The sequence below is a fragment of the Orcinus orca genome, chromosome 18 (genome assembly GCF_937001465.1).
Source record: "Orcinus orca chromosome 18, mOrcOrc1.1, whole genome shotgun sequence".
Lineage (NCBI taxonomy): Eukaryota > Metazoa > Chordata > Mammalia > Artiodactyla > Delphinidae > Orcinus > Orcinus orca.
Genome location: NC_064576.1, coordinates 6,093,420 through 6,165,508, shown reverse-complemented (window position 1 = coordinate 6,165,508; position 72,089 = coordinate 6,093,420). Strand labels below are relative to the sequence as shown.

Here is a 72,089-nt window from a genome sequence, read left to right as displayed (position 1 = left end):
TAGCTTAGGTATAAATTCAAAGGAGGGTTTTATTTTAAATTTTCTAAAAGAATCGTTCAAAGCTATCAGTGTGATTTGATGAAACGTAACATTTTAAAAGACAACCGTGTAGTACCTAGGTTTTACACTTCTCGAGATCACTTAAACTGGGTGTCCACACTTACACCTACTAAGTACAAAATTAAGGCAGAGAGTTTAAGTTCTGAGTTTGATGCCAGGTTGCTTGGACAGATTTCAACAAATAAAGGAAGCTGAGGAAATAAGGATTATCCTAAAAGAGCACTGTGAGCATCTTCCCTGACCCTGATGCTTCCCGATGATGTGCTCAGGTTATGCATCCTCATTATAACACTACTTCTGTGATGCTGTGTCCTTCTCAGAGTATCACTGTTGGAGGCTCACAATCACCCACCTGCCCTCACTGATAAGGCCAGTTGTGATTAATTCTGTCTACTTTATTCACTGTTTAGATCTACAGAATAATTTTAAAGCTGGTATATTTTAGCTAATGATCAGAATGACTTTAAAACATATTCTATATTCAGATGAGCCATGTTGTATATCCCATATGTGGGTCAAATTGGATATATTTCTACTGTTGATAGAAATAAGATTTCTATTGGCAAACCTCACACATCCTAATATCAGCCTAATTCACATCCAACTCAACGCCATTTCCAACATTTTTTAAATGATTATAAAATTAAAATACATCCTTGAAAATCCACAGTTTTAAGGTTGGGAAGAAAATAATTTGTATTTGCTTTATGAACTTTTACCAGTTTAATTTGTGTATCTTACTTCCTAAGAGATCATGTCAGTAAAATCATACACTTATCATGACATTGACTATACTTCTTTACTATCAAAAAAGACTTTATACTAAGTTATCATTAAGAAGAAGATGAATAGGTAGCTCACTGTCTGCTTGGGAAGATAAAACAAGTCCATGGAGTGTAGGGTAGGGTGAAAAGAGGTATGTAATAATAATAGGGGACAGTTAATGTGCCACTCATTTGCTGAATTATTTGCATCGTTAAAAACTCAGATCAAGAATCCCTCTGACCGCCCTCTAAGTCACGCTGCATTTGCTTTGCCATACTTCACACCTTCTTCTTAATATATGACCTTGTTCCCATCTGAACCCACTGACTTCTTACTGAAAATTATTCTGGAATTTCCTATCACTTATGTCCCAGTACAGAGCTACCATTTCTTGGGTCCCCACATGTTCCTGTTTGTTTTTTTCCCCTTGTTTTGCTGGAACACACTCTTAAGCTATTTCTTCAGAAATTATATAAAGGTAATTTACTTAGTTCTTCTAAGTCAAAAACTGTCACTTCTTGTTCTTATATTAGAATGATAATTTGGCTAAATAAGGTATTCTTAGAGATTTAGGTTCACAATCGTTTTCCCTAAGCATGTTGCAGACATCTAGACTTCCTCAGCTGTCTAGGATCTAGAATTACTTATACAAATTCTAAAGCCAAGGAATTCCACTTCCACCTAGGGTGTAGAGTTTGAAAGCACGTGACTAGCACCCTAATAATAAGAAAAAGCTGGACCTACTGTGAAATCACGTTTATTCTTGAGTCTATCAGAGAGCTGAGATTTCATGGAAACCAAACAGCCTAAAACCTAAGCAAAGACTGGCTTTCAGAAGAGAGACGAAACATGAAGACTGATGAATTTGTAGCAGAGCGTGTGAGCAGAAGATGGGGTCACCATTGTCCCCTTTCACTGAACATGAGCCAGCTTGGTGACAGGGTTTGATGGACAGAATACGGGAGATGTGAAGCTGTGCCAGGTTCTACTTCCAGGCCTTGAGAAACTGGCAACTTCTACCTTCTCTCTTGAAGAACTGTCTCTCAGCATCCCCGGCAGCCACACAAGGGGTCAAGTCTGACTGTCCCTACGGTCTCCATAGTGGACAAGCACCTGTGGACTCTGGCCAACAGTATCACTGAGAACCACTTCTAGCCACCCTTACTCGGTGCCAGATGTGTGCAAACAGTCCAACTGGACCTTACAAAGGAGTCTGCTTGCCAGCTGAACACGACATAGTTATCACATAAAGGAAGGAAGCTCACTGGAGCCCTTCCCAAAATTTGGACCCACAAGATTGTGAGGTATGGTACAACAATTGTAGTTTTAAGTTGTAAGTTTTGGAAGAATTTGTTATTCTGCAAGAGATAACTGTAACAATAGGGCTGATTGAGTCTCTTATGTTGTGTCAAATTTTTTCAAAAACTTCATTATAGTCAATGTGATATATAAATACACCATTTGACCTGACACTATTTGACATTCTTTGACCTAAAAAAGTAAATTTCATAAGTTTCAACCAAATATGAATTTTGACCTGTACTCTGGGATGATCACTGATCTAATCAGGAACTCATATCCAGGGATTCTTCAAATCAGAAGCCTGGAACCACAAGTGGCAGAAGCATGCCATCTATTTTTATCTCTGATGAGGCTTGGTTAAATAACACAATTGATCAAATAGGATGTATTTCAATGGGTTACATACTAATGTTTAAGGTACATGGATTGCCTGGGAATACTGCATATCCACCCTCCCATTTCAGGAACAGGTCGTGAGTCTCCAGCAGGTTCAAGAGCCTGAACAACTGGTAACAGGACCCAAGGCATGATTCTGAAATGGCTTTGTATCCAGCAGCTGATTCAACGATTCTGGTACAATTTTCTGACCCTAAGTTAGGCGGAATCTTGTCCTTAGCATCTTTTGTTTTCTGGCTTGAGTGAACATTTTACACTGTGTGCAATTAGCGGATGTAAAAAAGCAGAGAGTGATGACTTCATTAAGTTTAGTGTAATTGCCTTTGCCCCTGCCTGATGATGATATACGTCTGCATACACGTACAGCAGAATCCTGTCTGAGACTTTAAGGAAGGGGATGTCTAATTCTCACCTACCACTCCATACATAAGGCTAACAGTATTACTAATATTTATAAACACCACCACCAACTTAAGTCAGGTCACGTGTAGAGCGGCCTGACAAACTGCCCCTTTTCTCTATCAACTGATCAAAAGTGGGGAGAATTTCTCTTTGGGGCCTCCACCAGCTGCACCAGCGGCCTCAACTCTCTTCACACTGTGCACTTAGTTACCAGCGTGAACAACTCTCCGGCATTTGACTGGCTGTCAGTTCTAAGTTTCTCTCCTCTTTGGAGATGAACGTATGGAGGCAGACTGCCCTGCACGACGGTTGAGCTGTTCACCATCGATTATTCACCTTTTCTGAACCCAGTTTTCACTCTCTGTGTGCACACCCAAGGCCCTCTGGGTCCCCGCTTAGAAGATCAGTGCTTGCTTTCTCTGCCTCAGCCTCTCACACACACTTCAGATGTGACTTGGTGTTTCCACTGCACCTCCTGTATGCTTGTTATACTACACTTTCTATGTATTCACTTAAAGTGCAGCAAGGAACGTGTAAAATTATCCAGACTGACCTAAAATTTCCTTTTTACCACCCACTTACCAAGCCAGTCATTTACTGAACTCTTACTCTGTGCCAGGCAATGCGGGCTGCTGGAACTTCATCATAGCCACTCACATGATTGAACACTTACCATGTACCTTGCACAGTTGTAAGCACCTTATGTTCTTTTTTTAAATTTTTTTTTTGCTTTCTATTTCTTTCTTGATTTCTTTTTTTTTTTTTTAACATCTTTACTGGAGTACAGGATTTGGGGGGAGAGATTTTTGTTTTGTTTTGTGTTTTCACACAAAACCAAGAATTTAGAAAAATAAAGCTATTAGCATATTCTGAATATACTGGCAGATAACAAATCTTATAAATATATTACAATTCCTCCCTTCTAAGCATTACCTTCCTCTTGTCCAAAATATTTTCATTCAATTTCTCTTTTCTTTCTTTCAGTTCTGACCCTGTCATATTTGCTCCTAATTTTGGGGAAAAAAAAAATCAACTCCTTGATCTGTAAACTAGCTTCCTCATTTATAAAATGAGGCACACAATACAGACAGAGCTTCCCAACCGGTGGACTCTGGTGCGCTGGCGTCCTGAATGTAAGTGAGAAATTGACCCCTCCTGCAGTGGGGCAGTTGAGAGGGGTCAGGGGCAGCCAGAGCCCTTTGGGCTACTACCTCTGGCCGTGAGCAGCCTTGTTTAGGTCTCCTCAGGCACCTGTGCAGAGCAGTCTGAGGTGTATGCCAAAGAAGCAACCAGCACTTACAGTTCTGCTATCTGCATGTGGCCAAGGAGATGCCTGCCACATCTGGCATCTACCTGCAAAGCACCCCACTGCCTGTCACGGACTAAAGATCCTGGAGCCAATGCAGGAGGCCCATGGGGCACAGCACACAGCCTCAGGGCTAATCTGTCAGGGGATGTGAGAGGAGCCTTGGCAGAGTGTGGTTTTCTAGTTGGCTCAGCTCCAGTCAATGTCTTTAATACCTCTCTAAATATATACTGGCCATCTCTAGCCCTCTGCAGCAGTGCACTCTTTTAATGGTGCCCAGGCTAGCTGCTGACAATGCCTACATGTTCCGAAAGCTAGAGTCTCAATGTGGAAATCCTGATATAAAAATGTACTATTGGGATTGAAATTCATTTGCAGTATCATATGAAATTGCAACATTTGTCAAATGTATTGACAATTACATTTGTCAGTAAAGGAAAAGGAAGAGTTGTAAAAAAAATAATAAAGTGCAGCAAAGATTTGGGAAGGTAAGTAAACAAATGTGCACTGTCGGTCTACCATCTTGAATTCAAATTTGCATTTAACAAGTCTATTTAGTTCCACAAGACTTGCATTTCAAAACATCAGAGACATTCGGCCTCTATCAATCACAACTGCTCACCCCAATATCTATCAATTTACTGAACACTTACTCTGAGTGCTCCAGTGTATGCCTTTTATATGCCATATCTCTAATGCTTAGTACTCTGAAATCTAGGTCTTCCCATACAATGCAGGCATGCTCTAAGTTTTAAATATGCACTTGAAATTATGAGAGCGCAGAGAGAGTCTCCCTACCCCCGTCCAAGAGAAAAAGATTACACAGAGGAGGATGTTGGATTGGGTGTTGAAGGATGAGAAAAAGTCTGGCAGGTGAACAAAGCAAAGAAGGAATTGCAGGCAGAGGATACAGAGACAAAATGGCTTGTCTGGGAAATGAGAAGCCTTTTAATGTGGCTAGAAAACAACACGTGTGGGGAAAAATTGTAGCTGAAGAGACTAGAGAAACGAGCATGAATTAGAACAACCCTGAGGGGGTTGGTGCTTATTGCATATCTGAGGCAGAACCATGAGGGGGCCCGCTGCAGCTGGAAACGCTGCGCATCTGACGGCCCCCCAGTCTGCATGGCCACTTTCTACTACCCAGCTCCCTCTGACAGCGTGCGTCCAGGAACACTGAGAGTACCTTGTGTAATTTATCAAAGATTTACAAAAGAGTGGCTAAAGAAACAAGGGGTGGATATGGGGGAGGGGGAGGAATGTTCCTAAGAATGCCGTGAGGGATGGATCAAATTATGGAGCTGGGCGAGTAGGAAAGAAGCAGCAGCAGGAAGAAAAAAACAAAGTTTGAAGTTGCATAGAAGGCAATAGGGAATTTAAAAAAGGAGAGAGAGATGGTGGGATTTGCTAGTTGAAGATACTGATCTTTTGCAGTTCAGAGATGGAGAATTTACAGGTGTTAACAAGGTCCCAGGTGTGGCCAGGAGAGTGGGCAGCAGATGGGCGTGAAATTGAAGGGTTGAAGGTTGGGAGAAAGAGAATTTAGGAGGACAAGCGAGCGTTGGGACACAAGGAGAAGAGTCACACTACAGTGTGAATCCCTTGGGGGTAGGGTCTGCATATTACCAGCTGTCAACAGGAGACTGACACAGCCCTGATGCTAAAAAAATTACTTGTTAAATATAAGAATGGTGAAAGAAGTGTTATTTCAACTGGGTGTACTGAGAGGAGAGAAGTCGGTGGAAAGATTTGGGAGGGGTGAGATTATGAGACGCTCTGCAGAAAATAAAATCTTGGCAACAGAATGGAAAACAAAGATACAAAAGAAAAAAACCCAGCAAAATATCATTTCAAAGTTCTTATTACAACCTACTGGAAGAACTGCGGTGCCACCTCAAGAAATTCAACAGCAGAGAAGAAAGTCTGGAATCAAGGGGACATTACTAACTCCATTTAGACCACTTGTGTTTGTGGTTACACACAAATGGATAACATCAATACAACCTGAGTCGGACCAAAGTAAAGCAAAAGCAACAAGGGTGCATTTTTATCCTATGTTTTGTTTTGTTTTCAGTGGAAATAACTAGGAATCAGTCTTTGTCTTTTCCCGGAAGTATAAGCATAATAAGAAAAAATGGAAACCCCAGATTTTGTCAGGTCTTGGTGCAGGCATTGGGCTAAAAGTTTCTGGCACTTTCTGTCATTTAATTTTGCAGCATCTCTAAGCGATGAGCTTATTTACACACCCTTCACAGTTGGGGTCACTGAGTTGTACTCCAGGTTGACATTTGTGCTGTAAGCAGCACAAATAGGAATTAAAAATGAACATGTTGCACTCTAAACTCCATGACTTAATCTCTCTGCCATTCACAAAAGAACACGGAATTCTGGAGACTCATAATGTGAATGTTTCAAAATGATTTAACAAGCTACAACTCTTTGTGGCATTCCCAGAGTTCAGGTTGCCAAATAAGTGCGGGAAGGCAGTAGCTTAGAACATGGGCTTTAGAGTTGCAAAGACCTGGGTTTAACTTTAAACTCTGCCATTTCTTTGTTGTGTAATTCTGGGAAAATCACTACACTTCTTTAAGTCTTAGTTTCCTCATTTGTAAACTATGCCCAATAAAACGCAGACCTTAAAGGACAGTGACAATGAGATAATGCATGTAAATTCGCCATTGCCAAGCTTAATCAATATTAGCTGTTAGTAGCTACTAATACATTAAGCATGTTATTTTTTAAGTTCTACACTATTGATTTTCCAGGATCAATATTCTTCTATACAAAATCTTTCTACATGACTAGTGCTGTAATTGCACCAAAAAGAGATATTTAGGTTACTGAGATTGTAATATCTTAATCTGTACAAACTGGATACTGAACATGCTTTAAATCATCTTCTATTCTTTAATATTGCAATGTTAACATTACAACACTCCAGGGTGCACCTTGAGTTTAATAGATAGCTAATAATGCCAAATAAGTTGCAGACAAAGCAAAATCTGATTAAAGTTTCTTTAAATTTCTTCTAGACTCTTCTGCACAATCAATAGGATTAATGATTACTAATGAGAGAGAAGCATTGGATTCCCTCAGCATTAGAATTAGGAATAACCAAACTTTCTGATGAAACTAGGTTAATTTGCTCTTTGGCAATAATGGTATTAATTCAAAAGCCGTTACTGTAAATATTGAGACCACATGAAGCTAAAAAGTAATGAAGAAAAATTTTATAAACATCAGAAAGCATAACATTCCACCTGAAAAGATTCTTACAGTAGAATGTCTGAATTCTCTGATTTGAAATGGTGGAAGACAGATAATTATTGACATGTCAGTTTTGGTATCAATGTGAATGAGTAGCAGTGAAGGTGGCAGCATCCTTCCCTGAAATCCCCATGTGTTTCAATTAGGAACGTCTCCCCTCCAATCTGCCTGCAGGGTTTGTCTTAAAGAAGGATTCAGTTCTTCAGAGAAGCTCAGTAATTCAGCTTGAGTTGAGTGAAACAAAAATACATTCACATAAATGGATATTATTATTGTTTAATTTAGAAAATCTAGTTTTTCTTGCACATTGTCTCTATTGCTCTTTCCTCCTTACCTACCACAGCCTCCTTCCACGCATCCAACTGTGCTCACCCGCTCGTCCAATAACGGGAAAGAAAGGTCAATCAGTAGTGGAGTCACTAACAAAAGAATGTCCTGGATGCTACTCTCATGTTTTACCTCCCTGTCTTAGTCAGGGTGATCTACTATAATAAAAATGCCATAGACTGAGTGATTTAAACAACAGAAACTTTTTCTTATGATTCTAGAGGCTGGGAAGTCCCAGATCAAGGTGCCAGCTGACTTGGTTCCTGGTGGGAGCCCTCTTCCTGGTTTTCAGATGGATGCCTTTTGCTGTTTCTTCACAGGACAGAAAGAAAGATGGTATCTCTCATCTGAACCTCCTCTAAACCTAATCATCTCCCAAAGACCCCTCATCCTACTACCAACGTATTGTGAATCAGGGCTACAACATATACCTCTTGAGGGGTCTCAAACATTTGGTCCATAGCATTCCCCACGGCCCACAACAGTCCCTCCCAGGGAACGTAACTAAGAGAAAACCAAATTGCACCAAGAGGTCAGAGACAGCATCCATCTACCCTGCATGATGCTGCAGTGACTAAATCAAGACCACAGGCACATAGGAAATAAACATGTGGGCTTTAGGGGCAAACAAACATCCAGATACCCAGAGATGGGGTGCTGGCCTTCAGACTGAAGAAAGGTTTAGAGCCTGTGGAGCCCGGGCTTTGGAAGCCCGGGTAGGATTTTCTAATGTCAGGTTTCAGGGAGGTGTCCCTGGTTGGGAATCCAGATCTTGTAGTGGGTGGCTTCCTGGGGAGACCTGACAAGCCACAGCGCAGGGCTCATCCTGCCCAGGTACTGAGTTCCACAGGTGCCCTCTCTGCTCACGGCAGGAGCCTTTAACCCCTTAAGTCCAGTAAAAGAGATGATCATCCCTCTTCAAAAGGTGAACCTACCTAGAAATATGTAGTTTTTTAACCAGACAAAAAAAGTTAGTATAAGGATAAGATCACTTCTCTCTATGGTGTGGATTTAAACCCTTTGTATTTACTGATACAATTGCAAAATTGGTATTTCTTAATTGTGGACACCCTTCAGTTTTTCTTCATTACAATTTAAATTCTAATGGAAAGTGAATTAAATGATTAAAAGAGGGTGTGGCATAGTAAGAACAAAGCTTTCGGTGCAAAACCCAAGGTGGTATCTCTTCTCCATCTAGGCCACTTAATAGCTACGTGACCCTGGTCGTGGCATTTAAATTCTCAAATACTTCGTTTTCTGAGCAGTAAAGTGGGAGAAAAACAGCAATATCTAATTCCTGGCACTACCGTGAGACTCATTTAAGAGCACGTGGGAAAGCACCTTTCATCCTGTGGAATGCTGTTAAAAGTTGGACTGCCATTGTATGCTGTTATTTCCTTTAGAACTGATAAAAAGAAATACAAATTGGTGTCTGCTGAATCTTCCCCTTCATTTCTCTACATATCAGGCTTTGACATACACACTTGCTCTTTAATGATGTATGTTTAATTGGTGCATATGGACTAGAAGAAGGAAAAGTTTTTTTCAGCTGATACCCTCACTTCATGCCTGGAACAGGAAGCTACTTAAATACACCCCCCAAAAGTGTAGAGTTCTGGCTTTGGCGTTTACACACCATCTGCTGCTCTTTTGCTGAGAGGCTTTGCATCAGTCCCCAGGCCAACTTGCCATCACAAATATTATGATTACTCACCCACAGGTGCAACCATGCAGCAGGACTCTTATTTAAACTGGCATTGTATATAAAAAGCAAATTACATTAGATGCTAGTCTCATACGTTTAAATGCATGTTATGGAGTTTATTAATTGTCTTCATTGATAATTCTAGTTTCTATAATAATTTTTCTCAACTTCCAAGCTGTCCCACTTTTTGGAACGAAGAATAACATCTTATGCTTTCTCTGGAGAATTACTTATCACAAGATTAAATCTACATAGAGCAATTTAAATTCATCTGAAATTTTTTCTCTGATTTGTTTGTTAAATCATGTGTTTGTTAAATCATCATTTGCGATTTCTAATTTGTAGCACTAATTGCATCTACTTTGAATTCCGTATGAAATCATACTCATAAAACAGTGTAATTTACCGTATCATATTTATATGAGCTTTCCATCACCTTTCCTCTTCTGTTTTACATATTAAAATGTGAAACAAATTCTAAGAAAGACTGTTCATTCCTATTCAAAACCTCAATATTTATTAGACTTCATTATTAAAATAAATTATTCCAAAATATTGAGCTATTTAGTGAATGCTTTTGATACCAATTACTTACTTGCATTATCAAAAAAATATATATTTATTTCGAACCACTTACAAAGCTTGCAGTTAGCCTGGCACTTTTCTATGTGTGTTATATAAACAATCTTATACATACAGGTACTATTATTATTCATATTTCATAAATGAAGAAACCGAAACTCAGAAAGGTTAACTAAATTGATCGGTGTCACATAACTAGTATTCTGTAGAACCAGGATACAAAGGTACAGAGTCTAACTCTTTAAATATGTCATTGGTTCTCAAACTTTAACATGTGTAAGAATAATCTCAAGAGCTTGTGAAAACATGGTTTTCTGGGTCTAAAGCTCAGAAATTCAGAGAGTCAATGTGGGCCTCATAAATTTGTGTGTCTGACAAGCTCACAGATGATGCTGATGTTGCTGGTCCAAGTACCACACTTTAAGAACCACTAACCTACCCTACGCTGACTCTCTTGCAATGATAATCAAAGACCAAGACATCAACCCCTACATTGTTTACTAGTTATACCCTGACAATACTAAATATGTTTCATTTTGGAAGAGATGAAAGTTCGCCAACCAACAATATTCTATGTAATACTAAGACTTAGCCTTAAATACTATATAAAGTATCTTTCAGCAGGGATTTAGAGTCAAATAGCTTTGTGTTTCAATTATTTCTCTGACAGTTATGCTAGTATGATACTGGGTAAATTGGGTACTTTTCCTTAACCCCAATTTCCTCAACTGTAAAATGCGCATAATATTTGCCTCATCGAGTTTCTGAGTGGATTAATTGAGATACTATGAGTATAGTATCTACCCTAAGAACTCAGTAGCTGCTTAGTTAGAAGTTATTTTCCTTCTCAGCTTATTCGAACCAGGTAAAAAATCAGAAATTCATCAATAATACACTGCGAAGAAGAGGGAGAAACAGCATAAAGAGGAGGGGTTAAGACATTGGACGTTATATATTGACAAACTTCTTGTTTCAACTGGAAATTCAATTATTTTTATAACAAAAGTAAAAACATTTCCTGACAATCTTTCTTACTAATAGCTTGGGTGAAGTGATTAAAGGTCATTATACTCTCCTGAAATAGTCACTTTCCAGTAAGAGTTCATTAAGCACTTTAAACTGTGGGACATGATTATAGAGAACAGCATACTGATTGTTAAAAATAAACGTCATGTCTGAACTGACTGAATTAATCTCTAGCAATATGTTGTTATGTAATGCTCTCTAATTACATGTAATTCTTAAATATTGTTTCCCTCTTTTCTGATCTTTAAAGCTTGTTGCCTGTCTCTGTATTCCACTTTCTTTGTTACATGTTAGGGGACCATGGTGTGATTTAAGCTTTTACTCTGTTAATTATAATGGTGGGCCAGAATAGTATAGGGAAAAGTTGTGGAATCAGTGATTTGGCTGCCATCAAAACACAACCTGAGTGACATTCTTAACTTCCAGGGGACTTTCAAAAATCACAAAGAACTCATGTTATGCTGGAACTCATTTGAAGCATTTGATTTTTCTCTGATTCCATGTTGATACATCTTGGCTAATGATTGATAAGTGGGAGAATGTAAACTCACATGCACAAATCTTCTAAAAATAGAACTGACACTATTTGCCTGGAAGAGTTGTCTTCCAGAGAATAGGCAAAACTAATCTATGAGGCTAGAAGGCAGAATAGTAATTATCTTTGGCACGGGGCATGAGAGGACCTTCTGGGATTTAGGAATATTCTATTAATGTCTTATTTTATTGGCATGCTGGTTACATGGCTATGTTCACTTAAAATCCATAGAGCCTGTGGTTTACTATTTGTGTCCTTTTCTGTATATATGTAAACCTTCAATAAAATTTTACTTAAAACAATAAAGTTCCTAAACCCTGGGTATTTTCCCATGCTCCAATATTCCCTGTTTATGGGACAGGCAAGGAAGTAGACTAAATCACAAGAACTATTTATTCACTCCTAAAATTTTTATTTTGGGTAGGCCATTCAGATCAGCGTTAAAAAGACTTAACTTTTTCTTGAACAAAGTATTTTTATCTCATGGTCTGTATAAATACACATTTCAAAAGAGTGTAAACCAATTCTTGTTTTATGGTAGTTCTTGGTTTCCATTTCTTTTTACAAGTCAAAAATCACCTCTGGATAAAAATCAGTGACCTAAATTCAGAGGCATGTTCCAGGACAAGCCCATCTAGTGTTGGAAAGATAAAATTGACCATCTTCTAGATTTATCTTTTTACTATGCTCCAACAGCATCATTTCAGTTTCTAAAGACTTTAGAATAATTTGTTTTCTCTAAACCAATTTGTATCATGTCAAAGTGAAATTGCAGTTTTACAACCACCTGGGGGAACAAGCGATCTCCTTCCATAAATAAAAAAGTGATCGGCACAAATATGTACTAAGGTATCCCCATAGACTTTCAGAATTTTGTATATGGAGGGAGGAGGTGTGAATAGAGACAATTAAAAAAACTATGTGAGGCAAGTTTCAACCTTCGTTTCATTTGCCATGTTCTAATTGTCTAATAAATTAATACCAGTGTGAGAGCAGATTTGCACAAATATCATTTGGGGTTAGAGCCAGCTTATTTGGATAAAAACATATCTTTCCACTGAGCTGCATGTTCCAAAGTATAAACTCAGAAAAGAATCCTTCAGCAAATATGAATAACATGATATTGGGAAGAATCAATACATTGAATTTGAAAATCTGGAGTTACTTTGCATTATACTGCTCGTCAATGAGTATCTTTACGTTAATCAGCCCTAAATGTGTTTCCTTTTTCTCTGAACTTGATGCTTATTAGCCAACAGATACACAACAGATAACACCGTCCCACTGACTAGCTGTCTGGAGGGTAAACTCTAACCCAGATGAGAGGGAACCAAAAAAAACTTTTTTTAAATAAATGCCTTCATTATTGAGTAATCAGGCTAACGCTTAGAGCCCGAATCAAGTGAAAAGCTATGCTAGCTGCATCCAGTCTGTAAGATGCTCTGCAGCGCAACCCTCTCCTTTATCTTTCCACATTGTCAGCAAGGGCATGATGACAAAACTGAATAAGGAATTTGAATTTGGTGTAATTATACAATCACCTTGAGCAAATGTAGCCTCAATTGGTAATCACTAGCATTGCATCACACTAGAAGCGCTGTGACTGTGAGTTTTAAATACTTCATCAACTGGCCTCTCCCCACCAGTTGCATCTTCTACTCTCGTGAAGCCTGCATCACAGTTCATCTTGTATTTCACAAACACTTATTTCTACTTTATCACACATCACATTTCTTGTCCCTGCTTGCCACTTCTTCTTATTCTACTTAACATTTTCTCCCTTCTCCAAAACACTGGTTACCATCTTTCCTCTGGGAAATCTCCCCAGTTAGCCTTTATTTATCCTAGCAAACACAAGTAGAAAAGATCACTTTCTTAATGCGCTTTCAAGCATCAGAAAGGGCTCAGTTTTCCAGAAAATTTACCGTTAGCTGTCTCTTTAAAAGAAGTGCTATCAGTTTTGAACATTTTGATTCATTTGTACTAATTATACATCAAACTTTATGGGTTATTACTAGTTGATAGGTTCTGCTTGTACAGAGAAAGAAGAACATACTCCTTGCTTTCAGACATATCACAGCCAAAATCAAGAATCAGACACGTGAACCAGTAATAATTATAAAATATTGAATAGTAGAACAGGGAGATCATCTCGGTGCTTTGTGACCGCCTGGAGATAGGGAGGCGGGAGGGAGGGAAACGCAAGAGGGAAGAAATATGGGAACATATGTATATGTATAACTGATTCACTTTGTTATAAAGCAGAAACTAACACACCATTGTAAAGCAATTGTACTCCAATAAAGATGTAAAAATAAATAAATAAATAAAAAGAATCAGTGGGGAACCAACGAGAGAGTAATTCATTCTTCAGAGAGTGGGGAATGTACCGGGGATTTCACCAAAGAAGAAATACTCGATTGCTCATTAAATGTTGAACTGGAATTCACAAGGGAATGAGGCAGAAGAAGCCTTTTCTAGGCAGAATAAAAACGTAAAAGCATTTAGTTGAGGGTGGGGAGAAGGAAGCATCCTTGGTTTAGAGAACTCCAGCAGCTCAGAATCGCTGGAGATTTGGGGGGAGCATGAAGAAAAATGGTAGAAGTTGGAACCAGACAGTGACGATCTTGCACACCCTTTCATGTGGTTGTACGTTATCTGGTGAGCGGTAGGCAGCACAGAAGGTTATGGAAAGAGAATGAAGGATGGGAGAGAAATTTCAATAGCGGGGGAGGAAAATAGAGGTGGAGACATTGTGGGTTCCGTTCCAGAACCACTGCAATAAAGCAAATATGGCAACAAAGCAAGTCACACAAATTTTTGGTTTCCCAGTGCACATAAATATATGTTTACACTATACGGTCATCTGTCAAGTATACAATAGTATATGTCTAAAAAAACACAATGTATATACTTTAATTAAAAATAGTTTATTGCTAAAAAGTGCTAACCATGATCTGAGCCTTCAAGGAGTCATAATCTTTTAGCAATAGTAACATCAAAGATCACTGATCACAGATCACCATTACAAATATAATAATAATGAAATCGTTTGAGATATTGTTAGAATTACCAAAATGTGACACAGAGATAGGAAATTAACAAATGCTGTTGGAAAAACGGCGCCGATACACTTGCTTCTCACAGGGTTGTCGCAAACCTTCAATTTGTAAGAAAAACGATATGTGCCACGGGCAATAAAGCAAAGTGCAACAAAACAAGGTATGCCTGTAAGGTGCCATTGTTGTCTTGCTTTCATCCTTCTAATCTTTGCCTTTGAGGAGTGCCCCTCAGTGTACAGGCCTTGTAAAAGTTGGGCCAACCAATCCCTAGTTATGATTATGATTATGATTAAGCCTTTATCATAACCCAAGTTGATAAACAACTCTTCATCTTGATACACCATGACAGTTTTTTACTTTGTCTCATAAAATTTTCCCTCAAGGAATCTTTCTTCTGGCTTGCAAATCTTCTCAGAGACCAGAGTATGTAAACAGCTTGCCTGATTCCCTGAATTAATTCATGCATCTACCAATATTTCTTGAGCATCTACTGTATGCCAAGTACCTTTTTAGGCTCTCTCGTTGAAGTTGTAAACAAAATAAGCAGAAATCCCTGTTCTCACAGAGTTGCCATTCTACAGGGGAAGACAGGCAATATTCAAAATAATCGAGCAAAATATGTCTGTTAGATTGGGGTAAGTGCTATGCACAAAAACAAACCAGGGAAGGTGGACAGTATGTGTATTTGTGGAAGTGCAATTTAAAATAGGGTGGCAAAGCAAGTTTTACTGAGAGAGTGACATTTGAATAAAGACTTGAAGGACATGAGAGAGAATTGATGAGGATACTTTGGGCAACCACATTCCAGGTGGAGGGATGAGCAAAGTGCCAGGACCTAGGGGAGCACAGTTAGAGTGTTATGGGCAAGATAAAGAATGGAAAGGTACAAAGACACGTCCATCTTTTTAGTTACTCTTGTTAAAAGACTTGGAGTCACTCTTGATTCCTTTCAGGGACTTTGTAGTTGTAGTTCATTTTGCCTAAATAAACTGTATCTTCAGCCATGGTTAGCACAGAGAAAAAATTATTTTAGAAACACTCAGAAAACTCTTAACTATTGATCCTAAAGAGTGAGGAACATGAGTCATTAGACTCCACAGGTAAACTTTAAGCCTCCTTTTGACCAATAATATCAAGGTTTTTTTTCTTGTTGAACACTTAATACATATAAGAAATACTGAAATAGCCAGCATCAATTTAAGTTGATCTAGGATTGCTGGGGAAGAAGGAAGAGGAGGCTATAGAGGTAGGAAAATGGGGCAAAGGAGAGACTTGGAGGTAACAAACAAGATTTATTTTCTTCACAGTTTTTTTCATAGTATTATTCTGTCTTATAAGCAGACTCTTTCACACTAGAATTATGAATAGGATTCTATCCATGAACATGCTTATTGTGCTTTACGGGTTTATCAAATATCTTGGAAGTTCTTTTGAATAGCAAATATATTTAATATATTTGAGTTTCTCTGGCCTTTTCTAAAGCATTGGGTTTTGAATTCTTCATTTAAGGTTGTAAACTAATAAATATTTGACTAAATAATTTAATAGTTGAAATGGCTTTAGGGCATTAGAAAACTCATATTTATTTTAGAGTATTGCCAACACTAGATTTTTTGAGATTGACCTGATTATGAATTACATTTAAATAGATAACCCAAGCTTTTGTTTTATTTTTTAACTTGCCATTTATTGTAGCAAATTTGATAGAGTATAGCAGGGACAGATGATATACTGAATGATTTTGGTGTTTTCCTTTAATATACCACTTATATTTAGGTAGTGAAATTTGAAATCCATTGGCATTATTATCATAGCTTGGTAAAATAAAATATTGGTACCCCTTCATGTATAGGGGAAAAAGTCTAGCAAAAATGGCTGTAGTAAATGCCAAATTATTTTTATGTGTATTTCAGGTCTTCAGAGAGAATTTAGAAAAATCTTAAACCTGGTATTATACCTTAACTAGGAAATAATTTTTTTTAAACACAAGACTAAATCATTAATAGCAAAAACCTGCAATTAAAAAAAATCTAGCCTTCTTTTACAAATAATATTTTCTTAAATTGTACCTAAACCTTTGCCAAAGGTCACCTAAAATTATTTTCTTGTGTAATGAAAGGAAAAAATAATAATACATAATTTAGTCAGCTTTAACAAGAAGTTCAATTTATAACCTTTGAAAATGCCCAAAAAAGGTAAAAGGTTTTAGTACACACCTAATTTAAGCACTGGCTCTGGTGTCACCATTGGCTCTGGTCACCATTGAAATTCCTTTGTCACTTTGTTCTAGTATGACTGTGTAGATATGACCGAAATATATATATAATGCATTCTTTTCCAAGCAATTAATTCTTTTTTCAGTTAGTGTGAGGGCATAGTCTATTAGGCAATTAACTGTGGTTAGCTCAATTATAGAAAATATAACTCATCTGGTTTAAAAACTTAACTGACAAGGCAAGTGAACTTTGGCTAACCTCAGTGGGACAGAAATGGAAAGTACAAGGCCAGAGCACCCAGTCTTAGAAGAGAAATCCACAGTAACATACTTTGGGTACACAAATGTATGGTGAAGTGTTTTCCATTTTAGTATGATTTGGGTTGCAAAAATTATTAAAACAAAAACAAAAAGAAGAAAGCTTTATCTTCATCAAAAAAATGTAAGAAAATTTTTTTGTTTTTGTTTGTTTTTTGAGAAACAATGTTATATGTGCTTACATTCATTACTGATAAAAATGACTGAGTGTTCACCAAAACCTCTACCCAACGGTTATTTTGTCCCTGTGAACTCTAGAAGAGTTTGGATTTTCTGTACTGTTTGATGAAAACATCTCGATGTTCATTTTTACTTAAATAATTCATTCTCCCACCACATTGAAGGGAAAATCAAAATTTAAATGCTAAGATGTATCATTAAATTTGTGCCGTATGACTAATATCCCAAAATCTTTGCATAAAGATTATTCAGTGCATATCATGTGGCTTTTGTGAAAGACAGAAAAACTAAATTACTTTGATCTTTTTTTGAAGTATAATTTTCCATGTTATATTCAATAAAAAATAGTTAAAAATTCTATTTGTAACATTTAAATTCACCAGCTCCAAGGAAAGAGCAGCTGCATAAAAATAACAGATATCCAGGTAGCCCTTAACAGTTTATAAAATGCTTTTCACAAATAGTGTCTTGTAATTTTTCTAGTACTTCATGTCTCAAAGAAGTTCAGTAAAGAGCCAAAGCTGATACCAAACTGATAGATCTAGGGAGAAAATTGGTGTCTCCAATACCGTTTTTCTTAGATTAAATTTCCAGACAGTCCTTAGTATCTAAAATATTTGTGGGAAGTATCTGAAGAAAGAATCACAAATAGTGCACCAAAGCTAGGACTAGGTGGGGTGGTTATTCTTGAGGATGAGAGCGGCCTGAGGAAGAGACGCTTTCACACCTCCACTGCTAAACTGTGAACTCTTCTTTCAGGGCAAGAGTTGTGTGTCCTTTGCATTTCCATCTGCAGCTTGGCTGTGCTTGACATATAACACACCATCAGAATGCTAGGCAAAGATGGGCAACTCACTGAATTTAAATATAGTGTTATCACATCTATTGGAATATTGACAAAATAATTCATATTTATAACATTTATTAGAATTCCATAACATATTTTAAAAATTTGGATTTCCAAATATTACTTAAAAAATCTTTACTGTAAGTTAGATGTTTCATGCTCCCTCCCTATATTATTTTCATTTACACCTTTTGTGACAAGATAATTGATATATTAGTACAGCATGGTGACTATAGTTATGAATACTCTATTGTGTATTTGAAAATTGCTGAGACACCTTAAAAATTCTCCTCAGAAAAAAAAATTGTAACTATGTATGCTCATGGATGTTGACTAGACTACTGTCGTGATCATTTTGCAATATATACAAATATCAAATCATTACGGTGTATACCTGAAACTACTAATATAATGTTTTATGGTTAATTTTTCCTCAGTTAAAAAAAGGTAATTGATATTTTCTACTGCATAAGGTTCCTTGTTCCTTAGCTGGTAGGTTTTGATTGTAAAGATTTTCTTTGTCCAATGGAATCCTAACTGATTCAAAATTGGCTTCTTCTCTTTCTTAGTCTCTGTTTCTTGCCTCTGAAAAACCATGAGAGAAATACAAAATAATTTTACCTTGGCCTTAAAAGGGTATCCTCAAGCTAATCAAATTAGATTACCCAGCCAGGCAGCACATGAATTCGGGAATAACACATTTTGGTCACAAATCGTGCAACAGACAAATCAAGAGCAGGTTAGTAGGAAGAGTTCAAAAACTCATTAGTGAAAGAAGTAGAGGGAGTGTGTAGCTATCTACACAGAAAGTCAAATTACACAGATAACCGTAATGGAGAAGGACACGTGCCATGGAAATTTGAGGTTTTACCACAGACTAGATGTGAGGCTTTTGTTCAGTCGTTGTCTTGGACTTCAATTTTCTCATTAACATGTGAAGCACTCACTGAGTTAGGAGTATATGAAATCTAAATTCCTTCCAAATATAAAGTTTCACAAAATGTTGACATTTTGTAGTATACTCAGCATCTCTGATTATGGAAGTTAAAGTTATATAAACAACAGATATGTGAGACTATACTTTCTCTTATTTTTATTATAAATCAATCAAAATTAAAATAATGTCTAAAGAGATTATAGCTCTCAAAAATGGCAGATTTTAATTTCCTTTCCCTAGAAGTTAAGATATTCTAGTAAGAAGTTCTTCTTTGTTCAAATCTTGAAATTTTCAGATATAAAATATAGTTAGTGTCATGTGGAGGAAATGACAGCATCCTTTACAGTAACTTGATCTTTGCATCTAAGGATTTTTATGCCTTCAAATATACCCTGTGATGTTTTTCTCTTCTCTGTCTATATACAAGTTAATCAAGGAAAGGATAAAATGGTGCTTTAAGACAAGCTAAGGATAGAAAGGAATATATCTTTATCAGTGGTCCAAAATGCAGCTAGCATTGAATCAAAGCTAACATAGTCCAGCTAGTTATCACAGAAAGCAATTGGCTGCAAGCAGCAATGGCTCTTAAATAACCCCTGCAGTTGTGACACAGACCCCACTGTAGGCAGAGCAAGTAACATGCTTATATTGTTAATCACTGTTCATAATTTTCATCGCCAGCAGGAGCAGCTCTTTTCGGGTTATCTATCGCTACATAACTCATCACTTGCAAAACTTAATGTTTCAAAACAGTATCAATAATTTTATTATATCTCAGGGCTTTTAGAGATCCAGAACTGGGAAGGATCTTGGCTTGGTTGTTCCGGCTTAGAGTCTTTCTTGTGATGGTTTTTGAATGGTGGCTGGAACAGGTGGGCAGTGCAAAAGGGAGTGATGGTAAAGCAGGCGGAAGCCGCTCTATCTCTTGATGTAGTCTCAGGGCCTCTCTACCTAAGCAAGCTTGGGTTTCCTCACTATGCGATGTCCTCTAGGTACTCAGAGTGCTTATACAGTGGCTAGCAGCTTCAAAGCAAGTATTCCAGTGACCACGACAGAAGCTGCATCACCTTTCATGATCTAAACTCAGAGTCAACACTGTCTGCATGCGAGTCACAAACTCACGCATATTAAAGATGATGGGATTTAGGCTCTACCTCTAGACGGGATCATAACATCAAGGTTCTAAAAAAGTATGTGGTACAGAAGACATCATGGTAGTGATCTCAGCAAAAACAACCTATCATAATCCCAATCTCTCTTTTAGGCGTCTTCATCCTTCCCAACCATTCCCACATACTCATTCCTAGAAATGCACATTGCATGACACTGGCAATTACTAAACAGAACTTTTAATACAAATCCTTTGTAATAAAAAAGTATACACCCAATACACTCATCTATACTCATTCATTTTGACCTTGAACCATGAGGATTTCTTTGTACTATGATTTTCTTTCTCTCCTCTCCTTTCCCATCTTTCTCCCTCTTTCTTTTCCTCTCTCTCTTACACACATGCACACACAGAGCTCCTTGAGGAGGGACTGATTTTTTGCTTCATATTCAATTTGTAAAGTAATTTGCATATGAATGTGTGAATGAATAAATGAAGTAATTCATCTCTAGAAATAGGAAAGTTTTAAAAATAATGTATTAATTCTCTATTTTTTAAACAAACTGTCACAATCTTAGCCACCTGAAATAACACACATTTGTTATCTCTGTTTCCATGAGTCACAAGTCCAGGTACACCTTGGCTGGGTCCTCTACTCAGCTATCACCTCACAGGCCAAAATCAAGATACTGGCTGGCCAGGACTGTGCAGATGACTGTCGCACTTGGCTCTTGGCACAGTTAATTCCTTCCAGCTTTAGAGTGCACGGTGTCCTCTTCTCCAGGACCAGCAGAACAGAGAGCCTCTGCTGCTTCCTGTCTCCCACACTTTAATCGTCTCTGATCTCTTTTAAAGTCTCACCTGATTAAATCAGATTCACCCAGAAAGATCTCCTTTCTGTTCCACACAAAGTCAACTGATTGGAGAGTTTTAACCACTTCTGCAAAATTTCTTTACCTTTGCATATAACTCAACATATTCCATCACCTTTGCCATATTCTACTTGCTAGAAGCAAATTACAAGTCCCACCCACACTTAAAAGGAGGGCATAATTAACAAGGTCTCCGTCATTGATGTCCTCTTAGAATTCTTCCTACTACAAGTCTCAACATTTGAAACAGAAGTTTAAAATGTCCCCCACACTAAAAAATAACTTTAGGATAACTATAGTTCACTGACAGTTTCTTTCACATGTGAATTCTAGAATGCCTCCTTACTTCACCTCATTTTACCAACCAGACAGCAGTTTAAAACAATTTGTGGTGCCCAGATGATGTTTTTCTCAGATTTATTATCTTTAAAAAAAAATCCTAATATATTGCATTGTTTGTGAATACATCAGTAAATAACTTTAAGAATAATAATAAAATATGTGGAATTATTCCTCCTTTTTTCAGGACATGCAGAAAAATATGAAGGACATGAAATAACACTGAGGGAAATGAAGATCTTTGTAAAAGGAGACAGCAATGAATAAAATTAGCTCGAATGTCACTCATTATGACAGAACAAGCATATTCTAAGGAGAAAATTCTGGTTGATTTCCACATAATCACTCTGATTGTGTACAATCAACCTCAGCCACACACATGCTCTCTCTCCCACTTTTCCTGTTGGCTGTGCCTGTAAACAACCAAGGAAACCTAAATCAGGGAGAGGAAATGACTAAAGTATGGATTTAAATGTTTCTATTTTTACCAAACCTTATGCTCCACATTTCTGTTGACTGTTTCATTGATACCTGAAACAGCTTGGGTCACCCACCCTTGGTGTCTGTTAATCTCCTTCTGCCATTTATGGAAGCAGTTTGTCTGTATATCCTGATCAGAGAAAGAACTTGTCCAATTTATTCTTGAGTCTTTATTTAAAAAGACAGCAATAAAAATTTGTATTTTTTACAGTATAAATGGATGCTGTTTTGAGATGAAGAATTATTTCAATATAATTTGCTATTAATTTGTATAAAATTTATATACAAAATTTATACATATATACAATAGTATATAAAAAATTCATACAGCTCAATTAAATAAGCTTAGTATGAAGTAAGTATTCACAAACTCACTGACTAGCTAAGCTTGGTTATGTAGGTAAGAAAAAAATATATGCATTCATTTTTCATCTGATGTTAACATTTACTGAACACCTTTATATACTAAACATAGTAGTGCATGGAACATTTAACATAATTTTTTAAAGGCTGCATATATATATATATACTTCAATCATAATTTAAAATAGAATTCATCTTTGTTAATAAAGTGAAGCAACTTAAATATATATCTTGGTAAAAGCTGCATAATAGATTTTAAGAAATTTGAGCTAATGTGAAAGAACAGTGTGATACTATACGAGGTAGGTTTCATTACGTCTTTGTTAATGATAGTGCAAATATCTCAGGAAGTTTACATATTAGCTCAGAATGCTAGAAGTCAAAAACAGCACATTATACTAAAAGATTAGTGCTTTGGACAGAGTGCATACGTACTTGATCAATATATTGAAATTCACAGACTTTTATAACTTGAAAGTAACCTTAGTGCTTATTTAGCTTAACTTTCATTTTATCCTGTAGAAATTTTAGAGGTGTGGAGATACTTTACGAAAGAAAAATGACTTATTTCAATTACTGTAAGCAATTATTTCCCCATTAGGGCAATCACTCAAATATTTTACTTGTGGAAAAAAATCTGCTCTCACACAAGTTACACAATGGCAGTTTCAGAATAAGAACCTAAGGCAATTCATCTTAGGTCTCCATTTTTGTGGGTAGGAAAATGGAGTCATTGATCCTTAGACCTTGTTTACCCTACAGGCTATGGTTTTTGTAGGATACCTGAAAGATATTTTTCCAGTATGTAGTTCTCTAATTCCAACTTTTAAAACTCCTTCCCCAACTGTGAAAAGTAGAACAAAGGTTTATTACTCTGAGTTGTTCATTCCCTTTTAATGAAAATTGGGACTTTCATAATTTTCTAACAAAAGAAATTCCCTTTAAAATAACTCAGACACATTTACTGAGTGTATAAATACGATGACTTTGTGCTTGCTATTTGTAGTAATGAGCAGACTTTTACTTTTTTTGATTCCCTAACTACATAAGACCACTATCAATAATAAATCAAGGTTCGTAGAAAATATTTTAAAAGGCATGTAGTTCACTTACTCATTCCTTTATTTCTTTACTTATGCATTCATTCATTCAATACAACTTATTGGGTAAAGAAAAAATGCCCAAATCAGTGATTCCCAACAGGACAGTTGGCTGTTGGAAGGTATGTGTTGGTAAGATGACAGACAGGTTACGAAATAATCTGGAAAGTCCTTTGACAACATTCATGTCAACCATCCCCACCCCATGCCCGTGACATCAGAATATGGAGGAAGTCACACCTGAGCTACATTTCAAGCCACGAACCCCCTACAGCCAGGTAGGGCCTTGTGTGTTTGAGAGAGCAGAGGTCATTTCAAGCCAAAGGAAGAACATTAGTTAAGGGCAATATCAGCATCCTGAGACAGAGAGTGCAGAAGGTTACGTAGGATTAAGGGGAAAAGTATGAGTTTGATTTGGGGATGCTGAATTTGAAATGCCAGTGTGATGACGTGTAGGCAGAGATATCATAGCAAGCAGTTTTACATAGGATTCCTTCCGGAAGGGAAAGAGGACTCACTGGGCATAGACATATGGCTGTTTCTGTTATATAAATAGTAGTTTAAAACACCAACATCGGAGCAAATGAGAGCTCTTCAGGAAGGAGAGAAAAGAATGGAGGGCTGTGTTGAGATTTCAGGAAAATCTAAGATTTACAAGATGTTTAGAGAATGAGTAGCTAAAAAGAAAAAGAGGTAAGCACATTAGTGCTCTTTTAATGAGATTATTGGGAGGTAAGTGAATTCTCTAGGGGATGAGCATGGGATAAATAGTGAAGAAGCAGAAAAAGCAAGTCTAGAGAATTCTTTTTTTTTTTTTTTTTTTTTTTTTGCGGTACGCGGGCCTCTCACTGTTGTGGCCTCTCCCGTTGCGGAGCACAGGCTCCAGACGCACAGGCTCAGTGGCCATGGCTCACGGGCCCAGCCGCTCCGCGGCACATGGGATCTTCCCGAACCGGGGCATGAACCCGTGTCCCCTGCATCGGCAGGCGGGCTCTCAACCACTGCACCACCAGGGAAGCCCCTAGAGAATTCTCTAGCCAATTGTCTAAAGGGTAAGAAGGACAGGACAGGAGGGCACGTGAAGGTAGATCCAGCACCCAGGGAGAACTGTGCTCATCTATTTGTAACGGGATTCCACTGCAGAAAACACCTCTGAAGGACAGAAACAAGTGGGTTGCGAGAAGCTAAGTTGAAGGAGAAATCCTGGCCCTTGATCAAGCCAGACCCCAGAGGTGATGGGAACTTGCTGCCATCTTCCATCTGTCACAGCCCTGCCCCCTCCTTCGATGAGTGTTCCTGGATGTGATGCCTTAGATGGCTGTGGTCATCTTTTTACCAGCCTGAAGATGCAGTCAACACCAACAATGAAAAACAATTACAGGGTCTTAGAGATACTACTGAACTGGAAGATCGACCAACACTGAAGTTAGCCTTATCTATGATGACCAAGTATGTGAGAAATTTTTCTTACTTTTTAAATCAATTTGGTTCTATATTTTTACTATTTAGAGCTCAGCAGATACTAAATGTCCTAAAGAAGAAGGAATGATTGTTTTTACTGAATTTTCATAGTTATGAACTCCAGAAATACTATAAAAAAATGAAAATCTCATCTAGAACTCTCCCACAAAATGAAAATTTATAGCAAGGATTCTGAAAAGGAAACATCTAGTTCTTTCTAGTTGTGATCTAAAAAGCAGTCTCTTGCCAGGGTTTGAGAAGGCATTTTCATACATCACTGCCACAAACGTAAACTTATATATTCATTTTTAAAATGTTTTGGTGATGCGTTTCAAGATTCACAATAATACGATAACAATAATAAAGATAATAGTGGTAATCAATTATTTTGACATTATTTATATATTGATATCACTTCAATCAAGCTTCAATACAGACACTATGATTCTTCTTATACTTATGGTGATATGCAGGCTTAGAAAAGTAAAATAACTTGCCCATGAATGCATAGTTAAGAGTAAAGCAGTACTATATTAAATTTCTTTAAAATTTTTAAATGCCTTTTCACTGAGAAATTCCACAGTTGGTAATCTATCTTGTAAAACAATCCTAAATGCTCCCAATTTTTTATTGCAACATAATTATGTCAGATCAGTTTTGAAATTAAAGCTAAATGTACAATAATGGAGGAACAAATAGTCAAAATTTCAATGGGACTATTATTCATTAAAATTAATAATTATAAGATTTTTATAACATGAATATGTATCTAATTTTGAGTTGACAAGGATACAAAATCATATACACAGAATTATCAGGACAATCTGAGTCTATCATCTTTCTATATAATTATATTTTATATACCTATTAATCTATCAATTTTTCTACCCATTCATCCACTCATTGGTCTAACTCCATCTAGGATGTATGGAAAATAGAAGCAACATGGTAAAATATTTGCTGCTGTGTTTGCTGGTGAATGATGTGTGATTTTTTTTTCTTTTTTCGTTCATGTTTGTATTTTCAAAAACTGTATTGATTATTTTATGATAGTAAAAAAAATTGAAAAATAAGCTGTTGCCAGTGATAAACAAGCTCTGGTTTCCCCTCTGAAAACTGTCATAAAGCTTCTTTACTTCAAACTTAAAGAATGTGGGAAAAAGGGCATTGTTACAACAACAACAAAAAACAATAAATAAGACCTTGGAATACTTAAACAAATATTAAAATTAAGTATCAATGAAATGTATCTACCAAAGCCTGACTGCAAATGAACTGCAATGAAGACCTACTAACAGATGGACTAGGAATAAACGTGTTTCATATAAAATGTCAATTTTGAACTTACACTTTTATTCCAGCCCACACATGAAATAAAATGTAATCCGTTTAGTTCCAAGAGAATTTTGTTAATATCCTAAAATATTCAAAAATGGACTATTTTGTGGCATAGTATAGAAATCCCCCCTTTCTACTCACATCTTCACTCAAAAACCCCTTAATATTATGTATAAATGCTAAAATGATATCTTACCCCATCTCACAGACCACCTTCCACAGCCAGGCAATATTTACCTAAGTCATAACTAATGTTAATCTTTTTACTTCTTTTTTAATCTTGCAGCACCCACTGAAACAACACTATGGAAAGATACTTTTAGATAATTTCTAGAGATAAGGAATCTGAAGATGAGAGAAATTAAGTGACCTGTCCAATTCCATACAAAATATTTAAATATTTTCATCTATTAATAACCCAGTTAAAGCACAATAATAAAGGTTAAATTGTACAGTGAACAATAAATTAACACACAGTTGTGTAGCCAAAGTGTTGGTTGAGTAGGGCTTTCCTCCTTCTCTGGAGACTTAAATAAACTTAATTCAAACTCTCAGTTTCAAACTTAATTCAAACTCTCAGTTTCAACAGCCTCCCTGTTATTTCTGCTAATTATCAGGACTTCTTCTCAGGATTTCTTTTCCTTCAATAAGTGCTAATCCTGCAACAGCCAGTGCTGACTCAAATTGTGGACAACTTTGGGACACCCCAAAAACTCATCCAAAAGCAATAGTGAATCTTGCAAACTTCCCTGAGGATTTCACAGAACAGGAGTGTTTTCTACCTTATAGTGAACAGAGTAGAATGGCTTTAAGACAATACATGTCTCCCAAAAGCAGCTTCTAGGTTAGCCCATTACCAGCAGTGTGTCAGTAAATGTCTAGCAACTGGGTCTCTGGTGGAGGGAAAGCCCTTATTTGTAGTGTCTGCCAATTTCTGTGGTGTAAATATCCCACTGTGGCCGTTTTCAAGCTATCAATGCAACATCACCAAATCAGGGTTGGGATTGAGAAAACGTGGATAACTGGCTCTTGCAAGTCATGTGGGCTGGCTCCAGCTCACTGTCAAAGGCTTTTCTCACTGGGATTCTCCAGTGCAGGTCCCATTGTTTTACTTCACTTGCATTTCACTGAATCATCGCTATCAGCCACATCCCTTGGGCATTTTAAAGTATCTTTCCTCTTGAATACAGAGCCTCTCAGCTTTCTCACACTCTATGACAGTTTTAAAACATGTTTGAAAATTCTTTACTCCACCTCCCACGGATAGATGAGATTTTTACCCCTCCCCAGCCATGAGAACAAGCCATCTTAGATGTCCAGACCACACATGACTGCAACCCCAGCCAACAACATTGGACTCTACCCACAGGAGAGACTCCAGCTTTGCCCAAACCCTTCCTTACTTCCTGGCCCACAAAATCATAAGCAAAATAAATTGCTTGAAACTACTTAATCTCGGCCTTCTTTCTAATGTATTCAAACTCATAGTAATTGGAGTTATCCAGAGCAAGCATTTCTCCTCATATCTAACTGTAAAGTATTTTATTACTGATGATAATTCAGAGTAATAAAGATATGGGTCACATAATCTTCCTTCCTGAGAAGACAAAGAATAAAGATCAAGTTTAAAGTGCGGTAGAGTTAAAAGTAGGCTTCACAGAAGAACAAGGTTCAAATTTTGAAAATGCGACAGGTTCACGGGGTAGCCTTAAATAATAAAGCATTTGACAAATCTAGATATGTGCTATTTCTCCCCAGATTGGTAGTCAATTAAATTGTTTACCTTATCTAAATGTTTCCCAGGAAAGGATAAAAATGATGGGAAAGCCAATGCTATTGCTGAGGCAAAGGTATGACAGGGGGTGACTGGGGATGACAGTGAAAATTTACTTTTTTCTGTGACTGGAAAACTCTAGGCTAGGTAATGCAAAAAGTCCCTTCCAGTTTGAAAATTCACTGGCACACTCTCTTCTTAGAAGCTTTCCGGTATTAAACTTCTTAAACATTTCTTTCCTGTATTCCACCTAAAATCCTCAAAAAAGTTAGGATTGGTATTTTTCCATCTTAATACAAAGGAAGATTTCCTTTTGTTCTAACTGCAGGGTCAATCTGGGCCTGTAAAATACCCAGATGAATGGAGGCAGAAGTTCCTTGCATTGTTTGCAGAGAACCAAGTCATAACACACAATGCCATTCACAACAAGCAAGGTTCCCAGCTTGACTGCCCACAAGCCTCTATCAAAAATGGCATAAATTTAAACTGGAATCAGGCCAGGTCCTACTGTTACCACTTTAACCAAAGACTATAACCCAGTGTGTGAAGTGGTGGAGTCACATATTTCTCTGGTAACACTGCCTGCAGGAAGCTCCTGATAAGTGGCAGAAGCTCCATTTCCATAAAATGACAAGGCCAAATTAATTCTAATTATCCTGATCACTGAACATTTAAATGAAAATGAAGACATTAAAGGTAAGTAATTACCAGGAAGGCCATTTCTAAGGATGAATTATGAAAGATTATAAACAAAGACATTGTAAAACAATGGGTTTCAACTGCCCAAATCTTGTCCCTTTGTTTATTTGTACTGATCACACGAAATTTACACACCAGAAAATTGGGAATTATTTGGTTGTTAAAAGAATGTGAAAAAGGCCCTATGGAGAAGTGCATCCTCATTTGTGTTTCCTAAAATAAAAAGTCACAGTTAACTATTTCTAAACTCGTAACTTTATCGATTTTCGGATCCAAATATAAATTGGGAACAAAGGGTATGAAAAAAATCTGCATATAAGAAAACTTATTTCTGAATAATTGTTGGCTTTATAAATTTGCTTTCACAGAACAATCGAGTGGCAATAGTTCTGGAATTATTATCATTTACAGAGATAAGGAAAGATGAAGGATAATCTTCTGACTATACTTAATAAATGAGATAGGAATATATTTTCATTTATGAGAAAACCCAAAGTTGATAATATATTGTCTTCTCTTTTTAGTCTAGAAGGATAATTTTTTAATCTGCATGTCTCCAATTCAAGAAGAATATTCTCACCTTTTAGAAAAGGTGATAAGGCTTGGCCAGGCAAAAGTCGTTTTATTAAACAGTTGGGCAGTAATCTTAAAAGGTGTACATTTGAAAACTTGGTTTGCTTCAGTTCAAACATACTCTCTGCTTTTGACCAAATAGCCTTCACATTATAAATATTCAGGCCCATGCAGAAACTTGTTTATGAAAACAAAACAAAAAAAGCAACTCTGTCTTATTGTGTTACATCTCAGCATTGCATCGCCAAATTTAGATTGAACAAAAAGTCAAACACTGGAAATACTAATCTGCGATATGTTTACTTTCAATTACCTGTGTGGTAAATTGCTTAGGGACCTCTTGCCCTATATTTAATAAATAAATTATTTATTTTCTTAAAACTGACAGGAGAGTGTTATAGACTTTCACTAAGTTCTATGTCAAATTCTTGAGTTGAACAATATACCTGCAAATGCATTTTTATACACAGACTTTATAGTTTTGATACCACTCCCTGCTATGATTCTTATCTTAGTTCCTGATTCCTTGTGAAACTGAGTCCAATTTAATTAAATTATTTAAAGCTAAGGAGCCAGTGAGGGACCATAAAATATTATTTATGATTCACTCAATGTGATTTGCTCTTCCTGTCACCCCATTTTGCGGTCCTCTATTTAAATATTAGCATCCCTTTCAATTAGTTGAAACAAATGAAAATGACATTTATGTATGGAATATCAGCAATATCATATCATTCAACCAAAGACATGAAGGAAGATCCACGTCTATCTTGTCCACTACTATGTTTAAGGGTCTATTAGTCTAACATCACATACAAAATACTCAAGAATTACTTGCTTAACAAATGGAGCTGCGATCCATTGTCCTAGCACTGTTTATTTTTTTTGCTGACTCCTGCATATATTCATCCTTTACTTTGTCATTCTATCTGTCAACAATCACATAAATCTGAGGGGGCACTACTGATCAACCTGGGAGGAAGTTTATTATATTGGAAGAGTGTACTGGGTCGAGGATAGATCATATAAATAGAGTATCTTCAACCACAAAAGTGAGGTGAGCCAAGAATCCAGCTAGATCTTGATCTGCTAGAACAGAGCATCCAACTGAGGCTAAACTGGATCCTTTCACCTCTTAATGATATCGTAACTCTGTGCAAATGAGGTAACGAGTGATTTGAGACCGATCTACAGAGGGTTAATTAACCCCACCTTCAGGCAAGACCAGCAAGGAAGTCTGGGAGAAGCTGATGAACAAGTGTGTTTGGAGAGTGCTGAGCTTTGTTCCTCCCTCTGAATCTAACCAAGTCATCATGGGTAATATTTAATCATGTGGTTGCATTTGTATATTGTCTCTCTGGTCCCACATATTAAAATCACTACCTGGAAGGAACCAGGGACTAGGAAAAAGTAGACTCTCATTCTCCTGGTGCCTTTAAGAGGACCAGGTCTAGAGAAACTGGGTCTGCTGGGATCTCTCTCTGACTGTGCTACTACAGCTGGGAGAGTTGGGCCTGATGATCAAGGTAGATGTGGAACAGAGTCAGCACAAAGTGGTACTGAGTACCAGGCAGTATGTAGGCAAGGAACATACAGCACTGAAGAAGCCACTTTATAGAGGATTGCACAGACTCTGAGTCAAGCTAAACCAGAGAAAAGAAAAAAAGGATCCCACGGAAGAACATTGGAAGTGAAGGTTGGTGGAGTTAAGTAAAATTCCTTGGAGTAATTAAGATGCCCACCTTGCAAAATGACGCTGATAGACATTGGAGTTCTAAGGATGATTTTTAATCACAAGTCACTGCAGGTACCTGGCTTAACAGGAACAATAATTTTAAGTGTTCAGACATTAGCTACAGGAGGAAATATCCAAAGCCTAGGGGAAAGATTTAAAGAATTATAGCTACTAAGTGGTGGAAACTAGATTTGAATCTACATTTTCAACCAGTATTCTATCTATCTTCTTTATGAGCACAGATGCAGGCTTTGTAATCAGACCTGTGTCCAAACTCAGTTTTCCTTTCACTAGCTACGTGACCTTGTGCATATTACTTATACATTTTTTTTTGCATTTCAGTTTCCTTAGCTCTAAAAAGGAATAATAATTATAATTACCTCACAGGATTGCTGTGAGAAATAAATTAGAAAAATCTCACTAAATTATTTAACATAGGATCCAGTTTACAGTAAGTGCTCAAAAACTGGGCTAATGTCTTAATTTTTATGAAGTAGCAGTGGCAACCAGCTGGGGCCCAGCTGAGCTAGAAGTGTCAGTGGATTTCATTAATTATTGTCTATAATGAATTTTGATGTTTTCTGGCCCCAGCAGTAAGCTTCTTGTGGCAACAGAAAACCCGCACTCTGCTTGGGGTGACCACCATCTTCTCTGGTAGGGTCAGGCTGACTACACCCCCAGCCCCAGGAGGTGGAGGCCAGAGGACATCATTCTCATTGACTTGGAGACATGATGTCTGATATCACTTTTGAGAATCAGCACCTTCCATGTCTCTGGCCATCATGCTTGGTTCTGAAGTGGGCACTTTCACAAATTGGGCTATTTGGGGTCCTCTAATACTCCAGTCTGGGGTTTTAGTTGGGGACACTGGGAAAGTGTTCCTCTCTTTCCGTAGGTGCTGGTATCTAAAAATAAAGTTCACACAGATGAAGCTTAACAAATAGATGTAAAATGAGATCGACCATAGTCTGGTGGTGATCTCTGAGCTCTTACATCAGCTCTTCCTGAACTGCTAGTTATACAAGCCAATAAAGTATTGTATTTTGCTTAAGCAGAGCTAAGTTGGGTTTTCTCTCACTTGTAACAAGAAGCATCCTGACTCATGGCCACTGACACACTCCAAAACTGTTATTGATCAGAACGTCTGCTTAAAAGTTAGGAGCTCAGATCTGAGCTCAGATCTCTTGGCCTTATCTAATTTATCATGTGCTTGTGGTCCCGAGGTGGGTTGCATACCCTAGTACACATTTGCTACGGCCCACTGGCTGATTTCTCCTGATTTTAATGTTTATTTTTTCTTTTAAGTGGCCTAAGAGTGAATTAAAATACTGGAATAATAAATATGGAAGGGTTGTCATGAGATTTTAAATGGACCTACCATTGTAATTATCTTTTTTAAGCATATCCAGCTTCGGGTTATATCCCCTTATTCTTTCTATTTTAGAAACTAAAAGGAATATATATATATATATATATATATATATATATACATTTTTTTTGTTATTACCTGAAAATGTGCCCGAAGGCTAAAAAGCATTGGGGAGGTACATTAACTTTACTAAGTAAATATCTGCTTCTTGTTGGCAAAGTACCTTGGGGCTTCAGTGATATGGACTATGTAAATGTAAAAGTGGCCTGGAATGAAAATAGCTTGGAGCTCTCTCAAAGAGCAAAGCTATTAACCCTAGGGTTCCGGTCAAATTCTAGCTCAGGCAAGTTTGCCATGCAGATTTAAATCAGTGCCATTTCATTTGAAAGCAGCATGACTCAGAGAAAGCACATCCTCTCCTGCAGTGTTCCCCTGCCTTATGGCTAGATGACATTTAATGTGCTCCAACATACCAGAGGCAGAGGTGCAATGTGTATTCTTCAACACACTGTACAGAACAGGGATGCAGACTCTAGCCAGAGGGCTTCTTCTATTGGCTGTAGACTTGAACTCTAGAGACAAGTTAAAGGGATGCCAAAAGCCACAGGCCACCTCTGTGTGGGAGCGAGGGATTCAGGTTCTGTGGTTTTAGATTACCTCTATTAATAGTTCACATGGCAAATAAAGACATAGGGAACGAGCTGGATTTTATAACAAGCATACCAGCTAGTGTAAGGAGATTAAATAACTGGCTTATAGTTAAACATTTATAACTAACTGCACTCCATTTCTTCTTATATATTTCTTCTGCATATATTTAGAGAGAGACAGAGACAGAGAGAGAGAGATCAAACTACTCATTCCAAAAGAGACACTGATGGGAAATGCAGTGGAAGAAAAAAGGGAGAATGAATGAGTGCTCAAAGACACAGATTGAAAACCAGGAGAACCTAAGATGTTCAACAAATGAAGCGGAACACTTCAGAGAGGGTGTGAGTCATAACATGAAAAAAAGCCACCGAACCTTGTTGTAAGATTATTCTTGATGACTTAGGAAAAGTTACTGCAAAAGGATAAGGTAAACTCTAGATTGAAAGTGGTTATTTAAGGACTGCCTGGTCAGTAGGCATAAAAAATGAGGATAAACTTGAATGATTTCAGGAAGTCTTCCGGGAAGTGTGGAAATGCAGGGAAAACAGAAATGGCATCATAAACTTGAAATAAGCAATAATCAATCTAAAATGGCAGTCGACCATGTTCTGACATACAGAATATGTTCCCCAAATTTGGACCCTAGGTGGTCTGAAAGACAACTTACTCCCAAGAGTCAACGTGGACAATCCTGTTTTCCAGCAGCTCTAGACCTTCCTGAAAGTTTCCTACATAAGAGCTAACAACTCCCTCATCATCTTCAACTTGGTGGCTACATTGACAATATCCATCACAAGCCATGCTTTTTTTTTTTTCTCTCTCGACATAATAGCCAAACCGTTTATTTGGTTTTAAACAACTACTCAACAGTGCAGAATTGTCTATTTGGAGTGAAGAGCTTTAAAATAAAACATTTTATTAGGTTTTCAAATATGCAGAAATCTGTTGCCTAAACAAACATTTTGGGGGAGAAAATTATTTAATTATAATTATACTGACAATTAAGCAAACTGGAAAAACATGTTCTTAGTAGTTTGGAATATATACTCAGGAAGCGTATGGTGTACCTGATAAAGAAGAAAAAAAAATGTGTACAATAATATCAATAGTATCACTGTAAGTGATGAAAAGCAGAAGAATGTTTCCTCATTTTCTGAGGCAAAGAGCTCAGATTTCCAAAATAAAAGAATCTACGCTATTTTCTGTCTATTTTTGAAACAGTAAAACAAATTTTCTAGAGTGAACCTAAAATAAGACTTAATTTTTCTTCCAAAAATATTTCAACTGAGAGTACTGTCACTTTGAAGGGTATCTTTTAAACTGGTTTTTTGTGTTTTTTTTGAGCTAGGAAAAAAATATCTTGGGTGGGGTTTATATATCTCATAGAGAAACTATGAGGAAATAACATGAAAGAGCATCATGCTAGAAGGCCATAATCCAGGAATGGTCCAATCAGCATCACTAGGCTCCCCAGGGCAAACCATCGCTGTTATCTCTGCTTCTCATCTTGCAAACATGCATCTTTAATCCCAAAGAGGAGTCAGAAAAGGATGCAGATCGTGCAGATGTCAGTGGTGTCACGTGGGCCCCAATGAAGAAGCGAATCCGCATCTTGACCTATGAAACAGTTGGTCACCCAAGACACCAACCCAACCACAAAACATAAAATCTAAAAAGAAGATTTAAAAAAATGCCCATTTTGTTTTTTACTTTTCTACAAATATTGACTGGAAAGCATTCCATGAACTCACTGTTAAACTAAAAGGACCAACTTAATAGACCATAACATTCTCCCAGGTAGATAAAGCAAGGCCTTGTGTACCATATCTTTACATAGCCTGAGGGTTCTCAGAGATGATAGAGGACCCATTTTTAAAAAAAAAATTTATTTTAAATTCAATTGTTCGTGTTATCCTAATTCAAAGGTCTGAGATTTAAAATTAATGAGCAGGTCTGTAATCTTTCAGGGAGATCTTAATGGCCCACTTTCACACAGTCATGAAGAAACCAAGCCAGCCTACAACCCATTTTTCTTCCTGCAGCATGGCTGATGATTTAAACTCACAAAGACATAATTTTTTCTTAAAGAACAAATAAAAGCCTTGTGCTCACTCTTGCCTCACATTTGAATATGACTCTTATACCGCTGCTCTAAATGAAATTTGTCATGCATCCTTACACAGATGGATGTGGAGTTTCTGTCGTGGAAACATCCGGTGTTAGTACAGGGCAGGCTGGTATTCAGAAGGAGCCAAAGGTTCCAACCCTTGGGAGACATAAGACAAGGCTTGTCCTGCCTCTCCAGTGATGGGGAAGAGGAAAAACAACGTTTAGCTCACACAACTGTGCATAAACTCTCACGAGAAACATCGACCTCTTCCTCTACCCTCTGCACATGAATTCACTAAAAACTCACTTCCCACACTGACCGTCTAAACCAACTCTGACTGTAGTCCATGTCCAAGCCACATCTCAGAAGGGGAAGGCCTGGGGCTCCTTCAGAAAACAATTCATGGTCATTTGTCCTAACTTGGACCTCGTGATATAAACCAGGAGTTCTCGCCACTCTGCAAACAAGGAAGTGAGGGCAAGAGATGGTTCAGTGACCAGCTCCCATGACGGGTCAAGATCAGAATGAATTCTGTCACCCCTGAGTTTCTCCTTCTGGTTTTTCCAAAGAAGCAGAGGAAAATTAGGGGAAAAATTGTTGTTTTTCTAAGTTTCAGAGTGACGTTTAGCCAATGTTATTTGTTATTACCTTCTGTTAATAAAAAAGCAATTTTAAAAAGCCTTAATAAAAAAAAACAGAAAAGGAAACCAGAGTCAAAAGCATTTAATTAGTCATTAAAATATGTTGTTATTAAATATTATCATTTGAATTTTGGAAAAATTCATCAAGGTTTTGAGATAGTTTCAATGCCTTCACGTCAAGATCAGATAAGAGATAGGGATAAAGAAAGTAAACCAACATTGCATAATTTCCCAGGCAGTGACCCATGCATGCCGGGAGTCCACACTCTACAAGCAAAATAACAATCAGTGCCACTCACTGGAGAAAAATACCTATGGAGTTAAAACTTGTGAATCATTCGTGGCACTTGTGGTTTATAATTAACATTTTAAAAAACATATATGTATATATATATTCCATGATTATAACTTTTGATTTCTTGATCTTACACTTCATTTCCAACAGTGAGAAGTGTTATTTTGACCTCTTCCTGTATTATATTCTATAAATTAGCTCATCAACCTTCTCTTAAATACTATATATTCTTTGATTCTTTGAAGAGAGTATATAATTAGTGATGCAAATTGTGAGCTTGAAACCTGAGAGATGCGTTGGCTTTTTCAAGTATTTATCCTTTGAGATGTTCAAAATAACATATTGACAAAGGTGTATGCTTTGGAGAGGCTTTAACAGAACATCTGTGATATGATTGTTGCTATGGCAACTGGTTTATTAAACATTAAAATTAATAACTCTGAAAACCACTTAGGCTGGCATGAAAAAAAGAGCTTTATAAATGTAACTGAGGTATAATAGGAAAATAACAATCTCAGAGCAGAGGGACCATCTCCATGTTGCCTTCTGGGACCAGAGAGATCTGTAGAAAAATGTCATTGCTTGTCCTCGGGGCCTGGGGCATATGAGAAAGTGAATTGTGGTAGCCCCCTGGGACATTTGTGTAGGTATTTTTTCTTCCAAAATCTTTTTAAGACTGCTCTTTCCGGGTTTCTATCAAACCAGGGCCACAATATAACTTCGTGGGCCCTAAGAATTTTTGCCTTCATTGAACCTTACTACCATAATACTATCAATATTAAAAAATACTTTTTAAACACTTAAACATTTATTTTTTTTCTGTTTTAGGCAAAATTTAATAGATTCCTATGGCCCCTGAACATGCCATTTTATTCTGACATGGAAATAAAATTAGGACATTTTCTTTGACCCTAATTTTTTTTTTCTTTTTCCATTTGATTTTAAAATAAATTGAAATATTTTCATGGGCCCCTAAAAGTACTGTGGGCCTGAGGCACTGTGCCCAAAGTGCTGCTGTTGGTCAGCAGACCCCTCCTCTTGGATGTGTATCCTCTAGCAACTTCACCCACACGCAGGAATCCACATCAGTCACTACCCATATACAGATGCGCACAAACGTCTGTCTGCAAGTCAACCTTCTCCTCCAAGCTGCTGATCTCCCTATTCAGAAGCCCAATACCCTGTGGACATCTCTTAAGTGTCTCCATGGTGTATCAAACTCAATGCGCCTCAAAAACAAACACATGGGGCTTTCCTGGTGGCTCAGTGGTTGAGAGTCTGCCTGCCGATGCAGGGGACGCGGGTTCGTGCCCCGGTCCGGGAGGATCCCACATGCCACGGAGCGGCTGGGCCCGTGAGCCATGGCCGCTGAGCCTGCGTGTCCAGAGCCTGTGCTCCGCAACGGGAGAGGCCACAACAGTGAGAGGCCCGCATCCCGCAAAACACACACACACACACACACACACACACACACACACACACACACACAAAACCACATGCATTGACCCAACAGCTTATACTCTTAGGATATTCACCTCAGTTAACAGGCCATAACGGCTGCGATTCACTATAAAGGACAATGTTACAATAACCCCGAGTTACCTCTGAGTACTGTGACAAGGACAGGTTTTGGTTCTACTACACGTTTATCTATGGATCTGTGTTTTCCAATTTATCTTTATTGAATATTATCAGATAATAACAAAAACAGTTTATTAAAACATATCTGAGAAAGCTAAAATAAAAATATTAGTCAACCTCTAGACAAATTTCTAAGGAATATCAAAGCCTTGTCTTTTGCTAAGACATTATCAGTCTAAGTGGAAATATGTTAAGCCCATATTGGTCTTCCCTTATTCCAATATAATTTTGATTTCAATAAAAAGGAAGAAGCTAACACCATTTATCACATGCTGTGAAACCATGCAGAGGTAAAGACAAGGCAGCAGTCTTTTCTGAATGTTGTATCTATTGAAATGTTACTGTTATGGACTAAATTGTGCTCCCCCCTCCCCCAAATTCATATACTGAAGCCCTAACCCCCAGTGTGACTGTATTTGGAAATAGTCTTTAGAAAGGTAATTAAAGTTGACTTAGATTTCAAGAATGGGGCCTTAATCTTATAAGACTGATGTCCTTATAAGAAGAGGAAGAGACACTGGAGATCCCTCCTTCCTACCCACATGCACAGAGTGAAACAGAGCAGGACCCTATGGGCCCTCCCAGGAGACGCCACCCCCATGTCTTCCACCTCTATTTTGTCCATAGAAAAACTTTAGTCAAAGAATAAATTTAATCAGAGAAGTGAGAAAATGCAGAGGAAAGCAGTCAAACAAGACCAAATATTAATACTTTAGTCATTAAACAAAGTTAATGATCTTTAGCTCCTCCTCAAGGGCTGCAGATAATATTCTGAGCCATATCCTGTGAGCTGTCTACAGACACTGAAACCCACACCAGGTGGAAGATGTTAACTATACAATGACCAGGCTGTAGCCATGACATAAACTGCCACAATTCTGAGAACTGGCCTCAAGGAAATGGGAACAAACTGACCCTGGAACTGAAGATTAACTGTACTTAAAACAAGCAAGGTGATGCTGATCAGACCACTGATGACCAATGTAAAGATGAGAGTCAGAGCTGCCTGTGCTGTTTCTGCATGGAGCCCCTTTCCTCTGCCTATACACCCCTGAAACTCCGCTTTAAAAGCTCTTGACCACTGACAGATCAGCGGTGGGGAGTTGGCCTTCGGACACGAGTCTGCCTTCTCCCCCGATAGCCAGCCTCTTGAATAAAGCAAACTTTCCTTTCTACCAACACTTGTCTCTTGAGTATTGGCTTTCAAGCAGCGAGCAGCCAGACCTGAGTTCAGTAACGAGAGGAAAGGCCATGTGAGGACTTACTGAGAAGGTGACTCTACAAGCCGAGGAGAGAGGCCACAACAGCAACCAGCCCTGAAGACACTTTGATCTTGAAATTTCCAGCATCTAGAATTGTGAGAAAATAAATTTCTGTTTTTTAAGCCATCCTGTCTGTGGTGTTCTGTTACGGCAGCCTGAGCTGACTAACACAGTCACTAATAAACTGTTTTATCTCCTATCTGGTAAGATTGACTAACCATTGTGATAAACCCCCAGGCACCTCAGAATGTTCATTCTTATTAATTTAGTTTCAGTTTCTAATTTGTTCAAGAAAATCAAAAGAATAACTGATATTTTATTGATTCCTTCCTATATTCCTCATAGGGGATTCTTTCCTCAATGCCCATAATCCTAAAAGGTAAATACTATCATTATCCCCTTTACAGGTGAGAAAACTGAAGCACGGAAAAAGTTATTAACTTGCATGAGGTTTTGCAGCACATAAATACTGGAGCTAAATTTTAAATCCTAGTAGTCTGACTATAGGAGATACACTTCTCTGTTTTTCTAACAGGATATGATGTTTCTGTCCTGTTAAAGAGAAGGAATGATTAGGCAACCCTGGGTAACAACTTTCCATTGCAGAGCTTTGAATGGGTTTATTTGCTGTTTCACAGATAACGGATTATGATGAGGAAGGGAAAGGATGTGCCCTCTCTACCCAGCAGCATAGACACAGGTGTTTCCTTTACAGCAGTAAAATGAAATTATAAAACCATATCCATAGAGTCACACGCACTTTGACGCGGGAAGGGTCTTTCCAGCATTTCTGAACAGCCCTTTGATTTTGCTCCTGGAAAAGGGGCTCCTGGAGACCTGAACGGACACTCCCAGCAGCACCCATTTGCAAGCTGGCCTGACTTCCAGATTCCAGCCCAGCGCCCTTTTCAGGACACCACTTGCTCTTCAAATTTCTTGTTCACCCTTGTGCCCTCTTAGGAGGAAGACTAGTTCTACTCACGCTGAGAGAGGAACGGTAGCTTGTTCCCATGCACAAGCTACCACTGCTAAGGGCTCTGCTCTCAAGCTGAAGAGGGTGTCATGTAGGTGACAGAGTATCATTCCCTCCTCACACTATGGTCTGCATCCTGCTCTGGCTTGCAGGATATACTTTGTATCCAGACAAGACCTACACAGCAAATCTTCTGACAAGTCCTGGTAAGGCCAATTAAAAACCCCCTTGGAAATGATGCACACATCTAAGATTACTTATTGTAGAATGCTATAGATTCATCAGTATCAGATTTCCTTATGTTAGGGAAATCTGGTAAGATCGTTAACTAGAAGCTCATTACTGTTCAGCGATTTTTAACAAAAAGAGCATCTCTTCTGGGTGTCAAAACAAAACAGCATCCTCCATATGTGTCAAAATAAAAGAAATAGGATGCAGGGTGTAAATTCGTATTATCACATTGGATATTTTCAAACATAAACTCATTTATTAAATAATCACTGCAAATCACCGAAGCTATGATAACAGACCTCAGTTTCCATAACAATATTTTTGCTCACAGCACTGAAGGAGTCCTCGTGCACATTTTAATGAAGTATTTGAAAGAGTTGTGGGCATCTAAGCAGAAATCCCACATTCAGCTACCCTGGCACGCACTGCTTATTTTTAATAAAGCTCTCGGTATGACAACAGGCAAGGTTAACTGACTAGTTTCCTATTTATAGGACAATCAACACCAGGGTGAATGCAGAGACTGTTTTCTTTCATCTTTAGCACTGATGCAACAAGTCAGCAAAACTCCATCCACCCCAGCCCTGCTAGGTGTTCTGAGATCAAAAGCGCACCAGAAAGCAAATATCAGATACTCAACATGGAGCGTGTTATTTCAGTGAGACTTGCAATCACTCGCATTTCACGCTTCTGCTTTAAAATTCTGCTGCTCATTTTCCTTAAAAGAAAAGATTCTGAAATCCTGTAGTTCTTATCCTACATGTGGCTGAAATGTCTACTAGCTGTGGGGAGACACGTTCAAAGCCCCGAGCATAATGAAGAACATGTGGTTAATTATCATGACTTTTCATTATGGTTGAGGGGCCTCTGTCTACGAGACAACAAAAATGTGAAAATGCAGAAGGTGAAGTGTTGATGTGATGACTAAAGACAACCAACCACTAACATGTCTTGATGAGATGCACTGGTTCTACAAACCCACATTAAGGTGGTAAAACTGGTCAGACAAATGTTTCTCCACCCCAGTTCCCTGCTCAGAGGGGACTGACAGCTCCACCTGGCAGTCAGTCCGGCCAGTCCAACTGGGGTCACTCCAGAGTCGGGTCTTGCCAGCCAGACCACTCTGAAGACGCTGCCTTCTGTGGTATCATTATCCAAACATGGGATTTTCCCACAACATTCACTCGACCATGGACATCACGGGCCAGATGTGCAACTGACCACTGAACCAACCGTTCTGTGGGTATGGGTGAGGTCACATCCCAAACCAAGCATTTAACCTCTGGGGTGCGAGTAGGGCTGCCTAATATGATAAAGAGTCAAAATAAGAGAAAATGAGCAAGAAAAGCATCTTGATTACAATCTGCAGTTCAGTTCTATTTATACAGACACATCTAAATTTATTTCGGAAATACATCATAGCCAATGAAATAAAATTTCACAAGCAGTAATTTGATACTATTGGCCTACATAAAAGGATTTTTTAGTAATTGTATTAGCTTCTTGTGTGTGATCTTCCTCCCCCAAAGCTTTTTCAATCATTTATCTATTTTGGTTATTGAACACTTACGTTGTGCCAGACTCTGTTTTGTGTCCTGTGGATTCAGAGCTGAAGAAACACATTTTTGCTGTCATGAAATTTCCATTCAGTTGGTGAAGACATACAGTAAGTAAACACATTCACATTATGTCAGGTGGTGAAAGTGATTTGAAAAAAAAAAAAGGATAATACAGGACAAAAGTATAGACAGTAACCCAACAGGGCATGAGGGCCAGTGCTGTTTAGGACAAGGTGCTCAAGAAAGACCTCTCAGCTAAGAGGATTTTTGAGAAAAGATCTGAGTAAACAGCGAGAGACACTTGATATCTGAAAGAGAGCTTCTTCCAGAGAAAAGAGTATGTTCAAAGCCATCAACCACTCCCTGTGTAATAGAGATGACATATTTTTAAGGATAGGTGGAGAAAGAAATCTAACTTGTGGGCAGACATAATTAGAACTCTAAGACCCACCAGGGGATCATATAGATCACACTCAGTGAAGACAGCATCAAAAAGGATGTTATTAAATTGGGGACATAATACAAGTATCCACAAGAGGTAAAATGGTGCCAACTTGAGGATGAGATCCAAATTCAGAATAATGAATAATTAAAAATGGGACCAGAAACAAAATTGATTCCAATAAGAACAAATTAATAAGGAATGCAAATAACAATTCAAGAAGTAATTTCATGAAGCTTATTCAATCCTCATAAGAGCTCAATGAGGCTGGCACTATTTTACTCTCATTGAAGAAAAATCATGAAAATGAGATTATGAAAAAAAAAATCATACCAGGCAAAAATTACCCAGGTATGTTAAACTAGAGCTAGCACAGATTCTTTGCTAGTCCTCCCAGTGAGAAGTGAATCTAACTGACCTTCGTGACATGTTTATCCAATGGGATCCACCAGAAGTAACTCTCTGGCCCTTGCAGGACTAGTCATAAGCAGCACTTTTGCACCTGTTGTCTTAGAAAACCCTCACTGGGTGTCCTGCATTAGTACCATCAGCCTGAGACTGCCATGCTAGGGAGGCCACAGGTAGGTGCGGTGGGTACCAGTTCCAGATGAGCTCAGCCTTCTAGCATCCCTGCCAAGGGCCAGATACATGAGCAAAACCATCTTGTACACACTCCAGACAAGCCTATCCACCACCTGTATGTCTCTTAAGTGGCCTCCACGAATACACATAAAACAGAAGAGGCACCCAGCTGAGTTCTGCCCGATTCCTGACCCACAAAATTAAGAAATATAGTAAGATGGTGGTTGTTTTAAAACCACTGTGTTCGGGGGTTAGTTTGTTAAACATAGATAACTGGCTTGCCAGGTGAGAAATGGACTCAAACTCTGTTCTTTAAATGTTAGCCCTTTCCCCTCTTCTGATACAGAAACACCACATTCAAATTAAAACATGTAACAATGTGGTTAAAAAGACTCGTGACTCACTTTGGATGAGTTAATCACAAATCAAGAAAATAATCCTAGTAGAAAGACATAATGAAATAAGAACGTGTAAATAACAATATAGTATTGTATGCTAAGTCCTTGTAGACTCAGAAGCTGAAGTACCATGCCAAAGAATGGCCAATTGGAGAGAAAAAAAGGTATGAGTTTCCACAGCAGTGACAGTGGAAGATACATTTCAGTCTCAGGGAGTGACTTTCAAGGAAGTTTCTCAATACTAGTGTGAGTCATAGACTGAACTTTCTGTAAAAGCCTTTAAAGACCATTCACTTCACTAGCAGCTCTAGGCCAGCCCATACCGGGAATTGGGGTCTCCTAAATGGCTCTTCAGAATCCCTTGACTATGATTTTTGTGGATCATTTTGCCTGGACTCAGGCAAACTGGAAGATATCAAAAAAATAAATGAAATTAATATCTTAGAACTCATAAAATCAAAGAACGGGACTCCAGAGAAAAACAAGGTTAACTACACAGGATTATAACTACACTGCATCATGGAGTCAGATTATTTGGCAAAAAATTTATTTAACAGCAAATAAATACTTTTTAACTTAAATAACTCATATTCACTAAAAGATCAAGGAGAACTTTTGGTGTTTCAGGGTTTGAAAAGTCTGGTCTAGTTGTTTGTTTTTGCTTTTTAATTGGGTTGATATCACAGACGGAATGTTTCTAAAAGACCATCTCCATAACGTCAGGGGCACATGGAAAACCTGGTGATCGTTCAGGGGAGACCCACAAATAGTTTAACACATTTAAAAATGGTAAAGTGGGCTTCCCTGGTGGTGCAGTGGTTGAGAGTCCGCCTGTCGATGCAGGGGACACGGGTTCATGCCCTGGTCCAGGAGGATCCCACGTGCCACGGAGCGGCTGGGCCCGTGAGCCATGGCCGCTGAGCCTGCGCGTCCGGAGCCTGTGCTCCAGAGCCTGAGAGGCCCACATACCGCAAAAAAAAAAATAAAAATAATAAATAAATAAATAAATAAATAAAAATAAAAATGGTAAAGTAAGACCTAGCTTAGTAGGAAAAGTAGCTCTCACTCTTAATATGCAAAGAAATTAGAAGTACAGATAGGCTTAAAGAAAAAGCTACCCATAGTTCTGCACTGCTATACAGTTTCTTCTGTGCCCAGGATAAAAGCCAGAACTCGCTTCCCTGAAGGCCCTGGGTGAGGGTCCACGTCTGCCCTGCAGCTGTACTTCACCAGATGAATGGCCCCTTCACATTTCTGCAGTCCAAATAACAGGGAGATTTTCAGGAGGCCAACTCTGTAGGTGCCAGAAGCACCACCCACCACTTCATATCATTCCACCCTATTTTGGGATCACACCCTTGGCAAGATAAGTCCAAAACTTACCAGGCAATGGGAGCGAACTAGCACAGTATCTTGCAGTAAGATAGTTTTAGGTGGAGCACATTTCACAGGAAGACACCAGCTCCCACCCAGCATCAGCTGGGAGTGTTTAAAGCTGTTCCTATGATAGCAGACACAGATTTACAAGGATACAGTTATTAGCTCCCAGTTAGCTTGCTGGTATTTCCCTAGGCCACTCAAATGGCCCCTCTGGACTATACCTTTGGCTCTTCACACCCAGTGGCAGCCTGGCAACAGCCTTGGCGGCCCTCCCCACCCTCCCACCCCTCTGATCTCAGGCAGGGCCCCTGCCCACTCAGCAGTTTCTGACCTACACTCTCATTGTCCCCAGTTTTCATCTCTGTCCAACCCTTTGTCCCTTCAGGCATGACAACCCCTTGTCCCTTCAGGCATGACAACCCCTTGCTGTGCTGTCCCAAAAAAATTAACTGGGGATTTATCAAAGGCAGTATGAATATATGCTGGATAAATCATTTAAATTGAGCCAATAGTGAGATAAAGAGTTTCAAAATGCAGTGTTGTGGTTGTTTTAGTTTAGTTTTGTTTTTTTAACTGTTTAAACCAGTTTCTGTGGGAAAAACCACAGTTAAAATGACTTTCAACTTTTATACTTGGAATTTAAAAATCTTAGTTTTCTGAAATCACAGCTCTTTCACTCAAGTTTCACCTGGTCAATATTATTTGAATCCATTCTATAAAAATGACACCCCCAATTTTGGCTAATGATATCACTGCCCAGGTTGTTACTCCTTGGCTTTTTTCCATTTATCATCACTGATGTCCAGCTGGCCAGCAAATCCTGCCCAAGCTCTCTTGCCTCTTTTCCCCAATTCCACAATCACAAGTCACCTTCCACAAGGACCACTGAAATTGGAAGTCTTCCTGCCTCTCCCCATTGCAATCTACTCTTTCTCAATCAGCAGAAGATCTTTCTAAACCAAAATGGAATCTGTCACTTCAATAACTTTGGCTGTCCCCACCCCCACTCAGGCCCAAAAGTAAAGCCTAGATTTCTCGGCATATGGATGGAAAACCTTCAAGGTCTGCCACCAACCATCACCTCTGGGCTCATCCTTGGCCATTCTCTCCCATAAAACTTAAGACTCCAACCACACCATATTTCCTCCCTTCCCCATTTATCAAAATATGTCGAACTCTAATAGACTTCTGTGCCTTGGCTCAAGCTAGTTCTTTGCTTAGAAAGAATCTCAAGACCTACATTTGAAAGTTCTATCTTCCTTGATGCTTTTTCTAGCTTCTCTGTGTAGGTGTCTCTCATGTCCCTGAAACAGTTTAGCCACATGCCCCAGAGCACTCACCACCATGTGGTGTGGAGATTATGTCATTGGACATCTCTTGTCGTCACATGACTGCAAGCATCTTAAAAATAGTTAGCATTCTTCACAGTGTAACATATAAAGCATCATACTAAAGGGGCTCAATAAATATATGGCGGTGGTGGCTTCTTTTTTTTGAGTTTGACATATTCTCTTATGTATGGGCCTTACTTCTTTTAAACAACCTAACAAACTTCATGGAATAGGATCTCAACACTATCTGTATTAAATGAATCTGAGCCATCAATATTGTTTTAATCCTCTATGCATAATACAAGACAACGTATATTGGAGGTTAACTGTATGTTTTTAATAAATGAACAGATAAGTTTTTTATTATTATCTTCCAAGTTAGATACTGAATTTATAAATGATTGAATGAAAAATGGATTATTCCATTAAATATGTGCTTCCAAAAACAACTTTGAGAATACGTTTATCCTCCTAAGAAATTCTAGGTAAAGTCATGTATGTTCTTAGAAACCAATGATAAAACAAACTAATTTCAATTTTCTCTACTCAGAGTGTAAGATAATGAAAATTATTTTCAAGTGAATTTTTCAGAGAATTTCATGCCAGGATAACTTCGTACCTCCTGAAACTTAGTCTAATTATTTAAAGAAAAATGGTTTTTAGTTACCTACTATGAAACCATGCAATATAAAATATTATACGATTATTGTGTTTAAAATGTATTTTCTAAGTAGCACACACACATATAAAATATTCCCAAAGGTTAACAAGTTTTTAAATCTACATAATAATCCAAAAAAAATTAAGGTTGCAAAAACACCAAGGGCATATAATAGTTAAGTTTCACGAGAAAAATGTAACTTTGGCAACAGGACAAATTGTTAATTTTGTTATCTCAATGCACATTTGAGTGGGTAGTGGATTATTCAGATCTATGGATTTTAGAGAATTCCATCAGACCTTTTAACAAAACATGTTTGATGACAGTGTTAACTGTTTACCAATTTGCAACCTGTTTACCGATTTGAAACACAGTGCCTTACTTAAGGAAATAGTCCTAAAAAAAGAAACATATTTCAGAAAATTCTTTCAATCCCCCTGGCCTTTACCCCAGCCCACCTACAGACACAGCAGCCAAGTCAACCTGGCATGCAAACTCCATTAGGAGGAAAAATATTCTTCCTGACGTTTATGGGGTTATTTTTTAAGGAGAAATTATAAAACTTTCCAAATATGTAGCAATCCATTAAAAGCAATGGTGTGCCAGAGGCAGGACTCGCTCATATAGTATTGTGTGTCACTGCCCCACTGTTCTCACCACGTAAACCTTATTTCCAATTAGACTGAGGACCACAAGAATCAGGGAACGTATAAACATCCTAAACACACACTGAATATGCCACTTCGAATTTGCCACCAGCCTATTACAATACACCCATCAACTACGCCACGGAAGTAAGCCCTGCTGCACTGGAGAGACATGTAATAATATTTCACTCAAACTTCAAGTGCTTTAAAAACATCGCACACCCCTAATGCGGTAGATAAACATTTTATCTTTCTACTTCTGATGGCACATAATTTTCAGCCTTTGATCTAATGAAATTTAAGGTGTGTCAAGATGGATTTTGGCAGAGCAGGCTAGTGAAAAGAAAGGTTTAGTGCTTTGGTTCCTGGAGATGCACATCCCAGACACAGACTTTGGCAAGAGTGGAGATTGTACAGCCAGTTTTGACTACAGGAAATAAAAGAGGTGCTATTTAAGGGAAAGAACTTGGGCTAGAATGGAATTGCTGCTGTAAAAGATGTTCAACTCACATTGCCATATGGGTCTTTTGGAACAATTCCCATATGTATCAGCTATATTCTTGGCACTTGGAGATGCATTCGGATCTGTGAATGCTTTTGCTGCTCTGGAGCTCTCTGGAGGTAATGTCATATTGCCACACCTTCACAGTAAAAATCATTGACAATTTCAGTAAGAAGATCTGGATAAAAAGCTCAAATAATTTATCTTGTACCTTGGTGTCTGTATCTATAAATAGACTGACAAATACATTTAAATATTACTCTATAATTTGAGATAGATGTATCCTACTAATTTACATGGACAGGGAGAGAAAAAGATTTCCTTTCATTTGGGGAATTTACATAAAATAAATACAGTATCAAATTTCAGTTAATCTGAAAAAATACTTGTGTCATAGAATGCCTCAGTTCAACTAGATAAAAACAGTTCTCAAGAGTATTCCATATCACACGCCACACCAAGAACCTTCAAAGGCAACACGCACCATTCATTCTCTAACTCATTCATTCTTTTATTCATTTACTTATTCGTTTAACAAATATATACTGAGCCTATGCCACATACCAGACACTGTATTTAGATTGGGGGATTCATGTCAAATTTTATTAAAACAATTAACTCCAATTCTTTTCTGTTGAATTTTGCTATTGCCACATTTCATAAAGCTGCAAATGTACAGAATTTTTAAAAAGTAGAATATGGGGGTATGAAACAACAGAAGAGGCTGGATTTCGTAGAGCGATATGAATTTAGATTTAAACTTTGTCAATATTTGGATGGCCTGGAGAAGGTAATTAAGCTCTAGAACTTTAATATAATCACCTATAAAATGGGTATACTTCCTAGCGATATTCTCTACTGTGTGCAGTTTATAACTATGGAGGTATTTTTATTTTAACTATGTTTTTTGACTAAAAAAACAGTATCACATCAACTTTTAAAAGATATATTTATTTTGTGAATATTAATACATATGAGGTAAGATTTAAAAGGTGCAAGGGATAGAAAAAATATCAATTTCCCTGCCCTGGCTATTCCCAAGCACCTGGTTTCCCTCCATATGGACAATCCTTTTCCTGAGCCTCTCTCCAGAGATAATCAGAAGATTCTACACATATGTCTGTGTGTGCATGTGTACACATACATTTTCCCACACAAATGGCAATGTATGCAGAAAATTATCTGAAAGGTAACTCCATATGGATATGTAAGAACCGCATTATTCTTTTTCGGGAATGCCTAATATTTCATTAAACCGGTATCCCATAATTATTATCCAATCATCTATATTTACATGAAGTTATTTCTATTCTCTTAGTATTACAAATAAAGCCACAGTAATTATCCTTGCTCATGTCTAATTTTATCCATAGGGGGTATATCAGTAGACTTCATACTAAATAGTAGAATCAGGAGGTAGAAAAGTTATTCCTATCAAGTTTTGATGGATATTATACAATAGTCCTGCAGAGAGATTATGGATATTTACACCCATGGGAAAGGGTCTATTCTCTCACAACCTCGGGACAGGGTGTACCACTCACTAAAGGCTTCAGTTTTTGCCCATCAGTGAACTACTGTTGCCTTGATTTTCTCACTTCTCTTGGCATGAGAAAGCTTGAGCACCCTGTTACTTATTTGAAAGACTTCTCTCTGGAAACTTTTTGTTCATAACCTTTGCCTATGATTCTAGTGAACTGTGTTGTTTGTTTGTTTTCATTAAATTTTTAGAATCTCTTTAATATATTAAAGTATTAAGGAAATAAGCCATGTGTTTAATTCATGTCTCAGTCTTTCCCAGTTTGTCATTTTGTTTTTAGATTTTTAATTTTTTTCACTACAGCTTTTAAAAATTTTAAGTAGTCAAGTATATCAGTCTTTTATGATTTTTGTGTCTTATACCCAAAATGGCCTTCCTTACTATGTGATCATTAAAAACAAAAACAAACAAAACCAGTAACTCCCATGCTTTCCTCTAGTACTTTTGTTTTCATCGATACTTTGATGTTTGGGGGACATATTAGATATAAGGTATTTAGTAGAAATTAAAGTTCATCTTATTTTGCAGAGGTAAACAGTATTTCTCTTACCATTTGTTAATCATTTTCCTACTTTATGAAATGCCACATTTAGCTTTTAACAAATTGCTCTGTGCATTTAAGTACATACCTGGACTTTATATGTGGAGCGCTTCATTTTTCATGTATGCATGCTCTTGAAGCTCCTTGTTTTACTGATGGTAGCCTTATAAAATGCAGTAATAGCTAGTAAGGCTACTTCATTCTTACTACTCTCTGTATTTTCCACCATCTTTTTTGACTTATTTCCCTTTTTTTCTCATAACTGTTTTGTGAAATCTTTATTTTTTAAAAAAAGATATAGATCCATTTGCATTTTCTACCGGCACAATTATGCACTTTGTTACTTCCCATACTTCATACATTTTATATTTTCTTTTTCTTACCTTGGACTACTAGCTAGCACATTATCATATTGAATATGAATGAGAAAAGCAGACATCCTTTTTTTGAACTCAAAGAAAGCTTTCACTATTTTACAGTTATGATGCTTGTGGTGGATTTTTGGTAGATATTCTTTATCTGCAGAATAGAAATGATCTATTTCTTCTTTGCTAAATGCCTTTTAAAAAATCATAAGTGGATAGTGAATTTTATCATATTTCTGTATGTATAATTTTCATCATTAATATATTAATGTGAATGAAATACAAGACCAAATTTATAATTTAAACCTGCATTGCCTTCCTGGGATAAACCAAAGTTGATTAGATGTACAGTCCTTTTTATGATGCATGCCTGATTTGATTTACTAATTTTGCTTTATAATTTTGTGTACATGGTTGTAACCAGTATTGGTGTATAATTTTCCTTTCTTCTAATGTTTTGTAAAAGTTGGAATCAGGTTACGATAGCCTCATGAGTGAGATGAGTTCTGTAAATTCTGTATTTATTAGTGTGTGAAACTGAAAAAAAAATATATATATACATATATATATACAATATTTGGTGTAAGCATTCCTAGAAACCATAAGGAGATTCTTATTTTCCACAGAAGATATTTGACTACTGATTCAATTTTTTGAGTTGACACCACTACACCATTTTCCAACATGATTCAAGTAAGATATATTTAGGAATTCATCAGTTTAATCTAAATTTTCAAGTTTTTTGGCATAGAAGTTTTATAAAATTCCCTATTCTCTTTTTAGAGTGTGTAACATTTAGGACTTAATTCTTTACAAATATTTGTGTGTCTCTCACTCCTCTCTCTTTATTCTAACTCACCCTTCTTTGGCCAATTTTCTCTGTCTTTTCGAAGAACCAATTTTTGGTTCTATTGACCTTCTTATTTTCTTTTTTCGATTTCATTAAATTTTGCTTTTATATCTATTATTTCTTCTTTCTTCGTCTTTTGGTTTATTTTGTTCTTAATTTATAATTTCTTAAAATGGATGTTATGATGCATTTGTTATATGCCAAATTCATTCAGCTGAACCACGGTTTCCAGGGTTCCGCTTCTTGTGCGTTTTAGCCAGGGTGGAGATTCTCCCAGGGAGACTGTCTTGGGGAGGATCAGGGGAAGAAGCAAGGCAGTTACTCTGTAGCAGGCCCAAGCCTCGCCACCAAATGCTACTCTAGGTGCTGCTGTGAAGGGATTTACACATAGGACTGAAATCCCAAATCAGTTGATCTTGTGTTGATCAAATGGAATATTATCCTTCCTGGCCTGATTTGGTCTTCTCTTTAAGAAGAAAGAACAAGTCCTCCCTGAAGATCAGAGACTCCAGTTAACAGCTGGGCCTGCAATTACTCTCTCTGCCCCTTTTCTCTCCCCTCCCTCCTTTTCCCAAACGTGGATTTCAAGCTCATGCCCCTGGGATTCCAGCGGCCCCTGATATGACCTTCTTCCACTGGTCCTGCTTCTCTGGTTGAATAATATTGTCTCACTCAAGAATAGGTTCACAACCTTTTCAGGAATTACATGCTATATTTCTATTCTTTGTTTAGAAATGTTATCACATATACCTAATTTATCTAAGTGCACAGTGAATTGGTATCTTTATACACCTCCTGAATTATATAATGGCGATACAACCCTTTTCTCTTATTTCTATCCCTTACTTGAAAAATATGCTGTGGTGGAGAATATTTTAACTCTACATTTTGTTCATATTTACTTACTCCATAAGGGAATACATGTGATTTTACAAGGAAAGCTTATTTAGATTAATCTGCATATTTACCTTAACTTTTTGTTCTTTTTCTTCCATCTTGACCTTCCATTAGGGTTAACTTTCCTTTTGGTTAAAGTTCATAATATAAAATTACTTTTAATGGGGTCTGCTGATAGCACATTATTTTAGTATTTTTCTGTTGGTAGTGTTTAGTGTTTGTTCTGATGCTTGAAAGAAATTTCCACTTAGTATAAAATTCTAAGGTTTGCAGTTATTTTATCCAGCCCATGAAGATACCATTCCACTTTTAGCTTATATTGCTGTTGTTGAGAAATCAATTACTGACGAAATGTTTCTCCTTTCAGATTCATTTCTTTCAATCTTTTTTTTTCTGGTTACATTAAAATTTTTTCACTTGGTTTTGATAGTCTGCATTTTCACCGATATGTCCATATCTAAATTTCTTCACATTTATAGATTTGAAATTTGTTGAAATTCTTGAACTTGAGTATTGGTGTCTTTCAACAGTTCTGGAAATTCCCAATCATTATTTCTTCAAATATTATCTCAACTCATTCTCTCCTCCTTCAAGGACTTTGATCTAACTTATGTCATAATGTCACACTGTCTTCCATGACTCCTTATTTCTCTGCTTTATTCTACATAACTTCTTCTGACCTCTTCTCACTCACTTAATTCTATCTTCATCTATTTCTAATGTAGTATTGATTTTATTTATTGACTTTTTGTCTCCGTTATCTATATTTCATTTATAGAATTTCCCTTTGATTTCTTTCAAATATTTCAGATCACCTATATGGTTACCTGTTTCCTTGCATGCACTTATCTTTTCCCCTTTAAATATAGTAAATAGTGTTGTTTTCTAGGCTGCGTCTGATACTTCCCAATATTCATAGACTTTGTGGGCTGTTCTTGTTGGTTCCCATTCACAGAGAATTTTCTACCTGTACTTGGCCAACTTATACTGCGTGCTGCACATCATGCTTAGAAACTGATTTGAAAAATGTGAAGCCTTCGATTCTTATTCGAGACTTGACTTTCACTTCTGATTCAGACTTACCAGAGGGGAAATCCCTAAGTTTTCTGCTTAATTTGGGTAAGGTCTTCTACTAGAGTCTCCAACTTTTCAGGGCTTTTGGCCTTAACTTCTGTCCTGTGGTCCAATAAGTCACTCAAGGCAAAAATTTGAATTTTTATGACTTGGGAACTACCACCATGTAATATCAGCTTCCCTTCAGTTTCTGCCTACTAATCCCTTCAAATTTTTCTACCCTAAACCCTTCCCATTCTTTTCCTGTCACAACACAAAACTTATAAATATACAAATAAATAGAAGTAGATTTACAGGTGGTGTGTGGAGGAAAGAGGGATAGAAATGATCTGCACTAATAACATCTGTGCTCCAACCAAGCCAGCCCAAGATACCCAGTTAGGCATGTTAAAGACAGAAGGAGCATGGAGAATAAAAGTGGTTGATTTGATAGGGCAATAGAAATGAGCATGAATTCTATTCTTCTGATTATTTTCTTGGTCTGTGTTATAAATTTGGATAGTTTGGTTTGGACTTGGATATCTTTCTGAGTTTTATTATAATTCTTCTATTTTCTGTTCTACCACTCCCATACTTCTAACATTTTATTATAATTAGCAGAAAAAGAAAGAATATATTTTTCTATCTTTCACACATGCCCTTTACCCTCCCTTAGGTGGAGGAAACAAACAAACACAAAAGCCAAGAATGGCCACCATTACATCCATTATATTATAAACCCCACTGGTCAGGGATTATGTTTACTTCTTCACTACTTTATCCTCCACTGAGTGTCAGGTACACAGTAAATACTCCCAATAGTTTTTTTTTTTTTTTAAATAAACTTGAGAGAGAAAGCTGGGAACAGGACAGTTAATATCTATGCAAGAAGAGAAAACTAAATAATAACAGTGGAGTAGGAAAGTTTTCCATGGACTTTATTTCCAGAGCATGTTACACAATCTCGAATGTCTATCTCTTGGTAACCGTATGCATATTCTTAAGTAGAAATCTCAGAACATCTTCTTCTAAAAATCTCCGGCAACCTATTGGCTATAATAAAAATCATGATGATAATCACCATTTCACTTTGCAGTTTGTTGTATTTCCTGTCAGGCCCTTTGCGTGCATAATTCTTTCTACGTTACCCTCTTTACTCTTCACTAGAACATGATAATGTAGGATTATTTTAAATTTATAGATGAGGAAACTGAGGATCAGAAACGACTTGCCTTACAGTATCCAACTGCAGGCCAGAATTGGAACTCGGGTCTGTCTGGTTATTTGTGCCTATACTGCAACTCAGTGTTTGAAAGTCAAAAACAAACATTAGGATATTTGATTAGGAAAATATCACATTGTCAGGTGTACCCATATTTCAGCTTCTTCTAGGCTTTGCTGGGCGGTTACAGTACTTTGCTGCAAGAAGTAACCTATGTGGACAGTTTGGTTTGTTAAGTAATATATCAACTTGTATATATGTTAAAGTTCTTTTGTTAATAATTTACATATTTCTTTTGTAAAGAAGTAACCTTCTCTAGCCTTGAAATGGCTATCATCAAATGTCACTTCCATGTCTGCCTGCCTAAGAACGCCTAAATGCAGCCTCATGGACTATTTATCTTAGATCTATTTATCCTGGGGACATTTACATTTTTTCATCATTTTCACAAAATATTTCAGGTGTGGACAGTCAGAAAATTACCTGGAAATTATGTTGTTTTTCTACCAAAGGTAAGTTCAACACTGTTTCACTTAGAGCTCCTCCGTGACTGTGAAGATAGCCCTGTGTGTCTGCCTACCTAGTGGGCAGTGCCAAGTGTGTAGTTAACATAACTGTCAGAACTTTAACTCCTGGACTGTTTTGCTTCCCTGTGTTTAAATTGGCAATTTTCATGTTGCTTTACTACACTTTTGCATCTAATTGCCTAGAATTTTACATTAAGCCAAAAAGTAATTTCTTTGGAAATATGCACTCAAAAATACATAGCAAATGATATCATGTAGAAAGAATTTGCAAAGGGCAAAAAGAAACTTCAGCAGTTAATGTTTAGCTTTTTTTAATTTTATTTTCCACTAAAATGATTTTCCCCTTCTGACTAATTATGATTCCAGTTTAAAAATGTATGGCTAAAGCGACTTCTGCATATTTTAGTCTAATCTTTTTTAAAGAATCAAATGACTAGGTTCAAAAATATTTTGGGATAAATATTCAAATTAAAATGTAACAAAATTAGAAAATACAAAAGTTGTATGCTATTGGAAGATTTTAAACTATGAGTTCTATGCTAATCCATTCAAAAACACTAATTCTGGCTTAAATGGTTTCACAGTTCTCAGTTATAAATTAGTTTCATTGGAAGTCACATGATTTCTTTTATTAGGGGTACCACTTAATTCACTAAGTAGGTCCTCAAGTGGCCTAGAAGAGTTAATGCAGCTACCAAAGTGACTTACCCAAAATTGGGAGACTCTAGACAGAGGGTGCCTCAGCCTCATTAATGAAAATTGATTCTAAATAGATGTATTATCGCTTAAATATATTTACATCAGTAAGAAATGGAGTATCTATTAAAATCAATATTATGCTAAGGTACTAAACATAAAGTACACTGGGAAATCTGTACATTTAAATCAGTGCCAAATACTTAGATTTTTCCAAACTAAGTTTTTTTTTAATATCGTGGAAGAAAGTTTTGTTCTGTGTATATGTCTGTGTGTGTGTGACAAAACTTAAATCACCATGAGGATTCATCTGTAGCATTTCAATTTTACATGAAATCATCAAATTTTGGCACTCTACTTTTTTGCAATTGTTTGATACAGATGCAAGTTTTTAGTTCATGACATCCCATAATACAGACTTCAATTTAATTTGTCAACTCCAATAATAAGGGTTAATGTACCAAATTTACAACAAAATACTATACAAAAAATTATCAAAATTTTGACTCCCAGTAAGTAAGTCTATTGCTTTGTACCCTTTCTGATAAGTAAGCCAGGTTTTCCATACAATCATTAATTCAGCAGGGACCTTGAATGGCAATCTCCTCATTGATATCAGTGACCCATGGCCATTAGGTCATTACAGACTTCCAGCGAGGAGAAACTCAAGATTTCTTAAATTTTTCATCATTGTGGTTCATTAGCAGACAGATCTATTTCTATGAATCCATTTATGTTATGCCACAAAAATAAAAAACATATCACTCTTTTGAAGATACATTATGCCCATAAATTTTTCAACAAGCAATCTCTAGCTCAGTGATCTCTATTGATGTGAGGAAACTTTTAAGTGGTCTTTACTCAAATACATACAGAGTGAGAAAATAGGATAAAGCACGGTATTTCCTATGGATACATAAAGACTTCCTTCAGAATTAAAAATATACACTCTCACTTCTACCACCCTTATAAGGCAAACGTCAACAATTTTGAGGGAAGGGTCCTCAATGCTGTTATTAAGTGTTTGAGTATCCACGAAGTGTCAGGAAATAACTGAAGTTGCAATGAATCTAGACTTGATCATTGACACTTTTTTTTTAAATGCAGACAAAGAGAGGAAAATCTGTCCTCCCTCCCAGCATGGAGACTATCTTGGGAATATGAGCACATGGTACTAGCAAGCTCAAGTCAGTATTTTACCATAGCCAGCTCACCTCCAGGCACTGGCTAGAAAGCACTCACAGGAGAATCTGTACAGAGACCCTTCCAAAGACCAAAGGAATTGACTTAGAGACCACCCTCCAGGACTTTGCGTAGGTAACGGGAGAGAGAAATGGCCGTATCATTTTCTCTACACGTTTGCATTCACGATTTAAATGCCAGGATGCTTCTAGTGCAGGGTTTTCAATCTGAACTCCTGGGAGCCAGTGCCGGGGGCCTGTGGTATCTCAGAATTTGGAAGGAGGCTAATGAGGTGAGATCTGACACACACTACCCTCTTCCCACTCTTTGAATAAGAGAACTCCCTTTTTATGCTTTTGTTTATATGTAGGTTTCCAAGAAAAATGTGATTTAAAAGAATTGTGCTGCTGCCTTAAGCATTTGGAATGGCTCCTGCATTTCCCTATGAAAACCTGTAGCCTTTCCAGATAACAGATCCTCTGTTACCATTTAAATCAAGGAACCTGAGTCAGAAATGACATCTAATTTCTGCTTCCCATGAGTTTACTTATACAAATATATTCAAGTGAATAAATCTCATTCATCAATTTACATTTGGTATACTGATAATTAATTTTCGTTTTATATTTTTGATATAATGCCATAAAAGAGTCTCCTTTCATGCAAAAATATTGTATATATTCTCCTTTCCTCTTAGCAAAAGTGAAAATGGTTAAGAAAGCATAAAGAAAGTGGAAAATTGAGACTTCTTTTTATAAACAAAACACCCAGGGGCTTAGAATTTAAAATTAAGGAAATAGTAAAAGCAAATAAAAAACAAAGAAATACCAGGTAAAAAAATTTCACTATTGGGAGCCCAGGACAGACGCCATAAAAAATAACTTTTTTAGAATATCTGTCTTCAGATTAAACGTGGGGTGAACATTCAGGGTGGCAAATGTGGTTTTCTCCAAGCCCATGATTTTATCCCTGGCCATTACCTTCTATTGTTCAAAGATGATGCTGTGTCGGCTAGATTAACTGTGGAGACAAAGTGCAGACCCAGCATAAGAATGTATCTGCTGCGACTCTGCATTCTTGTAATGTTTCTGTGGGTGCCTTTCAGAATAATATGGAAACAAAAACAGCAAAGTGACTCATTCCACGATAAACGAATGTACCCAAAAACATGAGCCTGTAATACCAGCCAGAATTACTGATTCAGACTTGTCAAGAAAAACATGAAAGAAAATAGAAAAGGGTTTCCTACAATGCCAACTTAATCAAAAGCCTTGAACATGATAATAAAAACATCTGATGGGGGGAAAACAAAGATACTCAGCTGTTTTCCTGAGTGGGAGGAGATAATGTTTGGAGAAAATGTGTATTCTGTAATTAAAGGGTATAGATATTCAGGCCTATTTGCTTTGCACCTCAAAATCATCTTTCAAGTGAATTATAATGCCAGTACTTAACTCTCAGTTTACAGGGCATTTGTAAAATAAAATAATTATTTTTAAGAGTGCATCAACTGAGCTCAACTTGAATTTGGTTGGGGGAAACTGGGACCGTTCATCTCTAAAGCAATTTGCATGTCCTGATGGATTCAGAGGAAGAATGATGCCCTGTGTTGACTTGGTCTTTGTTGGAAGAGGGGAGGATTGTTTGAAAACAGAGAAAGGAGTTTGATGCACCTGGGAGATACAGCAGTAATGGACGTGATTGGGCCAGCAATCACTGTCCTTTCTTTCAGGGACTGTTTTGGGCACCAACTGAGAGCAATGCCAAATTAGAAGTTGAAGTGGCTATTTTTGTGATAGGTTTTTATGGGTCTCTGGCAGATGAAAAGTGCTATTTTAGGGCACAGGTGGTAAAGTAGAACACAAAGAATGGAGAAGAGGTGTCTTCCCATCTTGTGTATGGGATCAGGTATCACTTGCCTTATTGGTGCAGTGGCATTGGGACACTGAGAGCCAGCAGCACCCTTGGCCTAAACCGTGCTATTCACATGGAAACATCAAGGAAACAAGAGCGAGACAGAAAGTAAGAGGAGCCAATAGGAGCCACTATCCAAGCAACGGCCAGGAAGAAGTGGAGAGTGGCCAGGGGGCTGAGGTTCTCCAGAGAGAGACCTCAGGTCTTATATATAGAATTCTATGGTGTTTTAACAAGTGTAGGTACCTTTCAATGAACACCTATTGTGACGGTTTATTTTAGGTGTCATTTTGGCTAAAGCACCATCCCCAGAAAGCCGATCAAACATACCAGTCCAGATACTGCTATGAAGGTGTTTTTTTAAGATGAGATGACTTCTAAATCAGTAGACTCTGATAAAGCAGATTACCTTCCATAACATAGATGGGCCTCATCCCATCATCTGAGGACCAAGAGAAAAAGACTGACATCTCCCAAGGAAGAGGGAATTCTGCCTCCATATGCCTTCAGACTTCAGCTGTGACACCAAGTCTTCCTGGCTCTCCAGCCTGTTGCCTGCCCTACAGGATTCAGACCTGCCAGCCCCACACATCTTACTGATTCTACTTCTCTGGAGAAACCTGACTCATACACCTACTATGTGTCAGGCTCTTTACACACATCACCTCCAGATTTTAACAGCCTGTCAAAATATTTGTTATGCATTACCACCTCCTCTTTATGGATGAGAAAACCGATGTTCAGAGAAATTCAGCAACATGACCAAATCATAGAGTTAATAAATTGTGGAGTGAAAATTAAGGCCATGTGTCTCTCACTCCAGAATCTGGGCTTTCTCCATCTGCTACATTTAATGCGAATTTTACTAAACAAGTGTTTATATATCTGTAAAAGTCCTCAAAGAATATATCTTCATTGTTACACACGCTATAAATATCCTTTATTAGATTAGGCTATGTAAATTATTGTAATTCATTCAAGAGCTACTCAAATGCTAAGCACAAGCAAGTTAACAAGATAACTGAATAGCAGATGATGTACTTTTCTATATTTAGAGTGGTCTTTCAAGAAGGTTCTGCCATGTGAGTCTAATGGAAAGAAGGTACTAGACTGCAGAATGGGGACAACTACCTTTACATTTTGTTAGTTAAAATTACATTTTGAGCTTTTATGATAAGAAAGTTTTCCACGGAAATGGTCAGTCCTCAACAACAGCAAGAACAAAAGCAGCCTTTTAGGCATATTATGTATTGGATTTAATCATCTGGATCTCCATGAGAGTTTCTGAGTTTTTGATGTTAAGACTTCATTTAAATTCTATTAATAAAATATGTATTCTAATAAATAAACTTGACATGGTCAGTTGTGACCAGGAGAATTGTGTGTTTATTGACCATCGGCCCATATGAATTATTGAGGAAATCATATATACATATTATATAATATGTATATATAATCATATATCTAAATCATATATGTGTATACATATATGTATGTACATATAATATTATAAATGTACTTAAAAAAATTTTTATCTTACATTGGAGTATTGTTGATTAATAATGTTGTGTCAGTTTCAGGTGTACAGCAATGTGATTCAGTTATACATATACAAGGATCTATCCTTTTCCAAATTCTTTTCCCATTTAGGTTATTACAGAATACTGAGCAGAGCTCCCTGTGCTATACAGTAGGTCCTTCTTGGTTATCTATTTTAAATATAGCAGTGTGTACATGTCAATGCCAAACTTCCAATCTATCCCTCCCCTCACCCTTCCCCACTGGACCCATAAGTTCGTTCTCTAAATCTGTGAGTCTGTTTCTGTTTTGTAAGTAAGTTCATTTGTATCATTATATGCAGAAAGTAAAAAAATGCATTTTAAAAATTCCTATTTCATAAGTGGAGGTAAAAACATAAGTTACATCAAATTTATAGCTAACATCACACCTTGATGATAGCAGCTCCTCAAGAAACGTTGGCTGAATGAATGAAGAATTCATTTCTGTAGCCATGCATTTCTTAGCATGAACAGAAAGCTGAAACTCAAGGCACAGGAGATTTTACTTCTTTCTACTTTTAACAAAACCTACTTGAAAGGAAACAAATATACATATATATTTTTATAAATTGAAAAGACTTTTATGAGTTCATGTAATATGCATTTTGTCTATATTTATCAAAACATTATATTCATAGAAATTAGTATATTTCTTTAAAATTTTCCAGATTTTTAAAATATTTAAATGCTTTAAGTATATAACTTAAAAACATAAAAAATATATTTTTTAAAAAGAAAGGAAATTTTTACAGAAGGATGCCAGCTAATAAATATGAAGGATATGACAAAATTAGAAATAACACCATTTTGCAAGCCACAATAATGTCTTGTTTTGGCAAGGACAAACCATTAGGTGCTAAAAACCACTGGATGAAAGTTCTTGGGATTAAAGGACATTCACAAAGCAACAACTTATATCACCTATTATTTGCCCCAAAAATGTATCTTTACAATGGAGACACCAGGCAGCCGTCATTATAACCATATCATCAAACTTAGATGAGTCTCACGAACAGAAGCACAACTGGGAGGGCAGGAGTTATTACTTTAACAGGAGGCTCCTGCTCTTACAGAGAGTGGGGCTCAGCCACCAGCTCCAATGTGTACCAAGGCAAACTGCTCTGGCCCTACTGTCCTCCATTATGTACTGAATGCCAAGTCTGAACGGTCATAAAGGACATCAAATGAAACGGAGGGTACAGCCCTATGACCATCACTGTGTCTGGAAAAAGAGAATTCACTCAGGTTGTACCTCTACTGAGAAAGTTTATTTTAGGCAAGCAAAATCTACTCAATAGAAAAATACTGTAATATCTAGAAGCAGCAAAGAATCCCGTTAGATTTGGGTAGGCCTCCAATTCAGCACCATCTATCAACACATTCCTCAAAATCAAAAATATACTCAGGCTTGTAAAAGGTAGAATCAACATATCAAAGGCCACTTGGAAAGGATGTGATTACTCAGAAGTATGTCAGCATTTCCACTGATAGAACTGCTTACATTATTATCAGTTTAATGGGAAAATTTACAACTTTAATAGTCATTTTGGGTCAGATCCAAACACTAAGAACTCTTTTTAGTTCTGCTTTGTTTTGTTTTGTTTTATTTTTACTGTTAGTGCTGTCATTTATACAAGGAGATTTACAAAGGTCATTTAAAACTAGTTTAAGTTGTCTATTACCAAAAATTCACTATAAATATAAGTATTCATCAGCTTAGCGCTGATAAAATAGTTAGGTGACCCAGAAAAGCAATTAGTGAAAATCAAAGAAAACTTAAAAGTTTCTCAGAAAATGTTACATTCATTGAAATGACCATTTATCTGTATATGCCTCAGAATCTTGTAGCTCAGTGTCACAGATAGATGGTGATCAACAACATCACAGCACTCAAACCACAATGCTTTTTGCACTGCCTTCTCAAACACCAAGCCAAGAGACTATTTCCTGATAGAATGCAATACATAAAGAAAGCAGTTAAAATACCATATATTTCAGGCTTACAGAAATGAAAAAAGATATAGATTATACCATCTGGTAACTTGCCCAGGACCTAAAATGACTTCAACACCTACCTGAATTTCCCAGAAGTACCAATTAAATGGAGTCATTTTTCATTCTTTATTTTATTTAGTTGTTTCATAACAGTAGGGATCATTAACAACTGCCAATACTGACAATATTTCTGCATTGTGTTTTAGAAGTATTATCCAACTCTGAGATCAAGGTCTACGGATGTGCTTCTACAGAAGAATCCATTCTGAAAAGATATCAGTTACTACGATTATGATTTTTTCCAGATACCACAATCAGGTAACAATGTAGTCATGAAAGAGTCTATCTTTAGACTAGAGATAATATATATTCCTGCACTGGCCAGATCTGCCAACCAAAATCCTTAATGCCATTCCAAAGATTAAAAAATAAATTGATCCATTAATATGGATCAATACAGAGTAGATGATTAACTTAATAAACTAACCTGATCTACAAAAGCCTAAAGTAGATGCATTAACTTAATAAACTAACCTGATCTACAAAAGCCTAAAGTAGCTATCTCACATGCAAGAATGAGATAAAGAGCTAAGAGAATAGGGTAGAAATTTTTAAAACAGTGTAGCACTCTTGATAATCACATCCCTTTTATATTATTAATAGCAAACCTTAATCCACTTATTTTCCCTACTTGATATTATTACCATTTCCCCTCAAGCAATCAATCAAAAAATCAAATGAACAAAGGCCCACGATGTCCAAGAACCCCAGGGTCAACTCATTCTATGGTAATCATACATCCTAAAGTGAGAGAGAGAGAAGGAGTAGAATTTTTCATCTTCAGCTGCTAGAACTGTGCCTTCTGAGGCTGCCAGACACAGTGTGAAAGTCACTCAGCCTTTCTGGTCCCACAGGCTAAGAGTTGTCACATACTCAGGTTCCATGATTAAAACGTTTAAAATTTATATTCAAGGGGACTTTCCTGGCGGTCCAGTGGTTAAGACTGCGAGCTCCCAATGCAGGAAGCCCAGGTTTGATCCCTGGTCAGGGAACTAAATCCCACGTGCCACAACTAAAGATCCCACGTACGGCAACTAAGACCCAGTGCAGCCAAATAAATAAATATTTTTTTGTAAAAAAACATAAAATAAAATAAAATTTACATTCACATGCTTATCTGTCATCCCTCCAAGAAGATTATCACGCCAGAGTGGCTGGTACTCAGACCTGCTAGATTCTGCAACACCGTGGACCAGAATTAGTCTCTCCTAAGGAACGTCAGATGCTGAAAACAAGTGTCCAGCCAGGCTCTTCTTACGCTCCTGGTGAGTTTTCCTGAAGCTCCTGGGTCATACTCTTGGAATACTTTGCCAAGTCCTACGTCAGTCCATTCCATAACTTTCTCAAACTTTGTGATCGAATCACAATCATTTTTCTCCCAGAGGATCCCTAGGATCTTTGTGCAAATAAGTTACCTCCTAACTCAGAAGCCCAAGGAAAAAGACAAAAGATCTTGTGATCCCCTTGTTGGGGGACAGCCATACAAGGAGGACCACTCAAGTGATTCTTTTTTTCCCAATTAATAATAAAAATCTGTTCCAAGGTGACTTGTTATGTGAACTTTTTAAGAGGTTGGCTTATTTTTTTAAATTTTATTTCCCCAGGTATCCAATTATTTAAAAGTAGAAAAATAAGTCACTGGTAAGATTAACACTGAACTTTATTACCAAATGATACTATGTAGCTACTAGAGTTCGACAGAGAAAGGAGGCGTTCATTTCCTAAAAGATGTAGCAAGGATGAAAATGCAGTAAATCATACCTTTGTGACGTCCATAGAAGAATTACAACTGTTGTTTAGGCAAAGAACAGCTTCTCCTTTGTAACGACAATATGCTTATATAGAAAGGAAAATGTATGTGATACAGTGGACAATATTTTTAAGAATGCCCATTCAATAGATGCAAAAAAGGCATTTCATGTGGTATCATCAATGAGTCCACCAAAGTGATATATGTAAAAACATTCTGAGAAATAACCAGCCTTTAACTGCCCATCCATGTCAAAGGATAGATTCCCAAGAATGTGAAGGGTTGAAGAACTGTCTTAGTTGCAGTATTAAAATTTAGGCTGCCATAGTTCTATGGATGCTGGTAGGAGATTCAGTCTCCTGGCTCTGAGATGAAGGACAGTTATCACTCCCAGCAACAGCAGTAGCCACAGTATCAACACTGTGCTGGTCTCCCAGTGCCAATTCTCACAGGACAACACAAAGAGGATCAGATGAAAGCAGCACTCACAGGACAGAGAGGATCCTGAGCTCAGGGAATCTGGATGTTTACAATGAGAAGTAAACATGTCTACCTTTTGCTCCACAAAGGGACATAATCTCTCTTTTCTAAAACTGTTTGCTCTGCAAACATCCACGAAAATATAGTCCAGAACAAAAGGGCAGTCAGTGCCTAACTTGCAAGATGTATGAAAGTGTGAGGGACCAATTGTCTCCCAATAGGGATATTCTGGGGAAAAAACAAAATAAGCTAAAGATCTTCACTTCAGAAAAGAGGAGTCAAAGGAAGATCAAAAGACATGCCTGAGATTTTGTAAGTTTTGGCTGACCTCACAGATAGAATTAGGTTAGGGAATTATGCAGCATGCTAATGTACCCACTGTAACACTAATACGAAAAGATTCACGCCTCAGCTAGTTTACAGCTCTTGCCCATTATCCAATGTAACAGGAAAACAGAGCAAGTGTCCTAGCAGTTAAATTAAGGCTGACCAGTGATTCTAAAGTGGGGGTGAGTTGGCAATGTCTCGAGATATTTGGAATTATCACAACTGGGAGTGCTCTTAGCATCTAGCAAGTAGAAGGCAGGGATGGCCAAATCCTACAATGCACAGGACAGCCTCCTGCAACAAAGACTTATTCAGCAGAGAAGTTAATAGTGCCAAGATTGAGAACCCTAATGTATACTGGCCTCATCTCAGTAAATTCACCTAATCTCAAATAATCTGGAATGATATTATAGTTTAAATGACAGGATCTTTGGAAAAGTGTGCACCCAGAGGGTCTGTATTTGTTTCTAGTGAGCAAATAAAAATATTCATTTTACTCTTCATTTTTCTCAAATAAAATAGTATTTACAAATCACTTTTAGAAATATGCAAAATATATTCTGAGTATAGTAATTTAAATAAAGATTATTCTCAAATTCATAATTAGACATCCTGTTAATAAAACATACATTGCAATGGGATGGAAAAATAGATTTGAGTCTCAATCTTTTAGAAATGGAATCCTAGAATCATCACTTATCAGCTGCATGACCTTGGGAAAATGACATACATTCTCTGACCCCCAATGTCTCAGCTTTCAAATGGGTCAATTACAATGTGCAATATTAATATTGACTGCAAAGACACTGTGAGAATTCACTGGAATATGGAATAAACAAGTGCTTTGTAAATTCTAAAGCTACTAATATCAGCTGAGATTTTAAGAGCAATTTTTTCCCTTGACATCAAAAAGACAGAGCAATGATAAATGGCCTATTCTCCTTCTGCAGAATTATTGATTTTTGAACTCCTCAAGGATTGTAATAATAGTCTTTCTATTCTTCTTCAGTGGGTTTTAGTTTACCCTATCTTGAAGGCCAGGTATGTGCAACTGTATAGAATAACCTGTCAAGAATTAGAATAGTGTTTGATGTAGTTTCATAGCAACATCTTCCATGAATTGCCTGAGAGCTGACTTGGCAAAAAGTCTCTCAAAATGGGAAAACTCAAGATTAAGCACGTGCCGGAGCCCACTCAGAGAAACAGAGTCACATATGTCATTTTCATCTGCTTGTGAGATCAGTCTTTTCCTTTTCAGTGCAAGAGAAGCAATGTTCTGACTGTCTTGTGGATTTGATTAATTAAAGGTATCTTGCTCAAATCCAGCATTTACAAGAAAGAGGTGATGGTAAAGGGAGCGAAGGAGGCTTTTAAGACCACGGCTGAAACAAGCTAAGTGGACTAAGGCTCTGAAATGCCTGAGACTCTTCCTAAGTAAAAATGTCAGTGATCCAGAGACAGTTTTGTTGGTGTAAGTACAAGAATAGCATACACTGCTTGCAAAGGAAGATTATGCTGGCTGACCACAAATTCTCTGTGTTACTTACACTGGCTGACCACAAATATTTAAGAAGCATCTAAGAAATCCATAGGGCTCTATTTTCAGAATTATTTTACTTATAAAAGAATCCAATCATCCAATCTGTTCCAAGGATGGTTTCAGCCCCAGTTGCTGATTAAACTGAGAACCAAAATAAATGCATATAAAAATGAAACAGGAGTGATCACCTCTCTAGCCTCTGCAGACCTGGAAAGGTAGCACGCTGATGAACAGGACTGACAGTGAGTGAGGCAAGTTTCATTCTACCATCAACTGTGGAAGTCACCTGAATTTACAATGACCTAATCTTCTCCTTATATTTATACTTCAGGAGCCATTTAAGATCATTAACAGGATGGGACAAAATATCAAAAAATGGATGAGGATTAAAATCACCTAACATACTTAGATAAATTTCCACAAAAAGAAGACACAAATGTGGTTGGTTTTTAATTCGTGAAGCTGTTTTAAGGGGCACATCCATTACTTTTTTGCACATAATAAAATTGATATGCAAACTGAATGATAATAGAGATAACTGAATTCACTCAATCCATTTATTCTCAAAGATGAGAACTCCCTGTATTTTCACAGATTACACAATTCACTGGGGCAACTATACCCATGAAATCACCAGTTCCTTTAGAAGGGAAAGATTTCTATTTCCTATCATCTTTTCCAAATTGCTTAATCATGAAGTTGTAGAGCCTGAACTGAGTTGAAAGGAATTAATTCTGCATTTCCCAATGTACTTCAGGTTTGTGGGACCAAAGCCTAATATGAAGAGTGATTCATAATAATCAGTAATATTGATTAATTAAAATATCTAGAATATATACTATACTGTTCTTATAGAATTACATTATATGAAAGGATATCCTTTGTGTAGTAAATACAAGATCAAATACAGAGAGTGCACTGACTTCATTTGTCCTGAAATGAAAATATCTACCCTGCACATTGCAACTGGGAAATAAGCAAGAGTCAGTCCTCAAGGCTTTTGGTTTTTCTGATAAATTCTAGAAATCTAGCATTTATTTAGGTTAGTTGATTCTTAGATCAAATTAATTACATGATTGCACATACACACACTTTAGGACCAGAGATGTCTGTATTTGGAATCAGTTTTTTTTATAATGAAATCCTCTCTTAGGCTTAGTTTCTGTTTAAAAATAAAAAGAGAGAGAAAGAGAAAAAATGTTCTTACCCTGAAATGCAATTAGAAGACATAAATGTGATAACTTATGAAAGCACCCAGTGTTATTTCCTTTTCTTTCAAACATAAGAGACATTCAATAATGTTAATAAGGAAGTATGCCATTTCCCTAAAAGATTTAGGCATTTTATTCATTGGTAGTGAAAATGTTAAGCCTTGAATACGTTTAGGGAACAGCATAGACATATCTATTATAAAATAAAATAAAAAGAATGATTATCAATACTGTTGTATATTCTGTAAGTATATTTTATGTTTATGGTAAAGGTTTACCACACAGCACCTGCTACCCACAGCATGGAGACTTTACAACGACGTACTGAGCCGGCTGCTGCACGGCAAAGGGGCATAAATCCAAACCGAGTAGCAACAGTGATCGAGATAACCCCTGCGCTAGTACAGCTAATGTTCTGAAGCCTGTTGCAGTGCAGCGCACATCCTATCAGGGCCCCGTTCAAGGACCCGGAGGCACTTGGCCAGTCCCTGAACTCGGAGCACTGTGACTCCTTACACACTGAAACGGAGCTTCTCACAAAGGTGAGCAGTGGGTGTAGCTGAGAAACCTACAAAGGTGAGGGAGGAAAAGAGGGCTGCTGTCTGGTTCCAGGCCACGTGCCTCACTCCCTGGCAGAATGACTGAGGGCGGGGTGGGCATGGACGGCCACGCTGGTTAAGAACAACCCCGCCCTCAGCAGCCAGCCCATCTGACCGGCGGATATGAGTCAACCATTTGTCCGTTAATCAAATGAGTTTATAGTAAGAGAAGGCAACCGCCAAGTAAGTTGCTCGGTTCAGTTAAAATGTAGTAGCCATCAGTAACTCTCAGAGAATGGGAACTCCTCGACTGGAAGGGAAGTTGAAGGACATAGAGACGTTCCAGCCTTGGGTGGGGAGTATTAAAATTCTGAGGGCAGCCTTCTTTTTCTTTAATAAATTTATTTACTTATTTATTTTTATTTTTGGCTGTGTTGGGTCTTCGTTGCTGCATGCAGGCTTTCTCTAGTTGTGGCGATTGGGGGCTACTCTTCCCTGCGGTGCACGGGCTTCTCATTGCGGTGGCTTCTCTTGCTGTGGAGCACGGGCTCTAGGCGCATGGGCTTCAGTAGTTGTGACTCGCGGGCTCTAGCGCACAGGCTCAGTAGTTGTGGCGCACGGGCTTAGTTGCTCCGCGGCATGTGGGATCTTCTGGGACCAGGGCTCGAACCCATGTCCCCTGCATTAGCAGGCAGATTCTTAACTATTGCGCCACTAGGGAAGTCCGAGGGCAGCCTTTTTGAGCTCTGGCTCTTCAGGGGCATGAAAGAAGAGCCAAAAATGGGAGAAAAGGACTCAAAGATTTTAGAGACAGTTCCCTCCCCACCTCCTTTGTAAGAGAGGCAATTGATTCAATATTACGTGTGTTGCAAATGCTATGACTTTAAATTAATACAGATTTGTTTCAAATGGATGTATTCTTTAATTATAAGGCAATTTTCCTAAATAAAAACATAAAAATCCTCTGGGGTTTCTGGAACGTCCCTTAAAAATAATGTGCTTTGATGGGTTTGCTGTAGGTCTGTTTATGGCCATAGCTAGATTCCCCCACTACCTTGAAAAGAGCCTAACAGGGATTCTGCACCTTTGCAGTCTTCTTCAACCCTTCTTCTAGGCCTCTTGGGCCCTCTTTAGGGTCTGATTATACAAACATATTTTGCACATGTGGGTGTTTAGAAAATGCTATTTGATGATAATGATACTGATTTCCTGAAAGTGAGGGGTTTTCATCAGAGGAATGTGTGACTGTTGGAAGCTTTTGATTAGATTCTCTTGATCTCTTTTAAAAATAGGATGAATTTGCTCATCTGTTTGGGATGGCTAAAGGGTAGTCTTGTCTAAAGGCAGAGGAAGGACGGGATGACTTCAAGGTCCCATCTAATTTTATGAGTCTGAAGTAGGATCATTTATTCTGAACAAAAAGCTTGAAGGTTTAGTGTATAGAAGATGGTGACCATCTGCTGTGTCTCCGCACTGATTACAGATGAGGAAATGTGCTTAAATTTGAACATGAGGGATTAAAGCTTTGAGGGGAAAATTTCCTGACACCAAGGGTATGTCAAAACCAAGCACAAAAGCAGCCAGAAAATGCAGTCCGCTTACTTTCCTGAGCAGTCTCTACTCCAGGACAAGGAGAATCCTTTACTCCATCAGGGAAGAGGGCACCTGTATTTCTTTTCTGTTTCTGTCTTTCTCTGCGTTAGTCTAGTAACTAGTTAAGACAAGTTACAGCTCGATGAATTCTTCAAAAGAATCCCCAGGGAACATGGTGATTTAGCTAGAACCACAAATCCCTGGGTTGACACTCATTATTTCATTTGTTAAAAGGTATCCAAGGGGCTTCCCTGGTGGTGCAGTGGTTGAGAGTCCGCCTGCTGATGCAGGGGACACGGGTTCGTGTCCTGGTCCGGGAAGATCCCACATGCCGCGGAGCGGCTGGGCCCGTGAGCCATGGCTGCTGAGCCTGCGCGTCCAGAGCCTGTGCTCCACAATGGGAGAGGCCACAGCAGTGAGAAACTCGCGTACCGCAAAAAAAAAAAAAAAAAAAAAAAAAAAAAAAGGTACCCAAGAGTCTATGGTTGCAGCTGGGATCCACCAGAAATGACTTTAATGTGCTCTCATATTACTATGACTATGTAGCGTAAGACTGACCATGTGTTATGAATTGTACTAATTTTATTAATTTCAGAGGTATTAACTTAGACATTAAAATATGATATTAAAGTCACTCCTCTCCCAATCTTCCACATTAGGTAAAATTATATCAATTCATATTTTTTAAAGTCTTTGTGCTTGAGGTTTTCAGAAATTTTACTTTAGAAATATGTGAAAATAAGAGTCAATTATCTAGAAATTGTACTAATATGTTGGTAGAGATGCTTCACCAACATCTAGAAAAAAGAGAATAATTGGTAAAAACCATTAATAATCATATAATAGTGGTTATTATGAGGTATGAAACAACATGACAACAACCAAATAATTAAGAATATCTATGAAGCCTGTAGGAAGCTGATTATTTATAATATTATTTTTTATGTTTAACAACTCAAAAAACATCTATTACAAAATATCAATATCAAAAGAAATATATAATTTAACATTTACATCTTATGGACAAAGTAAGGTCCATATATCCACATGGACAAAAAATATATATATATATATATATAATATGTTATATGTATATTTATGGTGACATTATTTGATCCTAAAAAATATCAAATAGTCAGGATGTAAGGTAACCATTAAAAGCCAGACTTAAAAAAATTCTTCCAAGTAGTACTTAAGAATATAATACAGACATACACACACAATACTGCTTGAGACACTCTATTGTAACCACTGTATAAAAAACCCTAAATTTCATTTAAATGGACATATTGATTTCAGAATATGTAAGTATGGCCAATTATATTGGGCGGGATGCACTGAGCTATAAATAATAGAAAATAATTTAGAAACGAGGCAAACATGTCCTGTCTTGTCACTAAGACTCCCTGGGTCGCAGAGTCCAGGGGCTGCCTGTCTTCACTCTCCATCTGCAGTGGTTGGCTCTCCCCCTGCCCTCAATGGGCTCCAGAAGCTGCAGCCATTCTGTGCACACGTGACTCTGGCAGGCAGAAGAAAAGGGACTGTTTCCTGCCCTGTTCTTCTATTTGCCAAAAGAAACCTTTTCTAGGGAGTCCTCCAGCAAGGTGCCTGCACCTCTCACTGGTCAGAACTAGGTGTGCACTATCTAGTCCACTGCGATGATCCTGACCAGCTTCGGGTAGCAGGGATTTGCCCGTGGTCTGGGGATAACGTCATCTTCCATAAACATGTGGTTACGTGGAGGAGAGTCCCAGGAAGGAAAAGGGCCGCCGTTGATTAGGCAACGACAGTAGGTCCAAAATACACATGTTTTTCTATTTTATGTGCTAAGCCATAATATGATAGAAACGCCACCCTTTATGCATATCCACACGGCTATACCAAAAACAGTAAAAGCGGTAATAAATAAAAGCAAACCAAAGAAATCATACCAATCATAAACATTCATGTCAAGAAACAGAGACCAAATCTTTTCTAATTCCATTTGCTTACTGTACCAGCCAGATGGAAAGTTGCTTAAAAATTATGCCAGACTTTTCAAACATCAAACCAAGATGTAGTTACAATTTCTTCTATGCTTTGCATACAGAAGTAAAAAATTTAGAGTTAATCTTAATAAAACCAAAATCTTAATATTTACATTGATTCAGTGAACTGGAAAATAACTTTTTAATAAAGAAAACATTGGCGTCTTTGGATATTTTGTCTAAAGAATATGCTTAAAATTTTTAATATTCTATCTATATAATTATGTGCTACTACTATAAGAGTGTAATTTGATCCTGATTAAAGAACATTTTGTTCTTAATGCAATATGCTATTTGGTAATTTTTCTACAAGCCAAAAAAAACAGATTGTTTAAAATCCACATAAATTTGAAACGTGTTTATATTTGAGATGTGATTGGCATTGGTATTTGTTCTAAGTTCCATGGATGTCAACACTATTCCCATTCCTGAATATGCATGGGTGGATGGGGGGTGTCTCCAGAAAAGA

General features: G+C 37.4%; 1 long non-coding RNA gene across 1 annotated transcript; it reads right to left on the bottom strand.

The window, feature by feature from the left end:
- Positions 1-39,049: 39,049 nt before the first annotated feature.
- LOC125961985 (uncharacterized) lies at positions 39,050-60,622 on the bottom strand. The gene is made up of 5 exons (XR_007473228.1): positions 60,488-60,622; positions 57,606-57,723; positions 47,761-47,891; positions 44,615-44,732; positions 39,050-39,133 (listed from the first exon to the last, which is right to left on the bottom strand). It is a non-coding gene; the product is annotated as an uncharacterized LOC125961985 (long non-coding RNA).
- Positions 60,623-72,089: the final 11,467 nt, after the last annotated feature.